The following is a 60,948-nucleotide window of genomic DNA, read 5'->3' on the forward strand; positions in this document are numbered from 1 at the left end:
TCAGGCAATTAAGCATTTCCCAGTTTGCAATCTGGCTGACCAGACTGCACACTGTTAGGGCTTGATCTCTTAATTGAGTTTTAGTCGTGTTGTTGTCTTTTGCTTTTGTATTTAGTTTCTTGGCCTCTTGACCTAGTTCTCTTATAATTTTCTTCATTCTGTTTCTTAGGTCCGTCTTTGAGATTTCATTTGGGTTGTAGTACTCTCCTATCGAGAAGCTTCGTTGTATTTTCCTTTGTTTTACGGACTTCTGGTTTGCCTCATCAAACATAAGGTCGATGGTATCGTTTAGTCTGGGGTTTGCATATTCTGTAATACTTGTTTCAGGTGTGTTGTCGTCCATAACCTTTCTTTTCTTTTCTTCTGTCTGTGGTGTATTTGTTTTAACCAAAATTTCAGACTCGCTTCCTCTTCTTATTCTGTTGCTGTCTATAGGACTCCTAAACATTTTCACAAAGGCTAATCCTATTTCCTTTTGGGTCTTTGTCTCTTTTTCTTTCTTTTTTGATTGTGTGTCAGAAACGACTTTGCTCCCTCCGTAATCCGTGGAGCAGCTTGGCTCAGCAGCAGCTGAGTCAAGAAGGGATTCCTGGCTAGCCAGACCCTCCCGGAGATTTATTTTAAAGTTCGTTTCGCCCATCCTTGTATTTTGAGCAACTCTTGGTTTTCACTCCTCATAGTCGAGCTTGTCTGGCAAGGGTGTCCCTACCAGGGGCCTCTTCATGCGGCCCCCGCCAGCATAACCTCAACAATCATTGGAGCTACTTAAGCCTCCCCACTACGACAAAGTGGTTGCTCCTCGGGGAGGGACCTGACCTGACCTGACCTGACCTGACCTGACCTGACCTGACCTGACCTGACCTGACCTTTTTTTTTTTTTTTTTTTCTTTTTTTTTTTTTTTCTCCGGAGGAGAGGAAAATACGTTACGTACACCCCGGTTTCCATTGTGAGACCGGGGTAGTGTGGGGCTCTCCGACTAGGTGGACGTGTCGGCCTACCCACTAAAAACCTCTCCTCCTGTTCCTCCGCAGATGTTCGGAATCGCTTTCGCATTACTTCGAACAAATGCTGCTTTCTTTCTGCACCCTCATGCTTCTCTGGTGAGGGGGGAGGGAAGGTCCCCCTCTATGTGTGGTTTCGCTGTATCCGTCCTGGCTTCTGGCACTTTACCTACCTCCTCGGTCTCCATCTGTGACATGTGTTTTTCTTCCGTTTGGGGTGGATGTCCGTTCTTTGCTGTACTGATGCTACGGATAAGTTTCCTAACTTCTTTTCTGCGAACGGGGCATTTATTTGATCCCGTCCTGTGGCCCTCCTCGTTGCATTGTAAGCAATATTCATTGCCCCGGCAGTCTGAGATTTTATGCCCCGGCTTGCCGCATTTCCTGCACAGGTTCTTTCTTTCCGGTCCGCTACACTTTGTGGAGATGTGTCCCTGTCCCCAGCACTTATAGCATCTTACGAGCTCGACCTTCTCGGTAGTGGTGCATAGACACAATCCTATTCTGATTTGCCTTTGGGTTAAAAGGCTTTCTCCTAGGTCCTTTTTGACCTGTATCGTCGCGACCTGCATTTCCGCTGGTCCCTTCCTTAGTGCTTTAACAACTATTTCTTGGGGCTGTACCTCCATTTTCTTTCCGACAGCTTCCGAGATTTGTTCCGCTGTGATATCGGCTTCGATGTTTCCGATATGTAGCTCCATTCCCTCTCCCCTAGGTCTGCTGATTGTCACCGATATGGCGTTGTCCTCTTCCACTATTGTCTTCCTGGCGTTTGCCAATGCTTCCTCGTTATTCTCGGTAACGATCAGAAGGTCGCCCTTATTGGTCTTGAGTGCCTTATATATTTTAAGATTCTCCGAGTTACCCAATGTCTTTTTGACTTTCTTGAGAAGGTCAATATACTCGCACCCAGGCTTCCGTACTATGAGTGCCCCAGTTTGTTTTTCCACACCTCTTCTCTTTGTTTGTTTTGGATTTGGATTTGCCGTGGGTATCCCGTTTACGGTGAAATTTTGGGGAACATGTATAGCCAGTTCTCTTCCCTTGTTCCTAAAAGCGATTTCCGCCAGTTTTCTTAGCTGATCGAGGGATGCCCTCGGAGGGATTGGGATGGCAACTTTTACCCTACCTTCGACCTGCATTGCATCAGCAATGTCCCTCAGTTTCTTTAAGATTTCTGCATTTAATGCTTTATCTTCCCAATTTGTCATCGACTTCTCGATCCGAATCTTCCATACGTATTTTGTGTTTACCTTTGACTTGAACTTCGTTGTCTGTACAATGTAAGAGATGTCGTCTTGTTCTTCCTCTTCCTCGACCAATTCTGGGTATCTCTCTTTGAACAGCCTCCCCATAGCTGTGGTGTCTAAACCCCCATCCTCTTCGTTGAGGAAAATTCCCAGGTCCCAGTCTCTAGATGCGGCAAGCGGTGATCCCTTGATTACCTTCGTAGCTTGATAGACGTCTTGCGGCCATTCTAGGTTTAGTACTCTCTCAACCTCCGCATATGTGCCGGGACGGCCCATCTGTGTCAGGATTTCCCTCCTGATGGATTCTTTGTCGTCATCGGTGCTTTGGGCGGTGGCGTCTACCCCTTGTTTCTGCTCCCTTTCCCTTTCAAGATCTTGGAGCGTCCGTTTGAGGATCTCAATTTCCTTTGCCTGCTTAGCTGCTTGCTGTTTAACCGCCTCCAGCTCCGCCCTGAGAGTCTTGGTATCCTCAGCCTCCTGTGGCGGGTCCGTCTGCGCATCCGCATCGTAGGTGATCCTTTCTACAGGCTCCCATCTCACTTCCTCCAACCAGGCCTTTATGGACTCATTTGCGAAAACTTTAGTGTTCCTATTGATGCTCTCCACCATATGTACGATCTCTTTCTTGGGCTGGTACATTGCTTTGATGGTGTTATTCAGCTTCTCCGCTATTTTGACGATATTTCCTATTGCCTCAATCGCCGAGAAGGCTACTGCACTTTCCTTTTTATTGTAAGCAGTCTTTGGACTTGGCGATGAGTCGACGTACTTCCTCTTTTTTGTACTGCCCTCCGATAGGGAGCTACACCTCTGTAGTCTGCTAGTGAGATTTAATCTGCTGTGTAGAGGACCTGTTTTCGGTGTATCCACCATACTACCAGAAGCTCTTCCAGCCCCCTCCGCTTGGTCTTTCTCTTTCTCTCCAGTAGCAAGAAGCATCTCGGCCTGGTTGCCCACCGAAGATGCCCCACGGTTGCTTGCTGACGGTCGGGAGAGGCCCGCTTTACCACCTCCGGCGACCGGCACTGGGGAACTTCCCCCCTGTGCAGTAAACTTATTTCCTTTTTCGTCCTCCATCATATAAACCAAGCTCGTAGAATTTCATTTTATGCCTCCTGGCAGGCGTGTTGTCGTCTTGTCCTTTGTCAAATCCCCTCCATCCTTAACCTGGTCCTTGTCCATTGCGGTCTGCCGTGTTTTTTATCCAGGAGGTTGTCTCCTCCCTGCGCTATTGGTCCGCGGTGGCTATTTTATTTCACCACTACCCGCCGGCAAGCCGGTGAGGGCTTTCCCCTATCCGCCACCTGGGGGACGCGCCCAGTAGCGGTTGGCCTCCGCCCTGGGGACCTGACCTGACCTGACCTGACCTGACCTGACCTGACCTGACCTGTTTGGCGGTTTGCTTCCCCGCCGCTACTTTCAGAGCATCTGTTTTCGACAGGTCTTTCCTCAGAGTACCTTCTCCAGCCAGTTTCCCAGCTTCTTTCTCCTGTTTTAAAAATACCTTTTTCATGTGGATCCCACGAGTACGGGCGATGAGGTGGGGTCCATCCCAGGGGAGCGCCCGCTTCTAGGACAAGGCGTTTTCTATGTACTATGGGGACGCACCATCTCCCATAGTCGTTTCACCTGGTTTGACTGGGCACCTCCCAGCCATGGCTGTTGCATCCAACAGCCACAACCCGCTTGGTCGGAAAACTGCAAAAGCCGCCAGCGAGTTAAGGATTTTTTATAGAGGTTTTCATCCTCGTAGGCCGGCCGGTTAAGGCAAGCCTCCCGATCCCATCAGCCGAGACGTTCCCCACACCACGCTTTGTGTAGAGTCGTTGAATCGACTTCTGGGTTTGCGGTATTAGGAGGGGCTGGCGCTCAGCTCCCCCAGCTAAGATTTCATCCAAGGTCGCCACACCCTGTCACCGGGCTTTCCGGCGTTCTTTAATGGATAGTTTATAGAGGTTTACTCCTCGCAAGACAAAAGTCCCCCCGTTCCCCTTTGAGGGTTTACGGTATGCTAAGGGGATGCTCTTAGTAAGTGCTCCGACACACCCTTAAGCCCCTCCACCACGACAAGGTGGCATCCCATCGGAGGGGGACCTGACCTGACCTGACCTGACCTGACCTGACCTTTTTTTTTTTAACCCAGGAGCCCCACCCCGCTCCTGGACGTGGAACCCGACCTTAAGGTAGAATTGGTTCCCCCGTTCTTCACCTACCCGAAGCCCCGGTATCGCCGTTAGGCATGTCTTCAGGGGGCCGGGCTTGTCTGTTTCTACGCCTCCACTAGCTTCAGCTCCTGCGTCTTATGACGCTTCTTTTCATTTAGCCATTGCCATTGACCCAAGCCGTCGCCCGCCTCCTGCGATTGGCGTCGGTCAAATCAATGGTTGACTGATTCCACCTGTTTTAAATACTCGTCAGCACCTCTGACGAGTCTCTTGGGCTGTTTATTTGCCCAGTCTTTTCATCCTCCATTTTGAATTTCAAAATGTCTTCAGTGCAACGTTGCACTTTTCTCCAATTTTTATTGCTTCTCAGCATAATCTCTACCAGATTATCTGGATTGATTTTCTCATTGACGAGCTGTTCCAGCCTATGCCGTATCCCAGCCCATTTTCCACATTGGAACAATACGTGCTCGGCAGTGTCCATCTCACCGCAGTACACGCATCTGTCATTTTCTGCTCGATGCATTTTCCTCAAATAACATCGGAAGTCCCCGTGTCCTGAGAGAAATTGTGTCAAGTAAAAATTTACCTGACCCGCATTCTTCTTTCTTTCTATCCACTGTCTTATATCTGGAATAAGACGGTGCGTCCATCTGCCTTTGGAACTTGCATTCCATCTGTTCTGCCATTCTTTAATAGACCATTCCCGCGCCTCGCGCTTGGTGTGTGTTCTATTTCTTACCTTGACTGTCTCATGGATTCTGAGATCAATGGGAATCATCCCAGCTATTACTTGGACAGCATCCGCCGAAACGGTTCGGTATGCCGAGCATACGCGAAGAGCTGTCTTTCTCTGAACCTGTACCAATCTTTCTTGGTACTTCAACATATCGAGTGCAGTAGGACCCCAGATTGGTGCCGCATACATGACAATCGAATTTACTACTTCTGCCATTACCTTCCTCTTTGAAGGTGATGGTCCTTTTACGTTTGGCATTAGCCTCCCCAGCATTGCCCCCATCTTTTCTGCTTTAGCTGCCACACGCATTACGTGTGACGTGAAAGTCATTCTCTGGTTTATGTCTACTCCCAAGTACCTGACATTTTGTTTAGGTCTTAGCTCAACATTTTCCACCTTAAAGACAATGTTTTTGTCTGGTCTACGTCCGCCTGCAAGAAGCACAGCTTCAGTTTTTTCTGGAGCCAGCTGCAAGCCATTTTCTTTCATCCATCGTCCAATAATTTTGGACGTCATCTCTACTGTGCACATCAAGTTTTCGATGTCCTTCTCTATCACGACTAGTGCTAGGTCATCAGCATATGCCACTAGCGTCGCTTCCTTTGGAATTTCCAATCTAAGAACTCCATAATAAAGGATGTTCCACAAGGTCGGCCCCAATACCGAACCTTGTGGAACTCCACTCGTCACCTCCATGACTTGTCCCTCGCCCAAGTCTAGACTTCTTTCTGATAGGTAACTACCTATCACTTTCCTCAGGTACATGGAGATACCCTTTTTCCTCAAGGCCTCCATGATGTTTTGCCAGTTTGCCGAGTTGAAGGCATTTTTCACATCGAAGGTGAGCAACACGCACCACCTCTTCCTTCTCGTGTCTCCAGAGTTAGCCCATCTTGCCAAGGCCATAACTCTGTCTACCGCGTCGAGGGTAGATTTGCCTTCTTGGAAGCCAAACTGTTCTTCACTTAGGCCTCCTTTCTCTTCCAGCTCTTTTTTGAGCTTTATCAGTATTAACTGTTCATACAGCTTCGCTACCACATTTAGGAGACAGATCGGCCTAAAATCCGATGGACTGCCTCCTTCTTTTCCGGGTTTTTTGAGTAGAACCAATTTAGCTCGTTTCCACTCTTTCGGGAATTTCCCTTCACGTAGGAGTCCGTTATAGGCTTCCAACATGAGTACCTCTCCTTGCTCGTGGGCAATTGCTTTAACAATTTCCACTGGAATGTTATCTAGTCCCGGTACTTTGCCCATTTTTAGCTTTCGTACCGCTTGTTGCATTTCATTGGAGGTGATGCCCTCTACCTCACACGTCTCTGTGAGATTCCATCTTTTTATCTGATGTTTTGGGAACAGCACATCGGCTATTCTCTGTCTAAATTGTGGGCTTAGAGTGATTTGCTCTGAACCCAGTCTTAGTTTCCTGGTGGCTATTTGGTAACCAAGCCCCCATTGGTCTCTTTCAATTTCATTTATCAGTTCTTCCCATTTAGCCTCTTTAGCTTTTCTAATGAGAACACGATAAATTTTCCTTTTCTGTTTATACAGCTCTGTTACCTCAATGACTTCTTCCAGTCTATTTCTGGCCCTCAGTCGCATCTGTTTTCGTTTGACAGAAATGCATTCTTTCCTTGCTCTCGCAATGTCATCGTTCCACCAGTAAACCCTTTGTTTACCTGTGTTTCTTGTTCGGCCTTTCTTCGGAAGGTGCATGTCGCATGCTTCCTTGATGGCCTCCACCATGCTGACGCAGTTTTTATTTTGTTTTGCGTTCATCCTTTCTACGAAGCTATGGCGAATCACCGAAGGGCTAAAGCCCTTGGTGTTCCATCCACAGCATCGCCCAGAGCTCTGACCGTTTCCGGTTCTTTCTCCGTTTAGTTTCAGTTGAAACGTAATAAACTGGTGATCGCTGAGAGTTTCTTCTTCCTCAACGGTCCAATTTCTCACCCACCGTGCAGCATTTTCGGTGCTGAAGGTGACATCTATCCAGGATTGATAACGTCCTTTCAAAAAAGTTGGTTTCATCCCATCATTGTAAACAACGCAGTTTAGCGTTGCTAGCCATTCAGACAACAGACGTCCCCTTTCGTCTTGTGTCTCCCCCCCCCATTCGGGTGACTTCGCATTGAAGTCACCCGTCACAACACAGGGTTTCCCGCCATGGGACCCTATGCTGCCCACTAGGTTACGCAGAGCACGCTATGCTATGACAGTTTCGACATTGGGAGAAATGTAACAACTGTATATGATACACTCTCCCGTGTCTATCCATACAAAGCCAAGCCCCTTACCCCAGGCATAGACCTTTATCTTCTTGTTCATGACGGCAATGGCAACATCATTGGCATCGTCCGTCCACCATCCATTGCTGCGGGCCCTCCCCTCGTTAGGTTCGCTCATCAGGATCACATCCCGACCTGTTCGTCTACAGAAGCTCGTTGCTGCGTCGTGGGCACCATGGCTTCTGTTCAAGTTAATTTGGAGGAACCTGATCACGGTGGTTTCTCGTTCTCAGCGCGAGCCGCCTTCTTTCGAAGACTCTCACACACCAGCGTCTTTGCTCGGTGACCCCTTACGCCGCAAACCGGGCAGAACATCTCCTTTTCGCAGGTCTTCACTGAATGACCTTCTTCTCCGCATCTGTGGCACAGTTTGGACCTGTCCACCCCTTGACATCGGGCCGCCATGTGTCCTGACTCCCAACACCTATAACAGAAAACACTGTTAACTCGTTCAATGATTTTGCATGTCACTAAACCAATCTTTATCTTGCCCTTACTCAAAATGGCGTCAGCACTTTTCGCAGATACTTTAATTGTAGCTACCTTACTCCCTCCGTATGCTTTTCGCAGAGATGTCACCTCCAAATCTGTGTTTGTGATGGTTCCATCCATAGCTGCTACTACGCTACTGACTATTTCAGTCTCCACTGCCAGCGCATCTAGGCCCTTCACATGTAGGACTTTGTCCTCTTTCGTGCTATCATCCCGTAGCACGATCTTACGATTTGCCATTTTGGAGCTTAGTGCCTCCTTGACTTTCTTTGCCTGATCTCCTTCTTTGCCAACTAGCAAAAGAAGTTTACCTTCTCTAGTCTTTCGGACTGCTCGTATCTCGCAGTCCGTTTCGGCCAAGCTTTCGCGTACTTCTTTGAGTACAGCTTCATATGTTTCGGTTTTGCTGCCTTGCACAATTACAGCATCCGTTTTTCTCATCCCTTTTGGTGATACAGATATGGCAGACTGGGCTTTCCCTTGGTCTCTCCATATCATTTCCTTTGCAATAAGTACACACAGTGTAACCTCCACATTTTCCCCTCTAAAGATGTATTCCAACATCTTTCTGAGGTGTTCTTCTCGGCCTGTAAGGTCGCTTCCAATAGCGACTTTTTCAATTTGAAGCTCTTTGAGTACTTCTTTCAACTCTTCCAAGGCTTCGTAGGTCTCTTTGAGATACCCACTTGCCTTATTTTTCTCGTCACCGGCAACTACAAACATATAGTTTTTCAGTGTCTCTTTTGGTCCTGCGACGTGTCCAACCACTACACTTCTTACAATTGGAGTCACTTTGCTTTCTATAGGGTTCTCCCTTTCCAGCACCGACTCTCTGTACTCAGGACATCGTTGATGCAACATTTTCAACAGTGCCCCTTCTTCCTTTTTGTCTCTACTCCTAATAATCGTTGGAGCAGCTTCTGGCATCATGGCAAGCGGATTTACTGCCTTAATCTTTACTTTTTCGAAGTAACTTTCTTTCCAGTCACGTTTCGAAAGGTCTTTAAAATCAACAAAGGATCTTTTATCCCCGATGTACAGCGGCTCTCTCAATTGTCCAGGCTGAGACATCTCTGTTACTTGTGTCGACTTCCCCCACATTTCAAGAGGAGTCTGAGTCTCTGCGTTTTTTGTTACAACTTCTTTTATCTGGGTGGCTACCTGAATGCCCACCCCTTTGTTTTCTGGCGATTCGACGAGTACAACATCGTCATCGCTATCCTCCATTTGTATATGTCTCTGCCATTTAAAAATTTCTTCAAAGACATCATCTTGCATAGCTTGCATGTCTGCCATGGCATAACATACTGCTTTTGCGTCATTTTTGATCTCCCGTCGCGTGTTGGGAGTATCGTCAATTCTGTCTTGCAGTACCTTGACCTTTTTTGCCAGTCTGCTTGTCACTTGTGTAAAGGCCTGTAGGATATCAGTACAGGTTATATTTCCTAGTACCAGGCTTTTCTGTTTTTTTATTCTAGTTTCAACTAGCTTTTTAACTTTATGTGCTTCCTCAGGAGTAGACACTCTTTTCCTTTTTGGAATTGCGCCTGTTGGTGTTTCCTTGTACACTTCGATCGTTTCGTCTAGCTTGGGTGTTTGTCCCACTATCAAGCTAGTTTGCACTTTTCTTTGTGGAGATCGAGGCGTCATGCTTGATCTACCAAACGGGTTAATGTTCCCCAAACTCGAGTCCTCTCCTGGAGTTTTAGGATTCTCTGCCTCGTCCAGTTTGGCGGTTTGTTTCCCCGCCGCTACTTTCAGAGCATCTGTTTTCGACAGGTCTTTCCTCAGAGTACCTTCTCCAGCCAGTTTCCCAGCTTCTTTCTCCTGTTTTAAAAATACCTTTTTCATGTGGATCCCACGAGTACGGGCGATGAGGTGGGGTCCATCCCAGGGGAGCGCCCGCTCCTAGGACAAGGCGTTTTCTATGTACTATGGGGACGCACCATCTCCCATAGTCGTTTCACCTGGTTTGACTGGGCACCTCCCAGCCATGGCTGTTGCATCCAACAGCCACAACCCGCTTGGTCGGAAAACTGCAAAAGCCGCCAGCGAGTTAAGGATTTTTTATAGAGGTTTTCATCCTCGTAGGCCGGCCGGTTAAGGCAAGCCTCCCGATCCCATCAGCCGAGACGTTCCCTACACCACGCCTTGTGTAGAGTCGTTGAATCGACCTCTGGGTTTGCGGTATTAGGAGGGGCTGGCGCTCAGCTCCCCCAGCTAAGATTTCATCCAAGGTCGCCACACCCTGTCACCGGGCTTTCCGGCGTTCTTTAATGGATAGTTTATAGAGGTTTACTCCTCGCAGGACAAAAGTCCCCCCGTTCCCCCTTGAGGGTTTACGGTATGCTAAGGGGATGCTCTTAGTAGGTGCTCCGACACACCCTTAAGCCCCTCCACCACGACAAGGTGGCATCCCATCGGAGAGGACCTGACCTGACCTGACCTGACCTGACCTGACCTGACCTGACCTGACCTGACCTTCTTAATATTCTATATGATGATTAATCAACCATTCCTGCATTTTACTCTTGGTAGAAGACGACGTGGGCATTTTCTCCAATTGCATCGAGTGAAACGGAGCATTATCACAACAGATTTAAATGGTAGTTTAGCTAAAGCAGGAATTAATTGGTTAATCACCTATGTTTGAAATATTTCTCCATTCATAGTTTTGTGATAGTCTCTGTCATTATTCGTCGCATCCAGTAAAAGGTCACATTCTTCCAAAAAGCCAGACCGACATCCCGCATGTAATATAGTGAACCTTTTGCCTTCACTTTCAATTTTTGAAGGATTGCTTCTTAAGTCTTCTTCGTGAACCCACCGTCGAACATTGCTGCCATTTTGATGAATCTACGTTTCATCCCAATATACAAAAATTAAATTTTCAGTGGAGTTTTGGTACTGAAGAAATTTTCGTAAAAAAAACAATTTTTGATTCCAGAACATGTTTCTGTTCACAAAGAATTTTTCTTCCATTAACTAAACGAAATCTGTAACCCATATTGTTTTAAATATTGTATAAAGTTGTTCGCCCTCCTTCAAACTCCAAATTTTCTCTTGATTCTGTTAGTAATGTGTATAAAGTAAAATATTGATTTTTTGAATTATATTTCCATATAAGAGATTGAAGATCTTTGCGAAATACGTGATTTAAAAATTTATCCATTTTAGGCCTTTTGCTGCAAAACGATAGTTCCAAATGTTCAAAATCTTGATTCAAAATATTGATTATTGAACCTCTACCGATCTGTGATGAGATAAATCATTATACTCTTACACCATCACTAAATAGCTGAAAAAATTACCTCAAAAATGCGCGACAGTCTTTCCAAAATATTTTCATTGCTAAAGTCTGGTCTCTCTCTTGTATACTTCAAAGCACCGTTTTATACAGGCTTTCTTGTCGGCAGGAACAACTTTCGGTATTTTAAATTTGAAAAAAGCAAAACTGACAACAAAGCGAATCTTTGACAAGAAAACGTCATAAAGACAACACCTGACAGGACCTGAAGCCAACCTAACAAAAATATATCTAGGCCTGCTGCGTGCTTAAAACAATCGTGAACGGATTATATATTCAGTGTCTGCTTTAAAAGTGTGTAACTAACGGGATAAAAACATATTCAAGGAAGTATTTTTGAAGGTAGAAACATTACTTGTCAAATTACAATTACTTAGGATATGTGATGAGACGGGAATGGCACAACACAGAATTGCAGTCAGTGATTGTGCTGGAGAAAGCTGCTGTGACGTACTGACATAGTACTGACTGTCTCGTTGTATGATTTGTGCAATTTGTGATATATTTTGAGTGAAAGACTGGAAAACAAAGTGCATAACTGCATAACCTCACTTACCGCAGTTTTGCACATTCTGATGATGGGAATTGCGGTTCAATTAATTATGAGTTACAGATGGGGCCCACTGTTTACTTGAAAGTAGTTCACGACATTTTCAGATACCTTCTTTATGTTTTTTTGTCTTTTCTGGTATAGAGGGTTAAGCTTTCAGTTTTCATATAAAATTTAAACCAAACGAAATCAAAAAGCTTAAATATTGTCATGTTCAGTATCGTTGCACTTTTATTTATTAAAAAAATCTAAGATTGTGTTTATAATTCGCAGCTGAAGCCTTTTGGATCCACTTTTTTCGTTGTTATTTCCTGGTATCCACTATTGTTTCAAGCAGAATGGGTGGAAAGTTAAAAATAATCCCGTAAAATTGTTAATATAACTCCTTTGCACTGTCATGGAGAATTTAAAAACTTAAGTTTAACAAATATATCACAAAGTCTCAGCCATCGTCGGAAAACATAATAAGGGCTTTATAACAAGAAGCGCTTTCTGATTTTACTGTGGGTGTGTGGAAGAATAGTGTGAAACATTGCGAAAAACCCACATTCACTCTTGTTTACATTTTTGTACGTCTCTATCTGCGAGTAGTCGCCTTGTATAAAAAATATAGCCTACAAATAAAGGAAATTAAAGTGTTTTTATTTCTGGGTTGCCCTCAATTCCACTTTGTCCTTGCCTGATAATCAAGACACTGATGAAATTGGTGTAAGTGCATCGAATACAAACGTGTTTAATAGATTAATAAAAGAGAGACAACTGTTTTTTTCAATAAGGCTATTTCAAATTTATTAAAAAAAAACACACATCCATTGAAAAGGGCTCATTCACGATGAAGTTTGTCTTCCTGCATGACATAGGTCTCAGACACCAATCTCATTGTAAATGGTCTTGCATCTCTAAGACACGGCCTCTTTGAGAGCGACTTCTGCTGTAGGCTTGAGACCTGCCTGTCTGTCTCGCGACAATTTCTGCATTATGATTTCAAATGATTCTATAAAACTCTGTCAATTACTAACCATGATATGAGGTATGAAGAACCCATTCACAATGAGATCTGCCTCGCTACATGCTGCGCGACAGGACTCAAAGACCAATCCCAAAAGACACAAAAACTGAAACGGCTTCACGACAGAGTTTATGATTTTAAGCCATTGACAGCGTTTTCGAATGTTCGTGCAAAGACTTGTCGCGAGGCAGATTTCAGCCTTCCGCCACTGTCGGTCTCAGTGAAACCCTCTCAAAGTGAACTCAGCAATGCAAAAAACCTCTGATACAAAACCATTCATAATAAGATTGGTCTATGAGGCCTATCTCGTGCCGCATGCAACGAGACATATTCCATCGTTAATGAAAATGGAGCCTTTTTTGTTGTTTAAACTTTAAACAACAAAAAAGGCTCCATTAAACTTTAAAGTCGTTTTTTAAAACTTTTGTGACAAATTTTACTGATGTGGCAGAGAGGGGGCATACAATTGGAACATGACGATGACTACCCTAAAAGGCACTTTAAGGCTTTTATGGCCTTTTAAATGCAAAATTCAACTTCAAACCTGAGTCATACCAAGGTCAAACATAACCTAAACAGTAATTAAGCAACGGAACTTCAAGGCATTTTAAAATTTCCTCATTTGTTTTTAAGTGTTCTAGTTGGTACATTTTGCCGTAGTTTAGTATAATAAAGAAATATTTAAATTTTTATTATTGTTTACATTTGTCATCTGTCAAACACATCAAAAAAACAGGTTCACTAAATTTGAGCTCTTATCTAGTTTTTGTGCTCTATATAGACTTGCGTCAAGGTATGCGCTATGACGTATCTCAAATAGATCTGTCCCCAATTATAAATATTGTCAAACGAAAATCTTCTTTGATTTCACACAAAAACCTGCTGAAAGTTAAATCAAGCACCACAGCAGAAATGAGCGCAGTAACCCAAGGCAGCCATAATTTCAAAAAGTAGAAAAAAAATATTTAAAAAATTTTGGTGATTTCATTTTGCTGCCACTTTTAGACCCTCGATGCAAATACACGGGCGTACTTGGATAAATGAGTGGGTTTGTGACTGGAATTCTTAATCGAAACAGTTGGTGTAAATTTTATTTAGGCAATCAAGTAAACCTGGCTAGAATGAGTCAAAGGACAAACTAAGAACATGTTTGTTGTAGGGAAAAAGCATGTATTAACAGAATACTCCCAAATTCCGTCAACCTTTTTCTTCCGTTGGGGCAGTACGATTCCAGCATAAACATTTTATGTTGTTATGAAAAAAACATGATTAACACTCGAACAACGAACTAAAGCATAATAAAATGCAAAATTCGCACAGTGCAGTCAAACCACAAAAAATTGTGCACTCACACACAATTATGGAATTCTGAAAACGTTGAACAGAGAGAAAAATACGATGAAATAAGACTAAATGCAAAGCAAAACAAGTAACGAGTAAAATAAGATTACAAGGGTGGAAAAATACCTAACCTCAAAACTTTTTGACATTTCTTAAATGACTGCCGGCAACTATTTCCACTAGCGGCTAGCCCCTGCCGGTCTACAAATGTTCGCTCAGTCGAAATGTTGCGAGCGAGGTCGGAACAGTACGAACGGAGACCATAACGGACTTCTCATTTCAGCTGGGCATATTGGAATAGTGGTTTTTATGGAAATATGTTGCGCGTGGCTGGGGAAACAAACCCCACGACCATTTAAACTCGAAAACGTGGAACTCGAAACGTGGAATAGTGTTTTTTTATGGAGCTAGGGTGGCGTACAGTTCATAAACATAAACACTATTCCACGTTTCGAGTTCCACGTTTTCGAGTTTAATTGGTCGTGGGGTTTGTTTCCTTTTAGTTAACTGGGGCGAAGCCCCAGCCACGCGCAACATATTTCCATAAAAACCACTATTCCAATATGCCCATCAATGCCGATTGTTAATGTAATTATTTTTAAAATACTCAGAAAACTCTTTAGACTTAACCAGCCCAGCTGAAATGAGAAGTCCGTTATGGTCTCCGTTCGTACTGTTCCGACCTCGCTCGCAACATTTCGACTGAGCGAACATTTGTAGACCGGCAAGGGCTAGCCGCTAGTTTCTCATTTCAGCTGGGCATATTGGAATAGTGGTTTTTATGGAAATATGTTGCGCGTGGCTGGGGCTTCGCCCCAGTTAACTAAAAGGAAACAAACCCCACGACCAATTAAACTCGAAAACGTGGAACTCGAAACGTGGAATAGTGTTTATGTTTATGAACTGTACGCCACCCTAGCTCCATAAAAAAACACTATTCCACGTTTCGAGTTCCACGTTTTCGAGTTTAATTGGTCGTGGGGTTTGTTTCCTTTTAGTTAACTGGGGCGAAGCCCCAGCCACGCGCAACATATTTCCATAAAAACCACTATTCCAATATGCCCAGAAATGCCGATTGTTAATGTAATTATTTTTGAAATACTCAGAAAACTCTTTAGACTTAACCAGCCCAGCTGAAATGGAAATCCGTTATGGTCTGTTCGTACTGTTCCGACCTCGCTCGCAACATTTCGACTGAGCGAACATTTGTAGACCGGCGGGGGCTAGCCGCTAGTCTATTTCCGGATCCGATTACACTGTTCCCAAGTTCAAATTTAAAGCACAGTCAACTGAGCCAAGGTTTTTAAATGAATGCATGATATTAGTTAAATACCTAATATAACAATAATAAACTATAAATTCAGTTCTAGAAATGATAATAAGTAAAAAAAAATACTTTGCAACTTGCTAAATCGTTTATTCATTTTTAGTAATCAATAAATTAATTGGTATAGAGATTTTAAACTTCCTATTGCATCTTTGGTACATGTAGATTGATCTATAAAATCAGCATTTCTGTGTATATAATTTAATTCACTTTTAAAGCATTGTTGCACAATCCGCTTATATACTTTTTTAGGTATTTTGCGAAATTCGATATTCCTGCAGTGTGTCCATTTTCAGATCTTGTTGTGGTCAGTTTTACCTCTTGAGTTTTATACAAAAACGATCGACGCGACCCCTAAGGCATCAAACTCAGAACTACAAAAGATATACAACTAGGTGTAAATGCGGAAAATGAGATCCGGCTAATATTTCGTCCCCTGCACCTCTGGACCCTGCTGGTGCCAAAAAACTGATCCGTTCGTTCCGACATCCGCCCTCCGAATGTCAAAATCTCGGGTTCCGCATGTATGAATCATATATATATATATATATATATATATATATATATATATATATATATATATATATATATATATATATATATATATATATATATATATATATGAATCTTTGATTCAAAACTTACCTGGAGAACCCATATCAACAATCTAGTCACACGTTGTAAGAAATCGTTAAATCTAATTAAATGTCTGACACAAAATGGGGTGCAAATCACGTAACGCTTATTCATTTATATTAAACTTTAATCTGCTTCAAAATAGACTACGGGTCAATAGTTTATTTTGGGTAGTAATAAAGCGGTCAGTAATAAATTCGATTTCGATCGGTAAAAAATAATAAACGATCAGTATTTAATTAATTTTTGCACAGAAAAAATAATAAATGATTAGTATTTAATTAATTTTTGCACAGTAAAAATAATAAATGATCAGTATTTAATTCAGTTTTGCACAGTAATAAATTTAAATGACGAGTAAACTAAGCACAGTATTTTATTAAAATTTGACTAGTCAAAAAATCGTATATGCACAGTATCTAGTTTCAGTTTGTACAGTTTAAATAATAAATGCTCAGTGGCTAGCTAGCTTGCAGGCTGGGGTTTTGCCCCAGCGAACTAAAAAGAAACATACCCCTCGAACGATTAAACTCGATAATCTAAAACTCGAAACGTGTAATAATGGTTTTTATGGAGCTACAGCGACGTAGAATTGGAAGCCTGCAGGCTGGGGCTTCGCCCCAGCGACCTAAAAGGAAACATACTGTGACGGGCCAAAAGGCCCTTGTTTATTTCAAAATTAGGCAATACACAAATGTCGCAATTGTTCCATATTTACGTCAATTAGATTAAAAAGGGAGCAATTACCAGAAAAAAAAACAAAACTATAAATTACTGATAAAATTTAAACACATTAAGAAAAATTCCAAAATTATTACATAAAACAAAGAAAGTCGCTCGTCATCGTGGATAATTTCACTAAAATATCACAAGAGGTTAGGGCTAGTTCATGGAATTTTGTTAGATCCGGAAAACAGAGTCATAAATTAATAAATTGATAACAAAAGCTGGACACAAATCGGATATAAAAGCTGACCAACAAAACAAGTCACGAATGATTCAGACTTATTACTTCTGAATGCATAGTCGCTAATCTCAAGTGAATAAAATCACTATACGTGACGATTCGTGAAGTTTTATTTTTGGGTGTTGAGACTTGTGAAATTGGTACTACCAGTTCCTCCGGAAAAATGAGCTGTAAGTGTTATTTTTCTTAAATCCGATTGTTATTAATATACAATTGTGAACGAAGATCAATCTCCAACTAATAACTTTAAGATTTATTAGACAAATGACCGGGGTGAACTCAAATTTTTGTAAGTAAATAGACCGTGTAAAGATTGACACGCTTTTCGAACATCTTATCTAAATTACGTGATATCAGGCCGCCTTCAAAATTAATTGAATTTATGATTTGTGCTCTTTTCGACCTATTTTAACCTTTGACTATTCTCAAGAGATTACCGAAAAATTGTGACACTACTGATACCACTCTCCTCCAGAAAAACTTTAATTAATTGCTTCTTTTTATTTGTTAAATAATTACCATAACTTTGCAACAAATGTTAATCCATGCAGTTATTCAATTATTCTGTATAATGCCAGTGTATTTAAATGCTTCTGTTCGTCACCGACTGAAGGTATTAACTAAATTGTCATTTTGATCACTTGTAACCTTAGATATTTTCTTTTATACATTATATTATTTTATTTAAAAAAATTAACAGTGTCTTCAATTGACTGCATTCCTATTCCTGAACATGACTGTTTCCGCAACATAGCCGGAAATCCTACGTTCAAATAAATTTATTCGCTCTGTAGTGGGATAACTGCTCAGGCCTTTTGGAACTCAAAATAAAAACATAAATACAAACAGAAAAACCCAAAAACCCGCCACAGACGAATTGGCGCAGTCAGTAGGATTCACAGTTATGTTTGGGAGAATTTTTCAAAAATAAAGAAAATTCTTACATGAAAATTTTGTGGAAAAAGAAATAATTGAAAAACATGTTTGTCGTCAAAAATTTAAAAATGTCCAAGGAGATCAGAGGTTGAGTCGAATCTCAGATAAGAGAGTGATGAGTAATTATCTCATTTGGCGCTTTGGAAACTCTGTATTAATGCGTTATCATTATCACCATCGAAATTTTTTTTCAAAGGTTCTTTCATAAAATAATAATGACTTAATTGCGTCTTTATTTTGAAAAACGACTATTTATAAAGAGAAAAGAAAACTTGGGTGTGGGAAAATAAAGTGAATAATTCTTATTTTTTAAAGTTAACTTTTTAAAAGAAGGGTTTCATTTCAATTTCACGTACTTAATAATTTGGCAATTAATAATAGAATAAGTCAGGCTCAGATCATAAATTAAAACCTAGCCATGTAGACTCTGAATTTCTCCATTTTAAAAAAAAAATATACTTTAGAGATAAGACAATTAGTTGCAGGATGGATTACTAAATCATACACAATTAAATTGTTCTAATTATTTACTAAAATAAAAAAAAAATAAAAACATATATATATATATATATATATACATATATGTGAACAATTATTGTGGAAGACAATTCCATACAAATAATGTAATAAGGCCACTAAGGTCATAGTCTACACCAACGGCCAGATCTCCCTCAACGAAAAAATCCAGGAAGGCCTGACTCGGTGGGAGTGATGCCGGCCACCAGTGGATATGTATCCGGGTTACTATGTCAAAGGTCCCCGCAGGGATTCTACTTAGGATATCGTCAACCGTGTCATCGGCTAGCCCAGCATAGTCATGAACTAAATTCATGTCATAATCACCATAGTAACCTGCGGGTTGTGCTAGAACAATAGGGAGAAACATTAAAACAAAATAGGCCGTATTGCGATTAAATCCAGGCATTATGGTTATTGGAAATCAATTAAGTTTTGGTCAGGAGATTCATAAAAAAAAATTAAATCAAACTACTAAAATAGTTAATTAATGATAAAATCAGTAAATATTTTTTTTTCAAAAGCAGTTAAAATCAAAAATGAAAATAAATATTATAATTGCATAATATAATATATTATGCAACAAAAGGCACAAACTATCACCTGCACTATCAGTCAAAATAAGATGGTACTTACCCATTATTAGTTCTTTATAAAACAACTGGTGGAACTGAACTAAATTAAAACTGAAGACGCTTTTTAAGAACACAGAGTCGGAAGGAGGAAGGGTAGTGTCACATGATTGTCCCTTATCTTTTATTGAAATATCTACATCAGACACTAAAATAATTGTCTGGAGGATAAAAATTGTGAAAATTCCCAATAATTCTATAGTCCACAGGTTTAAGCAAAAAAAAAAAAAATTTTATAAAGTTCACGTTACGATATTTACATTTAAATCAAATCAAAAACGGCTGAAAAATATGGAATTTTACAGCTGAACTCGTAACGAATCCATCGTTGTAATTAAGATAAGACAATCTAATATATCCGTTCCTTTGTAGGTGCCGTATCCAAAACGGACACAATAATTTAAAATTCGTGGATTGAGAAAACAAATAAAATTACTGTGAAATTTAGAAAATTCTGAGTTGCAAAATATAAATTAACTTCAAAAAAAATATATATATATATTAATCCGGTAGAGTTGCGTTCATTCACAAAGACGAAATGTCCGGTTCACAACCTTCGATTCACAATGATGACGACCATCATCGTGAAGGTGAAAATCCTCGACCAGAATTCAATCGTCAGGGAGGCGACGGTAGGGCTGGGGGACCACTAGGGTCAGCAGCGGCCGCATCTCATTTGATACCCACATATTCAGGTGAAGGGTCGGTAAAAACCTTTATCAGTTTTGTGGAGGATACTGCAGAGTTAGAGGGGTGGACAGAATTGCAAACGGTCAAGGTGGCTCGTCTGAAATTGCAAGGACCAGCTCGACGCATGGTCGAGTGGAATGAAGAACTACGAGGCATCGATTGCACTTGGAATCGATTAAAAGCTGCGTTGATTCATCGCTTCGAGAAAAAAATCTCAGCCGTGGACGCACTGCATCAATTTCGCAAATGCAAACAGCGAGTTGGCGAAACTGTTACCGAATTCGCTGAACGTCTGCAGATGTTGGGAGCAGCGACAATTAAACGCACCGGAGATCAAGCAAGGGATCGATGGGCCAGGACCAATCTGCAAGCCGAATGTTTACAGCAATTCTTGGAGGGATTGGCAATGCCAGTACAACAACGAGTAATGTCATCTAACCCCGACGCTTTCGAAGAGGCGGTCAAAAAAGCCCTACTCGAGGAGCAAATTGAAGACCGGCTAAAAAAGAAAACAATGCAACGAGGGATAGTTGCTGAAGAAAAAACGGAATTCGGTCACGGTCAACAGCAGGTTCAGAAGCGCTCTTATCAATCCCAACAATATCGACAAATCACATGCTTCGGTTGCGGAGCTAGGGGACACTTTAAATCGCAATGTCGCGTATGTTTTACCTGCGGGAAACCGGGTCATTACAGTCGGGATTGTTTTTCGCGTAATCGCCAACAAAATACGGCAAGAGGGCAGGGTCGCAACGAAAATAGGAACGCGCCTTTAAACGGGAAAAGGGCCGTGCCCCAATCGCACGGTGCGGCCCGCACCAGGAATTAAAACCCGATAGTAATACCTCTCAACCCCGTATTTGCAACATCAAGATTTCCAATAGCGGAATATTATGATATATTTCGTGTACCAGATCAACGATTAACCAGTACCACGGAAGTAAAACATAGAATTATTACAGAAGATGTACCTCCAATTGCGAAAAGACCTTACAGAGTACCTTATCATAGAAAGGACATTTTGGATAAGGAAATCCAAAACTTGCTGGACAATGACATTATTCAAGAAAGCACGTCGCCTTGGTCAGCTCCGGTAATTTTAGTGGAGAAAAAACGTCACCCAGGAGAGGAATCAGAATTCAGACTTTGCATCGACTATAGGGAACTAAATAAAGTTACAAAACTTGATTTTTTCCCTCTACCACTGTTGCAACATACTATTGATCAATTAACCGACTCATGTCTATTTTCCATAATGGACATGGCAAGTGGTTATTTTCAAGTTGAACTTCACCCCGATGACAGAGAAATCAGTGCATTCAGCACTCCCACAGGACATTACGAATTTAAAAGAATGGCGATGGGGCTACGAAATGCACCCAGTACATGGCAGAGGCTCATGTACACGACATTCTCGGGAATGGTCGGTCTGGAATGTCTGGTTTACCTGGATGACGTTATAGTATTCAGCTCATGGGATTGTACGGAACATCTTAGACGATTAAGGAATGTATTTGAAAGAATGCGAAAAACCAATTTAAAGTTTAAGCCGACTAAATGTAATTTCATGCTTAAAGAAGCCAAATACTTGGGCCACATAATTTCTGCCGAAGGAGTAAAAACAGACCCAGAGAAAACAAAAGCTGTCGAACAATACCCAATTCCTAAGAATCAAAAGGAAGTTCGTGCCTTCTTAGGACTCTGTGGTTTTTACAGAAAATTCATCCATAATTTTGCAACTAAAGCCAAACCTTTAACAGAATTAGTCAAGAAGGACACTAAATATCAGTGGAAGCAAGAACAGGATGAAGCGTTTAATAGCCTTAAGCAAGCCTTACTCACGCCACCAGTACTCAAGTATCCTGATTTTCGACGGCCTTTCATTTTAGCAACAGATGCGTCGGGAATTGCTATCAGTGCAATTTTATCGCAAAAATACGAAATCGAACATCCAATTTGTTATGCAAGCAGAAGCTTGAAGGACGCGGAAACCAGGTACAGCACGATTGAACGGGAGGCATTGGCCATTGTTTGGGCTGTCAAATACTTCCGTTGTTATTTGACAGGTGCTCGATTTACTATAATTACGGACCATCGACCTTTAAAATACCTTTTAACAATAAAAGAACCTAGCTCACGCTTAGCTAAATGGGCTATGTCCTTAACCGAGTTCGACTTTGAAGTTCAATACCGTCCAGGAAAACAACATCATGTTGATGCTTTTACCCGCATAGAATACCCGCAAGAGGAAATGTCGATTCAAGCCATACAACAGGATTGTACTCCAATTATCTATAACCTGGAAGAGATCAAGAAAGCCCAAAGCGAGGATAAGGACATTCAATCCTTGTTACTACAAGAGGGATACTACCAATCTCCTAATGGATTATGCTACAAGGAACGACTGGATGGAGAGCGACATGATAAATTATTGGTGCCCAAAACAATGCAAAGAAGAATCCTTCAATTGTACCATGATTCGCCTTTTATGGCCCATGGTGGACGCACCAAAACAACTGAATTACTCAAGCGAGAGTTCTATTGGAAGGGTATGACAGAAGACGTGAGAAAATATTGTGAAGGTTGTGATTCATGTAACATCAGGAAAAATCACCCGATACCAGCAGCGGAAATGCAAACAATGCCTGTACCCACTTGTACATTTGGACTTGTCTCAATGGATATCGTGGGACCACTTAATGTGACCAGTAGTGGAAACAAATACATTTTAACTTGCATGGATTACCTAACCAGGTATCCCGAATGCATGCCAATAAAGGACATGAAAGCAGAAACCGTCGCTAGAGCTTTCATCAATAACGTAATTTTACGGCATGGAACACCTAGAATTCTTCTAACAGATTGTGGGACACAATTTGTATCCGACTTATTCACTGAGGTTTGTCTGAAACTTCAAATAGAGAAAATTCAAACAAGTCCTTACCGTCCTTCAACTAACGGTGTGATCGAAAGGATGCATCACGTTTTAAAAACAATGCTTTCTCATTACGTCACAGAAGAAGAAAGTGATTGGGACGAGATGTTACCCTACGTTCTTATGGCCTATCGAAATAGAATACATGATGCAACAAATGAATCACCTTTCTTTCTAATGTTCGGTAGGGATATGGAACTTCCATTCTACACTCTCATTAAACCCGATCGCGTTAGATACAATCTTGACAGTCACTATCCCGAAGAACTCATGGCACGAATGAAAAAGGCTCTACTCCAAGCTGCAGATTATTCAGAAGCAATAAATTTCAAACGACGGGATCGTTTAAACAGAAACCGTAAACTCCGAGATTTCCAAATTGGTGATCGAGTCTACCTATACACACCTGCAGTAAAAGGCAAGAAATTAGCGTCGAAATTCTACCCCAAATGGACGGGACCATTTAGAATCATCGCTCAAACAGGCGCAGTTAATTATAAGATCAAGGAAGTAGGAGGAGTAAAAGAACTTCTAGTACACGCTGATCGTATAAAACCATAGAAGACAAATCAACAGGAACTTCAGAGGAACCAACAGGAAGAAACACCAATTCAGGATACAAAACCCGAATCAAGCGATAATGAAGATCAGCCCGACCCCCCAGAAGTACATGACCACTACCATCTAGGAACGTGGTATCCTTTCAGAGAGGAAGACGGGGATGACCCAACCACCTCTTCAAGCCAGGTTACAGGAACTTCTACCATAACTGATCTTGAATGGGATGGACAGTTCGACTACGGACACCAGGATGAATTAACCTCTGAGGATGAGTATGAAGATGCAATAGACTATCCAGGGAACTTTGTAAATCAAGAAAACCCTCACCACACCAGAAGTAGAGGAAATGTTCCAGAACACCCTTGGGTTTTGCGAAGAGCCATATAATATATTGAGCAATAAAAATATTTAAAATTAGCCTACGTAACTTAGATCTCGATTAGAATCTAGATAAGATAGAACTCAAACCCTCTCAGAAGATAACGGAAGAATTTCTATTGCAGATTTACCGCTCATTCTCGTCTTGGTGGGCTGTATTATGGGAAAAACAAACTCCCTCATCGCATATGATTGTCAAAATGCATCTACTAACATCACTGTTGTGTCACTAAACGACGTATCTCCGTGCCCAGATCCCACCCTTAGTTACAATTCAGAACCCAAGTCCATACAAGTAATCCAGAAAAATCAATTTGAAAAAATACACGTGAAAACTTGTCTAATGGAAGTAACTCGTCTAATCATGCACTGTGGAATGTTTAGTCACTCCAGCATGGTTTCACGCGGCTTATACACCTATCTCCATAAGACAGGACGAGATGGCTGTCTTGGCATCCATGAACATCAAGAATATCGCGGATTCTATGGACATGTCTTCTCAGGGTTAACCCCTAATAGTACCAGTGGAGGAACAATTACAATAGCCGGAGGTGTTAGCATGGATGGAAAATGTACTGGGACTAGTTACACCGACAATGGAATAACTTGGGACGACGTGGTCGTTACGGCTTCGGTAAAAATAACTGTTCAAGACTATGAGGCCAACTTGAAGCTGGATCAGGACGAAATAAGTTTGCGAGGAGGAGTTACTTGTTCATTCCTGACGGGATACTGTATCGACGCTGTCATTGGAGAAACTGTCTGGAATCCAGTAGCGTTACCAGACTGTGAAAAATATTCAGTGATATTTTGCGGAAGGGGACACATAATTCGTCAGGTGAACGACCCTCAAGCCACAAGCTACTTAGTGGTGGAGCAGGGCGATAAAGTATTTGCATTATCACTCATGAAACCCGATGCGGTGTGTGGAATGCGCGTTTGGCAAACTGAACATCCTAAATTATTAGTGACAGAAACCGAACCGGAACTCATTTCACGAAATTGGAAACAACAAGTTACCACCGAAAACATCGATTTAACAGCTTATATCAATTCGAAATTCCTCTACATGGAACAATCACTGAAGACTTCAATTGACCGTGCCTATGCCTACACCATCCATCGAAGATGCCTTCTTAGACGAGAAATCTTAAAAAATCGATTGGTGTTGGCACCTTTATCTCCAAATGTAGTCAGCACGTTGGTGAAAGGACAGCTTGGATTTATTGGGAAGGTCGCGGGGGAAGCCTTATACATTTTGCAATGTGTACCTAGGGTGGTAGAAAGAGAAAAGGGTTGTTACATGGAACTGCCTGTTAAGGTGGATAACGAGACCTATTTTATGTCACCAGTGACAAGAATTCTTCAACGTTATGCAGAACAAATCGAATGTAGCACTCTAGTACCACCATTGTACAACATTAATAATCGTTGGACAAGCTTCAGTCCCCACCCTGGCGTTGGAATTTCACCTGTAACTCTAACCATGGATACAGAAGGACATCTTCCTTTCAACTCCATTCAAAGCTTGGGAACTGGAGGCCTCTATACACCTCAAGAGATTCGTGAAGCTCAACAAGCTATGCTATTTGGCTTTGAACGAACAGCGATTTCAAATATTTTAGCACGCAAAGCCTTAGGTCAACCCATCGAATCACAAGGAGTCTCAGTGTTATCAATGTTTACAGCTGATGAAATTGAAAAACTGGCCGAAACCACCTTACAAAAAATGTGGGGATGGTTTAGTTGGATAGGGAACATCACTAGCGGAATGATTGGACTTTATATGATCTGGAGAATATTCAAGTGGTTACTTGAAGTAGTCATCAATGCTATTGCTATACATCGAACACATGGATGGTCATTTAAACTACTCGCAAGTTTCTGGGACAGTCTAACACTATGGTTTCTTCACTTCAAGCATAGAAAGGAGGTTGCCAGGCATTTAGATGAAAGAATTGAAACTTCGACTATTCCATTAACAAATATTGTTGCTGAGAATGAACCACTAACTTTAAGTAAATCCGAACCATGCCTCGACGCGTTACATTCGCGAAATATTTATCCGGAATTAAATGCGAGTTCATCCCGGAACATAAGTTTTAAGGATAATCCTTCGGAACCACCGAAGAAAACGTGGGTTTGAAAGCAAATTAATCACGTTCTTATAATAGTAGTAGTGATATCAAAAAAAAAAAAAATACATAAATATAAAGATAATAACAATATTAACTGATAATAAAAATTACTAATAATAATAATCAAATTTGATTTTTAGTCAAATAATGGAAAATATTACTCTTAAATATTAAGTTGGAAAGTATTGATAACAAACATAATTAATATGGGATATATATATATATATTTTTTTTGAATTTCATGTAGTGGGTCGTAGTCATAATTAATTAGAAAATAATAGAGTTGGTTGAAACATAAATCGGGTTTAAGTTAAATAATCACTTATATCAAGGGAAGCGTCATGGAATTAGAACCCATGGGATACCACACTCAAAGGGTTACCAAAACCAACATGAGAATTGGTATCCAGTGATCCAACCTATTGCGGACCACCCTTGGTTAATCAACTTAACCATTGCCACACAAGAGCCACACCCTTTGCCAGGCTCATGGGATATTACTTGGAGGGAAACTGAATCTAAGAGATGGGGCATTGTGGTTACGCAAGATTTCCCCATACCACTCGCTTTCAAATGTGGAAACGAATACGAGATCCAGGCAGTGAGAAGAAGTCCTCATTCCATTACAGTGGATTATACGCAAACTATTCTCTATAATCAACCCTGTCCAGAGGTTTCAGACACCTCATTCACTAACTTCTTGAAATACCCTGTTCATACAGTACCTTGGATTCTTCCAGTTCTTCTCACGTTTACTGCATTAGTATTCCTGCTGTGTTGTCTTTTATTGGGCCATATGGTTAAAAACTCACAACAAGGGAAGACACAATGACCAAAACCAAAATCAGGGTTCTACGTATCATCGTTGCTCCAGTATAGCACCTGATCCAGAGGACCCACCAAACGAAACAACTCCAACCAGAGTGGACGTACCATACGATGTACCGCATTCTCCACCAAGAGCCGTGTTCACTCTGCTACCCCACTTCACTCCAGAGAAAGCAATAGAAGCCATTGATATATTAGCCAAACTACAGCCTCCACCAAAATACTTTCACCACCGTTGCCGATGTGTAAAAAGACTACCCAAGATTGTTGAAGAAGTTCACTACGCAAACATTGGTGAGTGCAAAGAAGTAAGTGTGTGTAAAAGTGACCGCGTACGCGAATAGTTTATCCGAACGTATCAACCCTTGTAAACCCGAGCCATCCTACAGTTTGCTATTGGAATGGAATAATTGTTTTTTTTTTAATCAATCACATTAGTAACGGTTCCAATAGGAAAAGAAGGATGTTTAGAATAAGTTTAAGGAAAAGCCATGGGTTATTTAAGAACCCATGTTTTTGTTTTGAGGGGGGAGTGGTTGTGACGGGCCAAAAGGCCCTTGTTTATTTCAAAATTAGGCAATACACAAATGTCGCAATTGTTCCATATTTACGTCAATTAGATTAAAAAGGGAGCAATTACCAGAAAAAAAAAACAAAACTATAAATTACTGATAAAATTTAAACACATTAAGAAAAATTCCAAAATTATTACATAAAACAAAGAAAGTCGCTCGTCATCGTGGATAATTTCACTAAAATATCACAAGAGGTTAGGGCTAGTTCATGGAATTTTGTTAGATCCGGAAAACAGAGTCATAAATTAATAAATTGATAACAAAAGCTGGACACAAATCGGATATAAAAGCTGACCAACAAAACAAGTCACGAATGATTCAGACTTATTACTTCTGAATGCATAGTCGCTAATCTCAAGTGAATAAAATCACTATACGTGACGATTCGTGAAGTTTTATTTTTGGGTGTTGAGACTTGTGAAATTGGTACTACCAGTTCCTCCGGGAAAATGAGCTGTAAGTGTTATTTTTCTTAAATCCGATTGTTTCAACAAAATGATTAATCACCTATTATTTCGGTTATTAACATACAATTGTGAACGAAGATCAATCTCCAACTAATAACTTTAAGATTTATTAGACAAATGACCGGGGTGAACTCAAATTTTTGTAAGTAAATAGACCGTGTAAAGATTGACACGCTTTTCGAACATCTTATCTAAATTACGTGATATCAGGCCGCCTTCAAAATTAATTGAATTTATGATTTGTGCTCTTTTCGACCTATTTTAACCTTTGACTATTCTCAAGAGATTACCGAAAAATTGTGACACTACTGATACCACTCTCCTCCAGAAAAACTTTAATTAATTGCTTCTTTTTATTTGTTAAATAATTACCATAACTTTGCAACAAATGTTAATCCATGCAGTTATTCAATTATTCTGTATAATGCCAGTGTATTTAAATGCTTCTGTTCGTCACCGACTGAAGGTATTAACTAAATTGTCATTTTGATCACTTGTAACCTTAGATATTTTCTTTTATACATTATATTATTTTATTTAAAAAAATTAACAGTGTCTTCAATTGACTGCATTCCTATTCCTGAACATGACTGTTTCCGCAACATAGCCGGAAATCCTACGTTCAAATAAATTTATTCGCTCTGTAGTGGGATAACTGCTCAGGCCTTTTGGAACTCAAAATAAAAACATAAATACAAACAGAAAAACCCAAAAACCCGCCACAATACCCCTCGAACGATTAAACTCAAAAAACGTAAAACTCGAAATGTGGAATTCTACACTCTCTAGTTTTAAGATGCTATTATTTACTGTGCATTTAATTTGTGCTGGATTTATTATAGGATTTTCTAATGCGGAATGAACAGTTTTGTTATCAGACATAATGTTGTTTGGGGGTTTAATGTTGTGAAGGGGCCAAATTGGCCCTCCTTAATTAACGCGGGTCACAACCCTCCCGGGATATCAACGGAAAAGGAACAGACAAGCAATGTAACATTTATGAACACGTGCGAGATTATTAAAAATCACGGGAAATTAAAACAAAGCCCAACAAAATAAGTACGCAAAGTCAAACGTCTGGGGCACATCCAGGCCGAGTAAATTGAATAGTAGTTCACTAAAATGCATTAAAATGCACCCTCCAGAAGTTAAAAACAATGTCGAATAAAAACCCGTCTGGGGCACGAGAAAGGAAGCACAGGGCAACACCAACAGGAAATTCACCAACTTACTTAACCTCGGGGTTGACCAAATTTACAATCAATAAGGGTTGAGTAGGGGACCGAAGTAACGAGTAAAATTAAAACAAAAATCAAGTTAGTCTTACGCCGAGTTTTTTCGAAGTAAGAAGTACCGAGCGGTTGCGGGAGTGCCTTACCGTTTTCAAAAGATCCTACGGTGATCAACTGTTTTAAGTGACAATTGTGTTATATTGTGAAAAAAACCATAAGTGCCCTAATTTTGGAATTATTTCATCGAGACAACTTCGCATGATGCATTGTGCGTTTTGGTGGATTTGAATTCTCTTTACTCCGAGCATGGATCGTTATCAGCTCTTTCGTATTTTGGTTTATGCTTTGTCGGACTTTGTTGTGATATTTTTCCATGTTTATGAGACAGAACAGACTCAGTAATAGTTACAAGTCAGAAAATACGGTGAACACTAGCGGGCGGCTTGCAAAACGATAGATGTTAAAGATAAGTAAACTTCTTTTCTCGAGGTGGCCAGAGTTTCTCACGTTGTTCGACATGAACCTTGTTGTAAAAATTATCATAAGTACCTGCCGAGCGTTTCGGGGTTGTAAATTACATAACAAAGGCGGCGGACGCTACCTGTTTATTTGAACGATTCGAATGCTGGGGCGATTGATAAATGAGCGAAACTTTGTTGGATTTTTAAGACTTAATAAACTTTAAGTACTGCATTTGTTAGAACTAGCATCAAATTAGGTTTAAGTGTGGTATTCGGTAATTTCATGTACTCAATTCGGTGACGGGTATTTGGTGAATCAGTCCAGAACCGCTTCCATGAGAGGCGGCGATTCCCAATAGATTTAGTATTTGCTTCATTGATGCAAGCATACTTGTTAACTTTTGTACTTCTCAAGTATGTTAATTAAACTATTTATTAGTGAGAACTTCTTTAATTTGACTGCCTCAATCTTTCTCAAATAATTGTTTCCGCAACATAGCCGGAAGACCTACCTCAAATAAATGTTTTTCGCTCTGGTGGCGGCTACCACTCGGCCCTGAATTTTTAAACTGAATCATAGTTTAATTACCCGCTACAATGTGGATATCAGAAATCTTGTAAATTGTAAATCTTTTTTGTAAAATAATTTGGGATAATCTATTACAAACGTCTACTAATCCCCGGGTTATTGGAATTATCATTGAACCTGTCATATACAGGGACCATTTATTTTACTATATCGTCTGGCAGGGCAACATTTTTTGGAATTTTTAACAGATGATTTTGAAAATTTAGTCAAAGATCTTCCTCTAGCTTTAATGAATGACATGTGGCTTCAGTTGGATGGTGCTCCAGCTCATCATGCTTTGCCCGTGAGAAACTGGTTGGATGAAAATTTTCCAGAAAGATGGATAGGTAGAGGTGGGCCATTCCAGTGGCCACCTAGATCACCTGACTTGACTCCACTAGATTTTTTTTTGTGGGGACATATCAAATCTCAAGATTACAAGACGCCAGTATTAAATGAAGATGATCTGAGACAACGAATTTTTGATGCAGCTCATTCTGTGACGGAAGATATGCTTGAAAGGATTCAAAACAATCTTATTAGAAGATTAGAAACGTGCAGAGATCAACACGGAGAAAATTTTGAACAATTGTTATAACAATCTAATCTAATTTAAATAAACAAGTTATTGAACATAATGAACTTTTCCACAAAAAATTAAGTAATAAATTCCGAGTTTTGAGTTGTGTCTTACCTTTTTATTTGTAGTCGGTTAATGCGTTGATGCCTGTAAACAAAAATGTTTGCTATTTTTTTTATTTTGTCAGCATAGCTGCCCAAAGATTCAAACCGGATGTAGAAACCACTTTTTAAAACCGTCTGCTCTGGTCTTACCGTACCAGGCCAAAGTTGCATGATTTCGACCATTGTTACCACAAGAACAAAAAGCGTCGTAGGACTGTGGCAGAGCTGTATTAAGACGGATTTTCGTTTTACCATTAAACTGTCATATTTACATTGACGTTTTGAAACGATTTTGTGACTTGTGAAGTCTGGTTTTTATTGTCGCTATTATATGGTTTCCATAGTTTTTATTATTGCATTATTGTTGGGGCACGTGGATTTTGTTTCCGTGAACTTAAGAGGTCACCTTTATGCCTATCGAGATCATCAAGGTAAAACTGCAATATTGCCAAATTTTCTATTAAAAATGAGCGAATATCTTAAAAACTAAGAAAGATGGATTTTTTTAAATATTTTTTTTGATGTTTCTGGACCATAGGCCACACCTCCCTGCTAATCTGTTCCGCCAATTTTGGGACACTCTGTATATAATAAATCCAGCACTAATTAAATGCACAGTAAATAATAGCATGTTAAAACTAGAGAGTGTAGAATTCCACATTTCGAGTTTTACGTTTTTTGAGTTTAATCGTTCGAGGGGTATGTTTCCTTTCAGGTCGCTTTCAGCCTGCAGGCTTCCAATTCTACGTCGCTGTAGCTCCATAAAAACACATTTCCAAACATCTGTGGCAATAAACTAAACTTGCGTACACAAAATAATTTTATTTTTTAATTTGAATCCAACTGCTTAAATTAAGATTTAGTTTTATAATGTTCTTAGTAATTTTAAAAATCACTATGTTAATAAACCCGGTAATCCAATAATTCTCTTCCCTTTTCCGATTCTAATGAAGATGTCGTTTAATTCTCAATGTGAAATAAAATTGATTTCGAAATAAAAAAAATTAATTAATAAATTAAAAAAAATTGATTGCCTGTAAACGCCTATTTGTGAAGAATTATGCGTTTAAAGAATTCTACTTATTTTGATACTTATTCAATGATTATTACTATTTCTTTAACAAGAAATAGAATATATTAAAAGAAAAGATGGCTCCAGTTAAAAACAAAACTATGTTTTTTATTTGCAAATTTTTACCAGAAATTTGTTTACAGTTTGTCACTTTGGTAATCGTGTTTGGATTTTTGTTACAAAAAGGGATGCAATTAGTTTTCGCTGAATATCATAGGGAGAACAAATTTATTTAGCAACGCGAATTAAACAACATCTTTATTGAAATTGGTTTCATCGGCTATCGGTTTCGACGGCTAAATCTACTAGAAACATCAGATCTTTTAAGCAATTGTATTCGAGTCAACTGTTGGAATGAACAAATAATAAAATTTCCATTTTTGATTAATTTTATTCTCAATACGAATTAAATGACAATTGTAATTGGAATCAGCTTTATTATTCGTTGCATTGATTACGGATTTCGTCAACATAATGACTTTGAAATTTACTGAAAACATCAAATGAAATCTTATTATAAGTAATTGTATTCAAGTTGAAAACTAAAATTAATTCGTGTCCTCAAGTTTACAACTTAATATAGTTTATTGCCAACGATGGTTGCGGTTGGAGTACCTACCGATCCCAAGTGCTGGGGTAATTGGCATGACATTTTCAAATCACCCGGCCGTATCTCAAATAGATCTGTCCCCAATTATAACTCCTTTGCCAAAAGAAGTTCTTTGGCGAGGTCTCCGCCGGCTGGCCCTGAGCAATACACAAAGCGTTGTTTAAAATAGTTGGTGAACTAAAACATATAAAGAAAATTAGAAATGGTTTTTTGATTGAGACAGTATCGGGTGCACAAAGTGGAAAAGCAATGAAAATGGAAACGCTCTTAGGATATGAAATCAAATTTAAAGTTTCTCCACATGGCCAATTGAATTTCTCTAAAGAAACTATAGTTTGCCATGACTTACCTACTAAATTATTTTGAGGAGGAAATTGCTGATGAACTTTCGGGAATTGGGGTAGTAGGAGTGAAAAGAATAAAATAACGGAAGGTAGGCAACTTGAAGATACAGGGTCACACATTTTAACTTTTAATAGTGTTAAACTACCAACCTCTGTGGCATACTACTCACTGCCGGTGTACGACAATACATACCGGCGCCTCTATGATGTTTTAAATTCCAAAAGTACGGACATGGCTTTACAGTAAGCATCTGTGGAAAGCCTCAACATGGAGGGCGTCAATGCTTGTCCGAAGAAATAACATGTGTAAATTATGGTGGCAATCATAATGCTCGATCTAAAGAATGACCCACTTACAAAACTGAATTTGCAATTCAAAAGATTAAAATTAAAAATAAATGCACATACTAGGAAGCAAAAAGCCAGGTGGTGATTCCAACTCCGAAAGGAATTACCTACTCCAGAGCTGCCAGTTTACCTATGGTAAAAAAATATATAGTTCTTTTTGCGGAATCAGAGCTCCATGTATTTTTGATCAATTAGAGATCTCTTAGAAATAATGGAATTAGCGCCAAAAATGTTAGCGCGTGAAAAAGAGAGGCAAATATACACGTGTATATAGAACTGGCATTGAAATTTGCGATATATATACACTAAGTATTGGTTTTAAATGTACATGGAAGAAGTTTTAAAACAATTAGATTTAAAATTTGATTGAAATTGAATAAATATTAATATCCGATTTAATTGTTGTTAAATTTGTTTAGGCATACTGAAACGCTAGTAGTTCTATTGATATTTCATTCTATTACTTAAATATAATTACTCTTTGTTCGTTTTTTATAAGGCATTTGATGTGTCACTATTTAATTTGGTTAATTAACACTTAATTATTAAAAACAATAGGCGTAGAATAAACAATTTCGTCTAAAACAGGATGTTTACAGTTATTTTAATGGCATGCTTACAATCTTTGGTAATTTCGTGTGTCCAGAATTAGGAAAAGTTTCTCCAGTGGATCTCATAAATCTTACACTAGAGTATTTACAAAAATGGGATGTCAATTACAATTTTTCCAATTTTTTTAAAATGTTTTTGCATTTTCTTTAAATATTATTTTTTTATGATTAAGGAGGTTGCAACGAATATGTGTATCTAAAAATAATGTTCTTAAGTGCCCAAATTAGGCCAAAAAATAATTAAAACTAAAAATATTGACGAAATACGGTGTTCAACATTCAGGCTGTTATAATTGTTAAAACAGGCATCTTTTCGAGTTATTGTTTATTGTTTCCTTATTTAACGTTAAAGTACAACTAACCTTCAACAAATTGATAGTCGATATCGCTTCAGTTACTCAGAAAATTTGAATATAAAAATGTCATTTGCATAGGGAGCATCTAATTCTAGTTTATTTGACGTAAAAATCAAATAAAGTCATACAAAAAGGATGTTTACATTTTATTGTAATTTCGTGTCATCAGTCTTATATGGTTTCGTGTCTCAAAAATTTGAACAAATCTTCTATAACAACCTCTTAACCCTGATTCATTTTATTTGCTGAAATGAGGTGCCGATTATTTTTTTTAATATTCTCATCGTTTCTTTAACGTATTTTTTTAAGTTAATTAGTTTATAATAGATCTGTTTATTGATATAATAGATACTGTTTCTTCTACAGTGTTGAGCATAGTATAACACCAAGCATTTTGTGCCTAAACCATGTACCTTATGATAAAACTTATTAGTACATCAAGTAGTTTGAACAAAGCGATCATTTTTTTATTATTAATTTTGGTTTTCGAGTTATTAAAATTTTTTTTTCAAATGGCACCCTACTACGGCTATTTTTTTCTGGTAAAAGATTATGCTTTAGAAATAACTTCTAATTGAATAATATTAATTTTAAACCAGTGTTTTTTTTAATATATAGTTATTTAATAAACTAGTTTCTTAGTGAAGACGATAATTAGACGAAACTGTTTAAAGCACGAACGAGCACTAGCGAGTGCCTGTAACAGTTGATTTTGTTACAATATTTTTCCGTTGACCATAAACTAATTTTTTTTGTGACATGTTCACCACTGAAAAATGTACATTGCGAATTATAACAAAGAAGGTCGCCCTTGACCAAAAAAGTCTGCGTGGTAAAGTTCCATTTGAAAAAAAAATTAATAACTCGAAAACCAAAAAGACTTCGAAAATTGTTATTTATATAATGAGTTTGAGTGTAGACTCGGACGTTTTGTTTCATGAGTGGAATATTAAACCACGATAGAAAACGAGTCGTTTATTATCCACGAGGTAAAATAAATAAATCGATTTACACAAAAACGAGTTGAATACAACATTTTACTCTTCGAATTAAAATTACACAGGAGAAAAACCATACATGTTGAAGAATAAATTTATTAAAATTAGCAGATTAGTACTCTAGTATGTATTCAGATTAAAACAGTAATATTTTTTTTCTAAGATTTTTTTTGTGCAAAATGCCTTTTTATTTAGTAGATTAATAAGTATCGGTTTACTGAAAGCGAAATTAAAATTTAATTCAGATTCACACTATTTCGAATTAAGTTGCCATTTAAAATACATTGACAAATGTCAAATTAATCTCAAATTAAAATTTCATTGCAATTAAACCGGCTTTTAATGTGCAATATAATAAAGTACTACTTTTAAACTAGTTCACATAACTAGGGGTAAAAGTAATTAAAAAAATCATACCGTAATTTTGACATAATTTCAATAATAAAAACATTTACTCCTTGGTCAACGTTAGGATAAATATGGTTTTCTTAAGTTCTGCAATGCCAAATGAATGTAAATTTAAGAATTAAGTAAAAAAAACGTAAACTCACATTTGTAATATTGTTTTTAAATTTGTTTTAACATTTGAGTTAAATTGAAATTATATTAACATCAGTTCTAATTGTTGTTAAATCTGTTTACAGTTTTTTATTAGGCTCACTGGAATGTTAGTAGTCTAATTGATATTTCATTCTATTAGTTGAATATGCTTTTTTTGTCGGTTTTTCTTTTATAAGGTATTTTTTGTATTGCTATTTATTTAATGTTTAATTATTGAAAAGAATTGGCATAGAATAAACAAATTCGTCTAAAAAAGTTACTTTTATAGCATGTTTACAATATTTGGTAATTTTGTGTGTTTGGAATTAGAAAAAATAACTCTAGTGCACCTTACGAAACTTAATCCAGATTATTTGCTAAAATGGGAAGTCGATTACAATTTTCAAGATTTTTTTAAATTTTTTTTGCAATTGTTTTGGTTTTATTTTTTTAAGAGTAAAGAGTTATAACGAATAAGTGTATCTAAAAATAATGTTCCTGCTTGCTCAAATAAGGGCAAAAACTAAATAAAACTGTAAATATTTACGAAGAGCAGCGTCCAACATACAGGCTGTTATATTGGTTCAATTGGCTGAAACAGATAACTTTACAAGTTACTGTTTTTAATTTCTTTAACAAACGTTAAAGTACAAGTTACCTGCTAGAAATTACTAATCAGTATCGTCTTTGTTGCTCATAAAATTTGAATATTAAAATGTCATTATTTCTTCAGTCAACATTTGATTCAAATTTATTTGTTGTGAAAAAGCGGAAATTAAATAATTTAAATCAAAAGAAGGTGTGAATGTTTTTTATAATTTTTATCTTTAGTATTTATTATTTGCTCAAAAGTAGTGCAAATTTTGTAAGAAAGCATAATAAGGTAAACCATTGACGAGGGTGATAATAAAACGCTTTTTTAAGTTATCTGTGCAAAGAGATGCATTCTAAAGTGTATTTAATTTCTGTTAGTTAAATGCCTAATATAACAATAATAAACTATAAATTCAGTTCTAGAAATGATAATAAATAAAAAAAATACTTTGCAACTTGCTAAATCGTTTATTCATTTTTAGTAATCATTAAATCAATTGGTAGTGAGATTTTAAACCTCCTATTGCATCTTTGGTTCACGTAGATTGATCTATAAAATCAGCTTTTCTGTGTATATAATTTAATTCACTTTTAAAGCATTTATGCACAATTAGTGATCCGCTTATATACTTTTTTAGGTATTTTGCGAAATTCGATATTCCTGCAGTGTGTCCATTTTCAGATCTTGTTGTGGTCAGTTTTACCTCTTGAGTTTTATACAAAAACGATCGACGAGACCCCTACGGTATCATACTCAGAACTACAAAAGATATACAACTAGGTGTAAATGCGGAAAATGAGATCCGGTTAATATTTCGTCCTCTGCACCTCTGGACCCCGATGGTGCCAAAAAACTGGTTCGTTCGTTCCGACATCCGCCCTCCGAATATCAACATCTCGGATTCCGCATGTATGAATAATATATATATATATATATATATATATATATATATATATATATATATATAAATAATAAATAAATAATATATGAAACATACCTCTAGAACGATTAAACTCGAAACGTGTAAGAATGGTTTTTATGGAGCTACAGCGACGTAGAATTGGAAGCCTGCAGGCTGGGGCTTCGCCCCAGCGACATAAAAGGAAACATACCCCTCGAACGATTAAACTCAAAAAACGTAAAACTCGAAATGTGGAATTCTACACTCTCTAGTTTTAAGATGCCATTATTTACTGTGCATTTAATTTGTGCTGGATTTATTATAGGATTTTCTAATTCGGAGTTAACAGTTTTGTTATCTGGGGGTTTAATGTGGATATCAGAAATCTTGTAATTTGTAAATCGTTTTTGTAAATTAATTTGGGATAATCTATTACAAACGTCTACTAATTCCCGGGTTATTGGAATTATCATTGAACCTCTCATATGTTATGTTATATTATATAATTATAAGTAATATATATATATAAAATATGACGAATTCCATCTTGTGCAACATCTTGCAAAAGTTTTTTAGGAGTTTTAGAGTTTTTTTTAAAATCAATTAAGCTATTGTTTATGAACTTCTTTAAAATGCGAAACAATTATTTTTACTTTATCTAAAAGTGTTGTGTACTCAATTTATTTTATTTAGTTTCCTTCGGGTTTTGGATACAGATTCCTGTATCATTTATTTTCGTGTATAAAGAGGGCGTTCACTCTTCTCACCGGTACCTGCGGTGGGGTAAAAAACTCTATCGTTCGAATCTCGTTGAAAGGTTTAACTCGCATGTGATCGTCTCAAGAATTTCGCGATTTTGCACGGGAAAATTTCCCTTCGTTTCGTTTTGTGCAAAAAGAGTGTGAAGCAGCTTTAGGGTACTTCCGCCAGCGACCACCTTTTGAAGTTCGTGAGTGACGATTTCCTACCTTCTTCATTGCTTCCCCTTTTTTTCCATTCGATCTCTTCACGACCAGGACATTCTTCGCTGGAAGTAAAGGTAGGAATTGTCGCGTACCGCACCCTGTCGAACTCTACCGCCGCGAAACAAAAAGATCTTTGATTAAAAGAACGTACTATTAAATTTAAAGTATGAGCGCAACATCAAAAAAAAATACCGTAAAACATGTACGATTGCATTTTTTATATTGGCAGCATTATCGGATACTGCTAACAGAACTTTATTTTTCAAATTCCACTCACTGATAATGTCTAATAATTTTTCACCGAGATTTTCACTAGTGTGGCTTTTCTTAAAAACAGAACAATCTAGTAAAACCGAATGTAAATTAAATCTTTCATCAATAAAATGCGCAGTTACCGCTATGAAACTTTCATTGTTTAATGGGGTCCATCAATCGTTTATTGAACATACTTGTTTTGCCTGCATAACTACGTTTTTCGTATTGTTTAAGCACTGTTCAAAAAGGCTCGGAATATAACTTTTAGAAATCATTTGTCGATTTGGTAATTTGTACGATGGGTTTAACTTGTCTTCAACAACACTAAAGGGTTGAAAATCACAATAAAGTAGTTTTTTTTCGCACTAGCACTAATTTTTCTTGTCATGTACGACGCCATTTTCTGCTGAACTTGCTGCTCATGTCGCTCTCTTGTCTTGAAAAAATGGAACGCAGAAAAAAGAAAATTTTTTATTTCCTAAAATATGTTAATTTTTTGGAAAATATAATTTCTGTATATTTTAAACCACTTTGTTCTTCAGAGCTATTCATATAGTTATAGTTACCTGCTGTGAAGATGATGGTTGCGGTTCAGAATGTTCAGATTGTTGAGCACTTTGCGGGAGAGGCTGTGAAAAAAACAATTTTAAAATGTCGCAAAATTGTTTACACACATTACATTTTGCTGTTTTTTTTAAGTTATCTAATACGGAAAAGGGTAAATGTTCAGTTTAGGAAATTATTAATGCGCATGCTTAGAAAAATTGAATTCTTTACAGCGCTGATGTCAGATTGGGCACGTTACTTTCTCATGTGATAGGCAACTTTTACAGCGTACTTGCATTCGTATTATCTAGATAGTTACTTGATGATTGCAAAAATACAATTTTATTCATATTCACATTTAAACCATATTATAAACTAAATAATTTCACCATAAACTTAAACGCAAAAATTCAATTAACATAAGATATATGGTATTCAGGATGGATTGGTTATTGTTAACAAATACATATAATCATATAAAAAAAACAAAACAAATAAAACTTTAAATGTAAATTAAATGGGGTATTGTTCCATTATACATAACAAAAATTCATTAAATAAATAATCACGAACCTGGCGAAATTTATTTCGCCAAATAAATTCGTGGAGATACGAAACAAAAAGATCTTCTGACGTTCCAAATTGCCGGCGCAATTTGTGCTTCGTTCTCATCCAGAGATTCTCTACATTTTGGGTGTGAATCTCTGGATCATTAGGATTGACAAAATTCTGCTCATGAATGATAACCTGTGGAATAGATATGTAAATACAACATGTACATAACTCTTGACAACATAATTAAAAAATTGGCTAAATATTTAATAATTAATATGTATATTGTAATTAATAATTTTACCTCGTGATGATAAATGCCACCACCGATTTGGTTTAAGTTATGGTAAGCCCTCCAACCATCGCTCACAATGATTGTGCCAGGTAATATAAATCTAAATATTGTAAAATTCTTAAATACCAAGTAAGTAAAAAAAGAACAAACTCAAAAAAAATTCTGTAAAATATTTCCTGTTAAAAAAAAAGAATTTATAATGTTATAATTAGCGTAAGCGTAAGATAGATGTCATTTGCGCAAGGAAAAAGTACCAATCAACTAAAATGCTAACTACCCCAAAACCATAAGCCACGGTCATTTTCACATACTAAGATAATATAAAAGCAACTATGTATCTACAAGCCATACCATTGTGCAAATAATCACCATATTTACCTTCTTATTATATTTGTCAGCGTATTCGCGGTACGATCTGGCACTTCTACTAAGAAGCAATGCCCTGTGCCCCTTTCTATGCCCCCAAATACCCAATGTCCTGGTCGCCACTGTCCGCGATGGTATTTGCGGTGGAAAAACTTGCTCTCATCAATTTCTACCGTTTTCGGTTCCCCATTCACGTCAGAGCCCCCTATCTCTGAAGGATGATCGACTAAAAATTGCTCGCAGATATCTCGGCAAAAAGAACACCAATCTACAATAGTATTTCGGGTATTTGAAGAGATCTCTGCTTCGCGAATTATTTGAAATTGTTCGTCATTCCTTGCCCAACCATAAACAATTGTAACAATTTGCTCCAGAGATAGGTGACTTCGAGTGAAAAACGAATCTTTACAGAGACTTGATGATGCACCACAAATTTTACATTGCCACCGAAATCCATCGCCTAATTGGTGCCGAACGACAAAAGACATTGGTTCTTCACAGGGGGCACATCTGAGGCTATTATAAATTAAACGATGCCTGGCACACCACCGAATAGAATCAATTATACTATTGAAACTGAGTCTCTTATAGTTGAAAAATTCATTCCTTATTCGATCATCAGTTAATATTTCGTCTACATTAACAATAAACGTATTCGCGGGTACACCTCGGCCACCCATGTTGACTGAAATAACTTTCCCGCGTATTTGTCCAGCAATTTGGCATTAGCGCTTACGCAAGTGCATTCACTTGCACGCGTCGGATTTGGGACATGCGCATTAATAAGTCCCTAAACTAAACATTTACCAGTTAAGAATACTCTTAAATTTAAGTACGTCGACAGATATATTATGTTATTCTCTACTCGTTAATATTCCTTGAATGCTTGAATGTCGTCTTCTTGTTTATGTTTTAATAAATGATACAATGTTACAATAAATATTCACATGACATTTTATTTTGCTAGGCTTGATTATTTCGTTATATGGTAGATACGTCGATTTAATCTTCCTAATTAATTTTTGTGAAATTAAAAAGAAATACAATAAATGTAAACATCTATGGTCGGTTAAAGGAAGCAAAATTGAAATTAATTTAAAATAAAACTAGTTCAAATAAAGTTGCTATTTACTTTCCATTGATAAACGTCTAGTTAATAAAGGATTAAATTTTAATTGCGATTAAAACGTTCTGGAAACCGGCCTCAATAGTAAATAATTAAAATAAGAGTTTTATTGCTAATATAGTAATATATCTACAAGTAAAAATATTGCCATGATATTTGTTACTTTTAATCAGTGTATACATATATACCTATAAATTCACAAATAATATCTCTCAAACCTTTCAAACTCATTTATTTTTGTGTAATATGTAGAGAAGTGCTCCCTTGACATAAAGCAATTGCAATTCACTTATTTCATTTGTATTTTTATGATGAACAACATTCGACTACGAGTCTTGTGACACGTCATCATCTGAGTTCCTCCCTACGGCACGAAACCAAGCCAGACGGAGCAATTGTTATCGGAATCGGTAACAATTTCATTTTACATTCAACGCAACTTACGTTGGAACCACTTGGAACAGAAACAGGTATTTGGAATAGATATCATTCGGTAACAGGAACAGTTCCACAAAAACGTTGTTCTATACCATCTCTACCAGTATAAATTCCTATGCAAATTGAAGTAATTCTAACTGTCTTGTTGATTTTGAGTAGCAGGTTTTACATACCTTTGTAGAACCTCTGTCTATAAGTGATGGATAATAAATAAAACAAAATTGTAAAAAACATAAAAATAAAAACAAACAATTACGCTAACAGCAGAATTATTGAATGTGAAATTCAGCATTTTTCTCACTTGATTCCAGTTGAGCTTGTCCAGCCCGCACCAAATTTTTTGGAACTGCTTGATATTTTATATTTAGGTCATCGATTTGCTGATAAACTAAAAAATAGAGTCATGTCTGTGGGCTTCTCACGGGACAACCGTTTTGTAACCAAATAAAAAATATACTTGTTACTAAATGGTAATGTGGCAACTTCTTCAGTTTTTTTGATTAACCAAATTCATGCTTAAATTCAAATGCATTTACAGCATTATCTACGCCATCTCTTTGGTAGGTTTATAAATTTTCTTCAATTTTTTTAAAATTTTAGTTTTTAGTCTATTATCTATGGTTTTTACCTAGCTCTCTAGTGATTTACTTGCGTCAAACGGTGTTTATCATTAGTGGTTAACACCATTTAAAATTTCAAACAACAGGCTGTTGTGCATGCGTAAGCCCTTACTGACGGCAGAGTGGACTTCCTGTCTGTAGACGGTAATGAGAAAATGATATTGCCTTGATTTAAAAGATTGTGAGTGTTGTTGTCGGAGTTGACTAGGGTTAATGGGTTTGAATGGTTGTTTTTTTGGAAATGAGTCTGGAGAGACGGTTGATTTTTAGAACTTTGTTTTGATTGATGTTAGCGGCTTCGGATTACTACAGAGAAAGTAGGCACTATTGGGAAAGGGGTATTTGAAGATTTTTTGTTGATGGGGTCGACGGTTATGTTAACATCGCCGGAGGCGGTGCGGAATTGCTCAATAAAGGTCTGGATTATAAGAGAGAATGTATTTAAAAATGGTTAACGTTGACTGTAAGAGTTAAAATAGTTTTGAGGTTGATAGTTGAAATTACCATCTGAAAAGAATTCTGAATTAATTGATTTGCACCCATCAACGATTCAGGAGGCGAGAGACAAAGGCTGAATGTTCTTTTGTTCGTTTTGTGTATATGTTATAGATTTTGCTATAAAAAACTATTTAAAAAATTACAAATAAGTACAATAAGTATGACCTTTTTAATAGAAAGCACAAAATATAACATCATAAAGATTCGTCATCATCATCACTTATTGGTCTTTGTAGGTGCGTTCTCGTTGGTTTAATATTTAGCCCAAATGTACCCGGCTTTTCCGTGATGGATACTCTGCGTTTTAGTTGCGATTCTGTATGGTACGGAATTTCTGGTTGAACATTGGTTATAATTGCCAGACAACCTCTGTAATTTTCTAGGCCATTACAGTAGCCACACTTGGGAAGTTCCATTCGCTCCTTTGTGCACACTTTTGTACCTGACACATCTGTGTTCTGCCGTGCGGTTCCTCTGTACGTGCTGGAACCGCTGACATCGTTGGCACTGTGCTGCTGTGCCTGATTTTTTTCGGTTTTTTTGATCTCGACCACGAGGCTGCAGTCGGTCTTCACCTTCCAGACTTCCTTCGCCTGATCGAGTGAAGCATCCAGGAGCCCCAGCGGAAGCTGTTTCATCTCGGAGTGTATTCGATGGGTGCTGATGGGATTGAAATCCTGGAGTTTCAAATCCACAAACACCTCATCGATTGACACCTGGACTGGGATTTTCCTCAGGATGACGGGAGTGGTCTTCTCGGTAAAGTTGTGAAATGGAATCCCTTCCGTTTCCGTGAACTTTGTTCAGGACCTGAAATCAGCAACAGCAGCAGGATGTATGCGGATATGGTCGCTTACGCTCTTCGCCTTTGTGAAATTGGCCCTTTGGGAAACCAAATGTTATTTTCCTGCATCTCGCAGAAAATTAGGGAGAATCCTTAAGGTCTTCGTTTGGGAGGATGTCGTATTGGAGTCCTTGGGGCCTGCCGGTCGCTATATGAGGATTTTACAATTTTAAATTGTTAGAGTGATTACTGATTATGATTTAGTTCACTTCTTGTATAATGTTTTCGGGACCCCCAGTTCATGTTTTTGCGTTACATGTTCTTATGTAACACCTCCAAAATGCTTTTTTTGATTTCAAAATCTTTGTGCACGTAAACTTAACTCCATCAACAATTAAAAGTTTTCTACCACGCTCAATATTTTCAGCTGTCGCACTCATGATGTTTACAGATACTATCACCAAATCACCAAAATAAAAGAAATGAACTTTTGTAATTTATAGAGTAAAGTAAAATCAGAAGGGGGTGTAAATTTTTATCTATAATGTCTGAAAAGGGGTGATCGCTACATCTACAGTAGTAATTGGAGTATATTTTAACGCAGATATATGCTCTGTTGTTAAATTTGCTTCTACATCAGTACGAGTATTTGATAAATTTTTTAGTAGCCTTTATTTTAGAATAAGGTTATAAAATTTATTTAAGGTGGCCCACGATTATTTAATTAAACTGATTATTTAAAAAAAGAAGAATGTTATTTTTAGGCGGCTCCCGAGAACTGTCAAAATCAAACTGTCAAATAAAAAAATATGTGTTTTTAAAATGTTTTTACTTTTATGCATATCTCAAAATCGACAACAATTTTCAACCGAAAACTATTGTGGCGCCTCCAACTGGCAAATAAATTTTGGAAGCGCTAATTTAAAAAAAATCTCATTCTCAAAAAAAATTTTTTAAAGTTGTTTTTTCCTTGCTATTGCTGTAGTATAATTTTTTTAATTTACTTCCTCATCTGCTTTTGTCTTTGTAGTTACTATGCGAATGAGTGAAACAAAATACAAACCGTCAAGCGTAGCGGAAAATGGGAGGATCTACCAGTCGTTCCCAAACTATGGGATGCCACTTCGTTATTTGTTATGTTTATTGTTGTTAAATAATTAATAATTTATAAATGTGGCAAAGTGTTTTAAATTTAAATTTACACCAGAAGTTTGGAGCAACACAGTCAACCATTACAGAGGAACACATAAAAAAATAAATGTGTTTTGACCAGGTTCAAAAAGAAATTATAATTAACGTGAATTCAGATGATGATAGTGATAGTGACGAGTTTAACGATGCAGCTAGTCAAAGTAAGATTGAAATATAAATTAAATGTAAATAGATTTGTAAATGTTTTTTGTAAATAAAATTTACTTGTTTTCTGCACTTGTTGCATTATTTGAAAATGTTGAGAATCACTGATATATTTTGGCTGGGTGACGTAGTTGCGCTTGCAAAAGTTTCCTGTCTCTTTTAAATAACCTAAGTATGAGAAAGACAACATATCCTTGGCTCGAGCCGAGGGCGGCCCTTCGTTTATCTTACTTGCTTCTAGATACTTTCTTGAAGAGTGAAATAGACAACAACGTTTTACGACATTCGACCAAAATTAAGAAAATATTACTATAGTATCGAGTTCAATTTTTGCATGCATATTTACAACGATGTTGTGCACGAATGGTGTATTTTTTTCGATATGTGAAGTATCTTGCGTTTGGCACCCAAGACTCATATCAGCTCACCAGAGAAACGGATTCAATACTAAATAAAAAATGTGTAGTTTTGTGAAAAATTGATTTCTAATTATTTTTCTTTTTGTTTAGTACTACTCCGTACTATATTTTTTGAGCTATGTGAAAAAGTGAAAACATCATTTTGACAGTACCGGTGGTACTCGCAACACTCAAATTCATTTCACTTGAATTCACAATATTAATTGCATCAAAAATGGACATTTGGCTAGTTTCTAATTGAGTGTATGTTTACTTAGAAAGGTATAATGTGCTTTATAAACGCTAATTGTTCTGCTATTTCTCTTTTGTTAAATAAATGTTTACATTTTATTATTGACTCAGAAGAATCGGTAAAATCTGGAGCACTATTTCTAACATTGTTATAATGGTTAGCATAAATAATTGCTGTTTCTAACCACGTGAGCGCATGAAAATTGCAGCGATTGGTACCTATTTTGTCAAAGCTGCAGCGAAGGCCGAATTTTACCTGATCAAGGGTATAATATATTGCAGCGCTCATTTCCGCCAGTAGGTACATGGAAATTATGATAATAATCGACCATCATTAAGGAGAAATTTTTTAAAGCTTAATTAAGCTGTGTACTATTTAAAATAGCTTTTTACATAGTCACAAACGTGTTACCAAGTCTAATGCGGTTGCCATTAAAAAATTTTCAATCCGTACTGCCCATTTTACAATTTCTACCTTCCAGTTTTACACAAAAATGGTGAGGGTTGTTTGGAATTTTTCAAAAATATTGAAAAGTTTAATCCGATATTCCAATTTCCAATAAGAACCCCGTAAGAAGGACCGTAGGCTATCTATAGTCCCCTTAAAGTTTTAGGGAATTTTCGTAAATGAATGAATGAAAGGAAATAGAAATTTTATTTAAGTGGATTCTCCAGGATTTAGGATAACACTGTATAATAGCAATATAGTTAAACGGATTTAAACAAAACAAGTGATAATGATGTTAAAATTGTTGATGCCAATCATAGTTGTGCAAACACCCTGTTCAAAAAAAGTTAAGAAAGTGTAATTATAATCATTTTAACGTCAAACAAATTCGATCACTTTTGTTGGTAAAGATTATTAATCAAATAATTTTTAACGTGAATTAGCGTCAAGAAGCTTCATTTTTCATCAAAGTTCTGCTTTTCTCTTTTTTATATCAGAAACTTGCGTTTTTTGATTTTTTTCGCACTTAAAAGTGTTTCAATATTTTTTTAGAGTCAAATTAACCGTTTATAAATATATTTATAACGCCTGGTATACGCTTAGAAGTATTTATTAATCGATAATACCAATGTGTTTGATAAAAAAAAAGTAAATATGCGTATGGTGGTAATGCCATCACCCAAGTGCCAGAGTTTTCAGGTCGCATCTACAGCCTCTGACCTGACCTAACGACCACTAGTAGTGACCGGGACCGACGGCTTAACGTCTCCTCCGAAAGACGAGTTAGTTGCGATGTTTTGGCATTTGATATATTGTTTGATATATTGGTGCAGACTGAAGTAAAAAATGTATTGTAATTGAATATTATCGTTCGAAACTTTATTATTTGATTCTTCAGCTTGATTTATTATGATAATCAGTGTTTTCATACAAGTTCAAAAACTAATAAAGCCTACTCTAATTATAAATTCAAATGATGACATAGTGCGGATAAAAACTATGTCCAAGCCACATTCAATAATTCAGGAAATCATTTAATGAGCATTTGAATTTTACACTTAATACACAAACAACGAACCAAAAATGTGCAGTCATACATGATAGAATATGAATACAGAGCGTATATAAGTCGAAAAACTTATATCCGCACAACACTTGATTGTTTCGTCAAATGTCTTTAAAGTGAGTCTTCGAATTTGCTCTGTGTACCTGTCCCAAAACACACCGGGTCGTCCTACTCAATTTATTTAGGTTACCTGGACCCCAGATTTGGCCGTCGCTGTAACTTTTATGTTAGATTTTGAGTCATCATGACCGGTCGTGGTCGAATTGGTTCCTGTTAATCTTTGTAAGTATAATTCTGTAAAAGCTGATGGTCGAATGGGTTCCCGGGTGTGGGTCGAATTGGTTCCCGCATGAGCAGGTAGATAGAAAGGATTAAGTCACAGATATGTTTATATTTTAGATTTAAAGCTGGTCGAAATGATCAAATAATTAAATTTCATTTATTATTGGCTAACTGGTTATTTAAAAAAAGGAGAATGTTATTTTTTAAGCCCAAAGTTCTCTGTAAATTTCGTAAAATGTTCTGCAAATAAGCTCGTTTTGCTCTGACCGTCCTCAGTTTACCTACTAATTTACGCTTGCCATTGCATTTCCTTTTTCTAGATTACGTTGGGCATTAAAGATTCAATTCTCACAGATAGGGTTCTAAGTGCTCTGAGAAAAAAGTTTGAGAGAACTTAGATATGTGTCAAGTATGAAACAAAAAATGTAGTTCTGGCTCTAGAGTTCTAGTTCTTAATCGGTTCTACATCATTTGTTCTAAATTATCCGTTAATTTTAATTTCTATGCATCCTTGTACTACAGACTGATCCAAATACTGAGACTGTTGGCAACACTGGACATAAATTTTTAAGGATACCAATGGAGTACGTTTCTAGTTAACAACAATTTAACATTCTTGTGGGGTTCTACGTCAAATAGTTGTCAAGAAAAATCGAATTCGGTTGCAATGTTGCAAATTACGAGCACAAATGCTTTCAAATGTGTTGCCAACAGACTCAGTATTCCTGGATCAGTCTGCATTAAAGCATCCAAATGAAGACAAATTACAAAAACAATTTTAACATTTTTCAACTTAGCGAGAGGATTCGACTATTGATTTTACCTCGACATGCCGTTTTTGAACTTGTGAATTTATTCATACATTTAAAATGCCATTTCTGTTATCATAATACTTTAATCCGTTTATCTGACCTACCTGATCGACGGAAACCAATTAACCAATTTTTAAAGTTTTCAATACTTTCTATTCACTTTTCCACAAACGTAAACAATGTATTTGTGCCATTCTTAAATTTGAACAATTGTAATATTAGTAATATTATTATAAATAACCAAAAATAATTATGGATTATTAGAGTGTATGATGTTAGTCGCCAATGTTTTTTTATTTGTATGAATATAACTGAATGTTTATATTAAAATATAATCAAAACATCAAAATCCCCAAAATAGTTACTTAATAAAAAAGAGCGTATTAATAGTGTCTATTAATACATCTTTTTTAAATAAAATAATTCTTTAATATCGATTTTAATAAATCATTAGCGAAAAATTTATTTCATCAATTTTTCACTTTTAAAACTAAAGCATTCCAATTGTCACAAGAATCCTTAAATCGGTTAAAATAAAATGTAAAAAAAGTATTTCGATATTTAAAAATACAACGCATTAAAAGTATACTTAATAAAATACAATAAAATTTAATATTTAGTGTAGTATCCATTGAATTCGGTGCACTCCGTTACTCGCCGGTGCATACTGTCGACTAAATTCTGATAAATATTAAAATTTCGGAAATGTTGCCATATATTACAAACATTTTCCGTGCCATGTTCCCCTATAAATTTTCAATGAGGTTTAAGTCAAGGGAATTTACAGGCCACCGGAGAAGTTCAAATTCTGGATGTTCTATAAACCAATCCTTTGCAATCAGGTCTGAGTGTAGAGGACAGTTATTTTGAACAATTTTTTTTACAATCAGTTTAATAAATCCCCGATTTTTTAAAAGTCCAACTGTATCTTTTGGATAAGTGCATGAAAGTTGCAGCAATTAGTACCTCTTTTATGAAAGCTGCAGCAAAGGCCGAATTTTACCTGATCAAGGGTATGATACATTACAGCGCTCATTTCCGCCAGTAGGTACATGGAGATTATGACAATGAACGACCATCATTAAGGAGAAATTTTTCAAAATCTAATTATTCTGTTTACTATTTAAAACAGCATTTTACATAGTCACAAACGTGTTATACCAAATTTAATGCCATCATAAAATTTTCAATTCGTACTGCCCATTTTACAGTTTCTCCTTTCCAGTTTTACACAAAAAATGGGGGGGGGGTTTAAAATTTCTCAAAAATATTGAAAGGTTTAATCCGATATTCTAGTTTCCAATAAGAACCCCGTAAGAAAGACCGTAGGCTGTCTAGAATCCCCTTAAAGATTTAGGGAATTTCCATAAATGAATTAATGAAAGGAAATTGAAATTTTATTTAAGTGGTTTTCCCAGGAATTTAGGATAACACTATATAAAAGCAATCTAGTTAAACGGATTTTAGGAATAGTAAATTCACAAAAGTAAAATTGCCTTTTTTTCAATATGGGAGCAAATTCTTTGATAATGTTGGTAAATTACTTTGCTCACAAAATGAATTAACAGTACAAGTGAAAATGATTTTAAAATTGTTGATGACAATCATAGTTAATAGTTGTGCAACTGCCCTGTCTAAAAAAAGTTAAGAAAGTATAGTTTTAATCATTTTAATATAAAACAAATTCGATTACTTTTGTTGGTAAAGATTATTAACCCAATATATTTTAACATAAATTAGCGTCAAGAAGCTTAATTTTTTATTTAAATTCAGCTTTTCTCTTTTTTATATCAAAAACATGCGTTTTTTGATACGTTTTTCGCACTTAAAAGTGTTTCAATATATTTCTTTAGAGTTAAATTAACCGTTTTGTAATTATAACGCTTGGCATACGCTTAGAAGTATTTATTAATCGATAACTCCATGCGATCATTTCAACTTATAATTATAGTAGGTGGCTTTTTGTCTTTGTGTTTGATAAATTAGTGTAGACTGAAGGAAAAAATGTCTTTTAATTGAATATTATCGTTCGAAACTTTATTATTTAACTTTTCAGCTTGATTAATTTGATTAAATATGATAATCAGCATTTTCATACTAGTTCAAAAACGGGACGAGTCGAATTGGTTCCCGAGGATGGTCGAATTGGTTCCGTCGGTCAGGCAGGTCATATAAACGGATTAAAGTATTATGAAAACAGACATGGTATTTTAAGTGTATGAATAAATTCACAAGTTCAAAAACGGATTATTGAGGTAAAATCCATAGCCGAATCTCCTCGTTAAAAAGTTGAAAAATATTAAATTGTTTTTGTAATTTGTCACCAATGCCCTTTAAATGAGTCTTCGAATTCATTCTGTGTACTTGTTCCACAGCGGGATGTCCTACCCAGTTTACTTAGGTTACCTGAGCCTCAGATTTGATCGTCGCTGCAACTTTCATGTTAGATTTTGAGTCATTATGACCATCGATGCAATTTAGATTTTCATGAGAACTCTTGAGACTTTGTACCTGAGTTGTAAACAACTTGCAAGTAAAGATTTTTCTAAATACTACTCAAACCTTTTGTGATTGAGAGAGTATAAGGTAAAGTTATAAAATTTGTTTTCTCGGGCGTGTTTGTAAAAGACGTGCATTGTTTGACCATATTTATATTTAACTTTGCGAACAATTTTGTCAATTGTACTTGTTTCAAAACCATTACACCTTGTTGTATCTTTAATAATTTTGAGCTACTTTTCTGTTTATTAATTTCTTTAAGTAAAATTTTAGAAGGTATTACAACAGGTCGACAGTACGAGCGAATTCGAAACTTTACGCCCCTTAATACCCCATGGCTCCTGATGGAAATTCAGTCAAGTATTAGTTTATTCAAATATTTGAGGGGAACTCGTACAACGGATTAAGATAAAAATGACCGCTGACTGGAATTTATGTGCGTCCGTATTTCGGATTAACAACATCCAACATTTTATGGCGGGTTTTTAAAGGTTTTCTCGAAAAAAAAACAAAATAATTAACTTAACAAATTTTTTTGGTCGAGCAGGTTCCACTGTTTTCATTTTCAAATCTCTTTATTTCTGCATGATTTTTTTTACAAACTTAGGTCTAATTAACAATAGAAATTGGCGCTGCTGAGGCTTAAGGCCTTTTCAGCAAGTACAATGGTTACTTAAGATATTTAATTAATTACAGTTTATAGGCTTAAAACTAACTAACAATAGGTGTCTTAATTATTATGTGGCTTGATCTAGGCTAATCTAAAATTAGGGCGCTTGTCGCAAGTGGGCGTAAATCCTGGGGGCGGCGAGTCCGGGAGTGGAGAGTTTTGGGAGCGATGGTCCTGGTTCTGGCAATCTGGTCGGGGTGGAATAAAAGTTGTTTGGGAGGTTATCGCAATGAAAGTGGGGTTTCGTCAATGAGTTGTTGGGGAATTGGCGGGAGAAAATCGTAGGAGGACTGACGAAGAGCAGTAGGGGGGGGGTGGTTTCGGTGGTGGCGTGAATGAGATGACAGGGGTACCTGGGGTCAAGTCGGAAAATTTTTTGAAGGATTCGGCGTTCGGTGGAGGCGATTTGAAGAAGTTGGTTGAGGGGGATAGAGGCATAGATTGGGGCACGGTATTCAATGACGGGGCGGATGAAAGAGTTGTAGGTGTAAAGAAGAGTTTGGGGGCTGCAGCCGTGAAGGCGGCCACGGATGAGATAGAGAAGGTTGGCGCGGTTTCGGACTTTTTTGAGGGTTTCGTTAATGTCGGGGGCTAAAGAACAAGTGTGTGAGAAGGTGACTCCGAGGTATTTGATGGTTTTGAGATGGGGAATTTGTTGATTATTGAGGAGAAGTTGAATGGGTTGAGAGAGGGCACGTCTGGAGCATTTGTACGACATGGTAATGGATTGGGATTTTGTGGGGTTGGGTTTGACGCGCCAGGTGTTGGTCCACTGTTGGATGCGTTGGAGTTGGGTTTGGATGCGTTTGGCGGCTATTGAGGGAGATTTGTGGGATAACCAGATTGCGGTGTCGTCGGCGAAGAGTCTTGTCTTTGTCCTCGGGTGATCTGAAATTGGAAAATCTCTGCAGTATACAATGTAAAGTAAGGGGGAAAGAATGGAGCCCTGGGGGACTCCTGAGCGAATGGGGATTGGGTTTGACAAAGCGTTTTGAACTTTGACACTACAGGATCGGTTAGTAAGAAAGGAGGCCATGAGGCGAACAAATCGGGGGTTAATTTGGAGACTTAGGAGTTTTAGGATAAGTCCGTCGTGCCAGACCTTGTCAAAAGCACGCTCAATGTCCAAAAAGACAGCGACCGTGCTGCTTCCAAGGTTGGCAAAACGAGAGGAGTCGGTGTGAAGTTCGAGGACTGGATTTGAGGTGTTACTGTGGGGGGCGAAAACCGAATTGTTCGGGGGGTAAAAGGTTGTTATTTTCGAGCAGGGAGCGAAGTCGATTGTTAAGAATTTTTTCAAAGATTTTGCCAAAAATGTTTAGTAAAGAAATTGGGCGGTAAGAAAGTGGGTTAGTGGGGTCTTTGTTAGGCTTTGGAATCATAATTGTGTTAGCGTGTTTCCATGCAGCGGGAAAGTACAGGGAGTTTAAGCAGTTGTTGTAGATTTGTGTTAGTAAAAGAATTGCTGTGTCAGGGAGGTGTTTTAAGAGTTGGGGTTTGATGTTGTCAGGTCCGGGTGCTTTTGAGTTTTTTAGTCGGGAAATGTGAAGTTTGACTTCATTCGGGGTTATTTCGTTGGTAAGAAAGTCGTCATTTAAGGGGAGTTGTGGGTTTGGGTCGGGTTGTCGTCGTCAAAAATTGTTAATGTTGTTTGTTGTTCGTATGAAGAAGTTATTGTCGAAGTTAGGGTCGTTGGGGATTTGGTGAATTTCGTGCAGGGTGTGAGCGAAAAGATTTGCTTTGTCATGCGGGTTAGTTAATATTTGGTTGTTTGAGGTTAGGTTGGAAGTTTGTGGGGAATTTTGTTTTGTGAGTTTTAAATTTGTTCCAAAATTTCTTACCGTCTCTGTAATCCAGTGATTGGCAGGTGGAGATCCATTGGTTTTCGCGGTGTTGATTGATGTCTCTCCGGATTTGGGCGTTGAGTCTGTTGAATTGGGTCTTGAGAAATGGGTCACGGGTGCGAAGAAATTGTTGAAAAATTCGGCGTTTTTCTCGAATGAGGCCGAGAATGTCGGGAGGAATGCTGGGGCGAAATTTGGGAATGATGGCTGTTGGAATGGCGGCGTCTCGGGCTGAAATGACGCGGTTGGTTAGGTCGGAAATTTGTCGGTTGATGTCCTGGGGGATGACGGTTGGAGCGGCTTCTGGGAGATTTGTGGTGATGGTGTTTTGGAATTTTTCCCAATCTGCGTGGGCAAACTTGTGGATGGTGAATGGCTGTGCGGGGGGCTGAGGGACGTTGAAGGTGACGTGAGCGGCAGGTGATCTGATGTCACGGTTGTTCCGATTCTGGCTCGGGGGTTCACATGGGGGTAGAGACGGGTAAATTTTTACTTTAGCTACTTCTGGATTTTTGAAATTTTTTTTTTGCATTTTGCTTTAAAAAGCCTCTAGATCAGAGATATGACCATGAAAGTTTGTGCAAATGCCCCGTTTTCGAAAAATTCGACTTTGAATGACCTTGACGTAGACTTTTTAAATTATTAACACTCTAATAAATGATATTAACCGTAAATGTAACTATAAATGAGGCAAGGCGCCTACAGATGATAGCCCGCAGGCTGGGGCTTCGCCCCAGCAGGCTGGGGCTTCGCCCCAGCGACCTAAAAATAAACATACCCCACGGACGATTAAACTCGAAAATGTTGAACTCGAAACGTGGAATAGTGGTTTTTATGGAACTATGTTGCGCGTGGCTGGGGCTTCGCCCCAGTTAACTAAAAGGAAACATACCCCACGACCAATTAAACTCGAAAACGTGGAACTCGACACGTGGAATAGTGTTTTTTATGGAGCTAGGGTGCCGTACAGTTCGTGGCCGGAGGCTGGGGCTGCGCCCCAGCTAACTAAAAGGAAATATACACCACGATTGGTAAATTAACCTCGAGAACGTAGCACTCACAAAAAAATACCTTGTTCACCACTAGTAACTAAAATAGTAATGGAGTGGTGTTGTTGGTAAATTGCGTGAAGGGAAATGCGGGAATGCAACAACGCATCCCCACTTCCGTCAATCAGCCAATCAGAGCACAGAGACATAAATTCAAATTGCAAAATATGAAAAAATACACCTACTTTTTAATGAAAAAGGTATAATACGTCATTTAAATTCATTCTGGGAATACCCGAAGGTGTTATAATCATAACAAACACGCAGGTGCGATTCTTACCTGTTGAAGCTAAACAATAACAACCAATCAGAAATAAGCACACGCAACGCATGCACACCCTGGTGGCAAACGTTGTATCCCTTAAAATCAACAAAAATGGCGATTCAAGTGAAATGAGTGAAAATAAAAATTATTTTTCTAATGTTATTTTCAATTTGCACAAGAAAATTCATAGTGTACGGTCATCAGGGCACTCAGAGGAATCGTTTGGCGTAAGTTTCAGCTTGAAAATCCAGAAGTAGTTAAAGTAAAAAATTACCTAGAGACGTTCTGAAACAAGAATATGATCGGGGATGGAGCAACCTTGATGAGCAATAAATGTGGGGGTTGTGTTATAGAGGCGGCAAATTGGGAGGTTTTGAAGTGCGGTGTTTAGGATGCGTCCGTTAGGGTTTGTGTGCGTGTCGCCAAAGTCTGTGTGTCGGGCGTTAAAATCACCAAGAATGAGAGCGTTAGGGAATTGGCATGCATAGGTTAAGAGGTCAAGAGAAACAGGCTGGTTTGGAGAATTGTAGTAAGAAATTATTAGTATGTTAGTATTATTTATAAAAAGATTTGCGGCGACGGCTTCTAGTTGAGAAAATTGAGCGGGGAGAGCATGCAGTGAAGAAGCGTAAGAGTTAGAGATTAAAAGCGCGACGCCTTTTGTTAGGGGGTTAGGAGAGTGCGAAGGCCGCAAATGTTAACACATGCAAGGTTAGTAGCCATTTTTAATTAAAAGAGAAGCGGATGCGGTGGCCGGAGTGGGAAATTTTGGTGATAATTTCAAAGGAATGCAAGGAGGCTTGTTCAATGATTTGTTGCATTTTGGGTTTCTGAAGGGGAAAAATGTCGAAAAGAATTTTTGCAAAGAAAGCGATGACTTGTCGGAGGAGAGTTTGGGTTGGGTTGGGGTCAGAGTGGGGGCTGTCGGGGGTCTTCGGCTATGTCTCGGTCGGCAAACTCGGAAGGGGGGTCAATGATTTTTGTTGGGACGAATGGGGTATTTTCGGTAATGGGGGTTTCTTTGATAACTGGACATTGACGGGACCATGCAGGGTGGGAGCCTTGGCAGAAAGGGCATTTGGCCGTAATGACGGTGCATTTGGATGGGTGATGAGATTCGGGGCATTTGGGGCAAATGGGTTTGTTGGGGCAATCATTGGGGCCATGGCCCAGTTGGAAGCATTTGGAGCATTGCAGTGGAGTTGGGGGAGGTGGATGGGAGACTTCGCAATCGTAAACGCGGGAAAAGATGGTGATGCCTTGGGTTAAAAGGTGATCTATTGTGGGTTTATCGTCGGAGATGATGCGGATTAATGGGGTGGGACGATTGGTTTTTTTGGAGATAATTCTGTGGCGGCGGTTAATTTTGAGGATTGGGTTTTGGTTTATGATGTCGGCTTCGGTAATGTCGTGTTCGACGATGCGGATAACAACGGAAAATGTAGGGACTTTTGGGAATGGGGTATTTAGGGACTTTTTGTTAATAGGGTCGACAGTTATGTTGGCATCACCGGATGCGGTGCGGAATTGGTTGATGATGGCTGGGGTAATGGGGGCAGAAGTTATTAGGAGAGCGGTTCGGTTATAATTGACTTTCAGGGTTAAGATTGATCTGAGGTTAATTGTTGTGATTAAAAAAGAATAGAAGGATTTTTGGGTAGCAATGTTTTGGGGCAGGTTTCGGACGGTATATTTGTATTCTGACTCGGAAACAGACATGCTGGATTCGCGAGAGGAGATTGGGGATACGGGTTTGTCAAAGGTTTTGTTGATGGGGGAGCGAGAGCGGGAAAGGTTTTGCATATTTTGCATATTGGAGAAGGTAGTGGCGGTAGCGGAGGTTTGGGGAGGAGGTATTGGTGTTTGATTTTTAAGTAAATCGGCAACAGACTCACCGGATTTTTTCTGCTTAGTCGCAGCGGGCTTCAGCGTGGGCTTCGGCTTGGTCGAAGTCGCTTTGGGGGGAGCGAGACGATGAGTCATCTTCTCGCTGCCAGATCACGACTAGAATTCGGTTCCACCAACAGAGCGATTCCATTTATTTAGCGTAAGATCCTCAGGCTTAATTTGTGAGATCACCCAATTATAGGAGAGGCGTACAGACAAAAATAATACTCAAATAACTTTAAAATTAATATATTAAAAGAAAATAAATGGTTAACAAAATACATATGAGAAATTGACGTTCGTTGACGAAAACATAACGATTTACAAAACTTATTAAATTTCACGGAGTTTAACTAACATTTCTAGACTACAATACGATGAATTTTTGAATTAGCCATTTAACAGTTTTTAATTGACAATACCACATTTATGAAATACAGTGTAACAGTTTAAGTCGAACTGAATCTATTATGACACATTTTTTTTTACTAATTTACCAGAATAAATTGTCCAGCGTGATTATACCAAGAGATTAATTCTTACAATCAACAAGGGACGAGTCGAATTGGTTCCAAAATTCAATAATCCTCTCTAATTATAGTCGAATTGGTTCCCGTCGGTCAGGTAGGTCAAATATACGGATTAAACTATTATGATAACAGGAATGGTATTTTAAGTTTATGAATAAATTCACAAGTCAAAAACGACATATTGAGGCAAACAGTATCCCAAAATAGAGGATAAACTTGGCAAAACAACAAAACAATAATTTTGAAACCTGATAGCAGTTGGACCAACTTAATTTTGGATTAAAACCATTTTCATGTCTAAAACATTTTTCTTACTTCCTATTATATAATCCTTAAACTGAAGTCACATTTACATTTGAATACATTCAGAATCGTCAAGTTAGTCTCACTGAGATCAAACCTGGTTTTCGATATTATACCTTTATTAATTCATCTTTTATGTATAATTACAAATCGTGCTACATGCTTGTTAAAGTTTAGATTCCGAATAAGATTTTAATAATTACTTGTTTAGTTCAATTTTATTATTTTGTTTAGATTTAAGCAAACATCAAATTTTTGTTACCAAATATTCTAATCAAGCTTGTATTAAAAAAGTCCGAGGTTTGGCGTCCACACATTTGTGGACATTACATATTGTGGATAAACAACCAACAAAATATTTGTCCCCTCATATAGATCATATATTTACTAATTAAATCAATATTATAGTGATAATTTTCTACTTAACATAGACGAGTTATTTTTGCTGTATGTATGATGCTTTTTTTTTGAGTGAAACTTTTATTATAATTTGATGTTTGTGGAACAAAACCACCAAGGTCAAACAAAACGGACATTCTAAATACGATAAATTTAACAGAAAATTCGAACAAAACAACAAAAATTCGTTTTTTACAAGAATGAGAACTTTCTCAAACGTGTTGTCAGTATCAATTTCCATTCAAGTTTTACGGATTTCCTAAAAATTGCCTAACAAGATGTTTACAAAAACATTCAAACAAGTTTCTACTCTTAAATAAGCCTTTTGTGATTAGCTACTTTTGAACGATAACTATCTCCCAAACGCAGAGTAAGAAATTTTTTGTAAAGGAATTTTAGCTTCAGAACTGTCTAAACTATGTGCATCTCTCCGGTGGCGTTCGAGATCTGGGAGACGCTGTAACTAACTATACCAGGTGTTCAAAAACTGGCGTACCAAACTCACTGGCGTGCGATTAGAGAAAAGCTTACATATAAACGTACTAATAGTAAAAAACAATTCTTTGTACTAAACTTATTAATATGATTCGGTAGTAGTATACCAATCTCCCCCTTGCTAACTCCATTTTTGGGGTTATTTCTTCTGTTGGGAGATTTTTACAGTTTCTTTTTACAAACTCATTGTATTTTTTGTTAAAAACTTTCAATACGTTTTGTGAGTTCGTCACATAATAGGAACTCATCTCCACTTTTAAAACTCATCTTAAAACAATTAAACACAAGTCCACCACTAGTCGATTACGCATTGAACAATGTAAATTTGTAGGCCTATAATATGGTAAACAATTTTTGAACTTACAGAGCTTGAGTGCTTGAGTTGCTTTTTCTTCTGAGTAATTTCAATTTTTTCAATTTCTTTTATGGGCAGTGTTTCCGTTGGGGTTATTTCTTTTCACGAGAATTTGTTGTTTCTGGGTTCTGGTCTTTTTGGGCAGCGTTTTGAGATACTCAAGTGCTCACCGCTGCAGTTTGCACATTTGGGGGGTGTGGTCTTTTCTTTGTCGCATAAGTGGGTGCTGTGTCCTTCTCCGCACTTCATGCATTTATAATCATTGTTGCAGTGTTTTTGAACGTGGCCAAATAGTTGAGTTGTTTCTCCTTTGGATTTAGGGGTTCTATTGAGATGTCCAGTCCGAAAAAGTTTTTGATGTAGATTGATTTGTATATTTTTGGGATTTCGATGATGACAAGGTGCAGTGGTTCGTTTCTACTATCTTTCATATGTACTGTTTTAATTGGGGGGTAGTTTAATTGCTTTAGTTCTTCGGTAATTTGTTCTTCGGTTATTTCAGTTGGCAATCCTTTCATCACTATTTTTAGGTTTTTCTCACTATTTAATTGAAAAGTGTAAAATTGTGCGTTCATTTCTTTCATTGTTTTGTACATTTTGCGGAAGTCATCTTCGCTTTTAGGTTGTATTCTAATATATTCTTTAGTAGAAGTGGCTTTCACATAATTAATTTTATTTTGTTGAAGTTTTTTACTAAGTTCGATCCATTTTTCTGTTGATCTTAGAATGAGCGGGGTTGTGTTCTTTGCGGCTTTTAACTCGTTTTGTCTGGTGTGTTTAATTGGGTTTGTATTGTGCGACGTACCTATTTCAGCATGTTTTGTAAGGTCCTCGACTTGTTTACTGTTTTGAGGTTCAGGGTCCATTGCGATGTCGCTGTATTCCAAATTGTCGAAAATATTGGGGGAAGTCCAGTCCTTTGTTTGGTCAGGGGTAGAAGGCCTGTTCATTTTTCTGGGGAACATAAAGTCGTCGTTTGAGTTCCTTTTTCTCTTTTCTTTTTCGGTTTTCGGGGGGTCATTTTCGGGTTCTTCTTCGCTGTCCGTCTGGGACAATTTCGTCTATTCTCTTCCGAATATGGCTGTTCAAGAACTTTAATTCCTTGAGGTTAAGTTCGTAAATGTTTAGGTCCATTTTGTCACTTTTTTCACCATCTGTTTGCACCATGTTTTTAAAGCGTCCTATCGCACTTTGCTAACTAACTATGCTAAATTAACTACTAAGAAGTACTTGTTGCGATTTCACAACATTTGTAGGTTTGTAAGAAAGAAGCAGTTTTGGCTCGTGAATAACATCAACGTGACTGCGCGCTAGCGCTGCTCGATCCGTACTCCATTAAATAATTAATACTTTACACTACTTATGATGAGAGATATAATGTAAATTATATTTTTTCTAGTTTACTTGGTAAGCGCATACGCATGCGCCAATGTAGGCCGTTAGTATATAAACTCGAAGGGATGATAAAGAAAGATCAGTAGTTAACGTGCGGAGTGAGGTGAACATGTGTAAGTGGTTGTGCGCTACCAAAAATATTTTCTATTACAGAATATCGAAGAATATCAGGTAGGATCTTTTTTGATACCCTTGTACTATGGCAAACTATCTGTTTTATCTTTTTTTTTTATTTTGTGGAATTGGTTTGGTGATTTCAATCCACTTCTAGTCTTACTACATTTACTGCAGACTTGACTTAAAGTTTTATTGGCTTCCAGTTCTTTGCGTACTGTTCACAAAAAACTAGTATAATGGTTTATCATACAAGTAAAGAAAAGTTCACCAATTACCAAATGGCTGATTTATTTTATCGAATTTTTGTTGTATGGCTTTAATTGAAGCAATTTTTATAACTAGGTGTATTGCTCATCCCAAAGCTGGGTAGGTAATGTAAATCTAATTTCTCAATATTCCTACTTTTATATCCAATTATAACCACTTGTAGAATAAAGGTGTACTACCTCGAGTCGTATCTATGGAATAAGCAACAACATTATTAATACCCATAAGTGAAATAGTATTTATTTAATTTTATTTCATTATCATGATTCATTTTATACGCAAATGTCACAAAGATGACTGAACATTTAGTGGCTGAACGTCAAAGATAAGAGATTTCCTTCTTAGTGATGTAGGCAAAAGCGTTTTTACCTACCATTTCTAATCTGTCTTGCATTTAAGGGCAAAAGTTCCGGTGATCGTCTAATTGCTAGACAGTATAAGTTGGCAATTTTCGGTGACCCAAGGCAGACAAAGTTACAGACTGGAGATCACTCCAGGGGTTAATAATAAGCCCCCTATTTTATGTCTGTATTTCTTTTTACTTTCGTCCTTGTCTTCTTGTTTTAGTTGTTTTAGTCTTCTCAGTAAGCCCTTAATTATTATTTCCATAAATGAATTAATGAAAGGAAATTGACATTTTATTTAAGTGGATTCGCCAGGAATTTAGGATAACACTGCATAATAGCAATCTAGTTAAACGGATTTTAGGAATAGTAAATTCACAAAAGTAAAATTGCTTTTTTTCAATATGGGAGCAAATTCTTTGAT

At 37.7% G+C, this 60,948-nt stretch overlaps 3 protein-coding genes across 3 annotated transcripts; 1 reads left to right on the forward strand and 2 right to left on the reverse strand.

Moving 5' to 3' along the window:
* Positions 1–19,692: 19,692 nt before the first annotated feature.
* On the forward strand, positions 19,693–20,673 carry LOC103315081 (uncharacterized). The gene has a single exon (XM_008202861.2). The coding sequence runs from the start codon at positions 19,693–19,695 to the stop codon at positions 20,671–20,673; it is 981 nt and encodes a 326-aa protein (XP_008201083.2).
* A 30,493-nt stretch (positions 20,674–51,166) lies between these two features.
* On the reverse strand, positions 51,167–54,707 carry LOC107399156 (uncharacterized). The gene is made up of 2 exons (XM_064358431.1): positions 53,116–54,707; positions 51,167–52,162 (listed from the first exon to the last, which is right to left on the reverse strand). The coding sequence occupies exons 1-2, from the start codon at positions 53,648–53,650 to the stop codon at positions 51,372–51,374; spliced, it is 1,326 nt and encodes a 441-aa protein (XP_064214501.1). The 5' UTR covers positions 53,651–54,707; the 3' UTR covers positions 51,167–51,371.
* Positions 54,708–55,341: 634 nt separating this feature from the next.
* Positions 55,342–56,415, reverse strand: LOC107399155 (uncharacterized). The gene has a single exon (XM_064358481.1). The coding sequence runs from the start codon at positions 56,413–56,415 to the stop codon at positions 55,342–55,344; it is 1,074 nt and encodes a 357-aa protein (XP_064214551.1).
* Positions 56,416–60,948: the final 4,533 nt, after the last annotated feature.

The sequence above is a fragment of the Tribolium castaneum genome, chromosome 8 (assembly GCF_031307605.1).
Source record: "Tribolium castaneum strain GA2 chromosome 8, icTriCast1.1, whole genome shotgun sequence".
Lineage (NCBI taxonomy): Eukaryota > Metazoa > Arthropoda > Insecta > Coleoptera > Tenebrionidae > Tribolium > Tribolium castaneum.

Coding starts and splice junctions, on each gene's coding strand:
- LOC103315081 (XM_008202861.2), top strand. CDS start 19,693: ATGTCCGGTTCACAACCTTCGATTCACAATGATGACGACCATCATCGT.
- LOC107399156 (XM_064358431.1), bottom strand. CDS start 53,650: ATGCAAAAAAAAAATTTCAAAAATCCAGAAGTAGCTAAAGTAAAAATT. Junction 52,163..53,115: donor ATCACTGGATTACAGAGACG/GTAAGAAATTTT, acceptor TTCCAATTTCAG/ATCACCCGAGGACAAAGACA.
- LOC107399155 (XM_064358481.1), bottom strand. CDS start 56,415: ATGACTCATCGTCTCGCTCCCCCCAAAGCGACTTCGACCAAGCCGAAG.